The sequence below is a fragment of the Solanum pennellii genome, chromosome 10, assembly GCF_001406875.1.
Source record: "Solanum pennellii chromosome 10, SPENNV200".
Taxonomy (NCBI): domain Eukaryota; kingdom Viridiplantae; phylum Streptophyta; class Magnoliopsida; order Solanales; family Solanaceae; genus Solanum; species Solanum pennellii.
Window position 1 is genome coordinate 47,234,541 of NC_028646.1, and position 69,699 is coordinate 47,304,239.

At 35.5% G+C, this 69,699-nt stretch overlaps 2 protein-coding genes across 2 annotated transcripts; both read left to right on the top strand.

Annotated features, from left to right (window-relative positions):
• Positions 1 to 6,498: 6,498 nt before the first annotated feature.
• LOC107032064 (outer envelope protein 64, mitochondrial) lies at positions 6,499 to 26,080 on the top strand. The gene is made up of 13 exons (XM_015233629.2): positions 6,499 to 6,833; positions 7,016 to 7,168; positions 7,802 to 7,926; positions 8,531 to 8,656; positions 13,764 to 13,946; positions 14,078 to 14,222; positions 16,009 to 16,177; positions 22,682 to 22,816; positions 22,936 to 23,136; positions 23,913 to 24,037; positions 24,123 to 24,174; positions 24,770 to 24,839; positions 25,545 to 26,080. The coding sequence occupies exons 1-13, from the start codon at positions 6,604 to 6,606 to the stop codon at positions 25,625 to 25,627; spliced, it is 1,797 nt and encodes a 598-aa protein (XP_015089115.1). The 5' UTR covers positions 6,499 to 6,603; the 3' UTR covers positions 25,628 to 26,080.
• Positions 26,081 to 33,293: 7,213 nt separating this feature from the next.
• Positions 33,294 to 35,138, top strand: LOC107002016. Its single transcript, XM_027912335.1, has 4 exons — positions 33,294 to 34,167; positions 34,238 to 34,357; positions 34,430 to 34,708; positions 34,798 to 35,138. Exons 1-4 carry the CDS (start codon positions 33,313 to 33,315, stop codon positions 35,050 to 35,052), a joined length of 1,509 nt encoding a protein of 502 aa, XP_027768136.1. The 5' UTR covers positions 33,294 to 33,312; the 3' UTR covers positions 35,053 to 35,138.
• Positions 35,139 to 69,699: the final 34,561 nt, after the last annotated feature.

The window sequence follows — 69,699 nt, forward strand, 5'->3', positions numbered from 1 at the left end:
TATGACTAGCACTAAATTTAAAATACTTAGAGGGGTTAAGTTATAATCTTAGGCTTAAAATTCAACAAAATATGATTCTTGACGTATAAATTATATCAAGATTAGGAGCTTGGTTAGAGATATGAGTGAGTTTCTGGCTCTAGGATATACATACAATATAATTGATGTCTACGAACATGTGTTCTTATAATTATTGCATAATTGATAGATTGGGAACGTTTTGAAGCTTTGCAAAAAGGGAAGCAAAAATTTTGAGGATTGGTGGCACGAGTTCGACATTTAAAGATATGTTAATACTTTCAGACTTGTTGAAGGATGTTTTCCTAATTAAAGATTAAAACGGAATATACAATGGGTAAGGGTGAAATATAGGGGTCCCGTACCAATGGTATGACGGGCTTAGGTACGGGTACCGGTGTTATAAAGGAAAAGTTATTACTATAGAATATGGATTGTAATTTGAGAATGCAAAGTATATGGGCGTTAGCTGATATATTATTGACTTGAATTCCTTGTGTGAATGTGTTTTCTTTATTACGCCCGTATAGTTGTGAAAATTGAGGTGGTTATGTATTATGTTGATATTTGATTAATTGAGATGCATCATCATCCGCTTATTTGAAATAATATTGTGTACATGCATTGACATGAGATTGAGTAAGTTGGGCACGTGGAGATCGTCCGTGCTAGGGATGGTGCGATGTTAAGATTGTAATTTGGGCACGTGGAGATCGTCCGTGCGAAAATTATTTGATATCATGATAATGCGTTGAGATCGTCCGCACAGACACGTGGAGATCGTCCGTGTCGGTATATGGACCTTGCGAGTCCCCCATGGGTCATGAACTCTTGATTTATTCTCAAGGAGTATCATGTATATACGATTGAGAGAGTAGTGAGTATTCTGAAGCATATCATTTCATGGTATCATATTGCATTGCATCTCATGATATCCTTCATTATTGATGAATATGTGTTTTATTTGGTGGTTGAAAGTTGATTGATGGTTGATTACCTTTATTTGATGAAACTTGACTGGTAAGTTTAATGTAGACTTGTATAATTAAAGAATTGATTTTTCTTATATAAACTCTCGTCACTACTTCTTCGTTGGCGGTCAATGAGACATACTGGGTACACGTGATTTCGTACTCATACTACACTTGTTGCACTCTCTTGTGGTGCAGATTGAATTTCAAATTCGGGCACGTTCTTGGAGCTTAAATATAAGTTTGGATTATCTTGGAGTTGTGGTGCGCTGTTTGGGATATTCTGCGGCCCACGCCTTCAATCTACCTCAATTTATTAGGTTATTTTGGTATTTTTATAGGATATTTCTTATGTTTGAATTTTCATATTAGTTTGGACTTGTATACTATTGTAGAAGCTCCTGTACTTATGATACTAAATCTTGGGGGTGGTATTCTATTTTTTCGCATTTATTTTTTTAAGACTAGTATATTAGATATTAGTTTGCTACTTACCTTTTCACGTTTAAGTTGAATTGGTAAACTTATTGGGTCGGCTTACCTATTGGTTGGGAACATAGGTGTCATCACGACTTGTGATTTTGGGTCGTGACATTGTTGTATGTTCGTTTAAATTTTCTCCAACTTCATATTGTTAGTATTATTATTTTTATTTTTCAGCTTTAATGAAAATTATAGATACATTTTTTAATTTATTCTTGTGTTACAATAGCCAAACAAGAGTTTATTATGAAGAAGAAAGTTTGAAGGCAGTGTAAGATTCGTCCAAGGAGATTATCAAAAATTAATTTGCTACTAGTCATCAAAATGAAGAAAAAAGTTTAGAGCTTGTTTAGATTGGCTTAAAAGCTAGTCAAACCGACTTAAAAGTCAATTTTGGACTTATTAGAGTGTTTGACAATTATCAAAGTGATTTATTTTAAGTCAAAATTGACTTATTTTAAGCCAAAAGCTAGAAGCTAGGTGAAGGGTGTTTTTTTTTCAACTTAAAAGTCATTTTATGTTGACCAAGTATATTACCTTTTTGTCCTTAATTCTTTTTTTTTTTTGTTGTTGTTATTATTATTATTATTATTATTATTATTGTTGTTATTATTATATTTATTATTATTATTATTATTATTATTATTTATTATTATTATATTTATTATTATTATTTATCATTATTATTATTATTAATAATAATAATTATAATAATAATAATAGTAATAATTATAAGTTGCGGATTCAAAATTAACTTAAATAATAAATTTATATTCCTCTTATAAATAATTTGTGATGATAAAGAAATATGTGAATGATAGAAAATATTATTACTTATAGATGTAAAATATAAATTAATTTTGTTTTAAATTTTTTTTATGTATAAAATTCTTAAATTAATCAATTTTTTTTTATCATGTTAACAACTTTAAGGGTATTTTAGACATTTTGATTAAAAAAAAGTGTTTGTCAGCACTTATTTGCCAAACACATCAACAATTTTTTTTCAACTGCAACACTTTTATCCAATCACATAACTACTTATTTTTAAAATAAGTTTCAGCACTTTCAAAAGTACTTTTTAAAAGTTACCTAGCCAATCCAAACGGGCTTTTATGGCGGTGGAAGATTTATCAAGAGTTTGTTAGATTATAATTTGAAAAAGTAGAAGTTTAAATGATTTACAAATATGTAGATGCATTTATTGTTAATTATATAATTTTTCAATTAATAATTTATCCATCAAGATATGTACACCTTCAAGAACAAGATTATATTATGAAGCACACTTTTTGTATCAAGGGCAACATAATCTTCAACTGACTATTGTATTGCTTAAATATATTTTTTTGTGATGTTTTCATCATATATACAAACTTTTGTCTTTTGAAAATATTATTCATACTCCATCGATTTATATTATGTATATAATATGTTAATATGACATAATTTCTTGATCAAGATTTCATCATCATTTGTTTAGTTTCATCCGCTTCTTTTCATCCGAATTTAGATGATATAACACATTGTTTTTTTTTTTTGTAGAATTTGAATTGACCAACAAAAAAGATGAAATCCTCTCCATTAAGTTTTTGTTTTGTATTTGTTAGCACTTATGTAAAATTAGTCTATATATGATTGTTGGATTCAATTTTCACAAAACGTATAATTCTTTTAATTTAATGAATTTTTTCCGAATGAACCAAGTTTCTTCTGCCAGTATCCAATTGCAATGAACACATTTTCTTAAGTTAAGAAATCCTAAAAATAGAAAAATAATTATGCATAGAGAAAATTGATATTTGTTTGATTAAATTGATTATGAAACTGAAAAGATGATTTTAGTCCCTTCACTAATTAATTTGTTTAACATTAAATTTTTTATAATATTTATTACATCTCATAAATTGCAAAAACCTTCTTCTATTCACATTTTCTACTTAAGTGACATATCTCCTCAACTCCTTTCTATGATTCTCTTTATTACCTCTACATTTAGTTTTCTCAAAATATAATGATTTTAAATTTTTGTCTATAATTTGCACATCAGATATTCAAAGTTTACATATAGATCATTTTCATCAATGGATGTGTTTTTTCCTCTATTTATGGTTGTAAGCTTTTAATAACAAGATATACTATAATTTTAATTTTTAAAAAATAAATAGGGAAATATTACTGCGTCGCGTTGTTCTTTTTATTAGTTGATTGGTTCATATCATGACTTACAAAATATCTTATCTATTTATAATTTTACTTAAATAACATTATTTGTATAATAATTCTTTGATAGTTAATAAGAAAACTGTATCTTAAAAATTGAAACAATTCTGATAAACATTTTAAAGGTTTTACCTAAATGTTAATCATATTTCTTCCTTTTAGTATGTGCTAATTTATAAGAAAAATTTATCACTAAAATAGTTGTTATTATCATGCGAAGCGCGAATATTAACTAGTTAGAATAATATTTCTGAATCAAAATATCGAGCATGAATATTTTTAAACCAAATTATTTACCACAAAAATATTTGGAAAAATGAGCAAACTAGTCAAAAGACCTACCTTAATTAGTAAAAACCTCCACATTTTATAAATATTAGTAAAAATGTCGAAATGTCATTATTTTAGAAAAATTGTGTATCCTAATTTATTTCCTATTTTATCTCACCTTAATTACACGTTTTTCAATTAATTCTCTTTCATATATTTTTTAAAAAGGGAATATTTTCTCTCTTTGTCATATTTTCATCTCCAATTATTCTCCATTTCAAAATCCGCCTCTCTCTCTTCTTTTTTTTTCTTTTCAGAAATTGAAAAATATATCTTGTAAAGATATTCACACAATCTCTTTTATTAAGGTATGAATCTTTATCCGTTTTCTAATTTGTTTAATGATTTTATTTTTGTTTAAATCGTTCAAAATTGTTATTTGTAGTTGAATCACATTTAGGGTTAGAGATATCCAACTTAATCAACAATTTTCTATTTTTCAATATCACAAATTTCTACTTAGAACACAAATGACGATAATTTGTATTTTAACTTGCTTATTTTGTATTTCAATATCACATTGTATACAAATAAGTTCTATTTTTTTATTCATCATAATGGTATACAAACAAAGTCACATTTGTATTTCAATTGAAGTGAATATTTATTGTGCTCATTTTGTATTTCAATCTCAATTTTCAATGACAACAAATCTATATTTCTTTTTTATTATGTTTTCATCATAATTGTATACCAACAACTTTTATATTTTATGTGTTCACTATACCATTCAAATTAAAATTGAATATCATATTGTGTTGAGTATTTTACTGTGATCATTTTGTATTTAACCCTCACATTGTATTCAGATTTTCTTTTGTTCATCATAATGACATATCAACAAAGTTAATTTTGTATTTCAAATGATATGAGTATTTATGTGCTCATTTCGAATGTAAATGTCAATTCAATGACAACAACCATGTATTTCTTTTTTATTAGGTTTTCGTCATAATTGTATATCAACAACATTTTTATGTGCTCACTTTATCATTCAAATTAAAGTTGGTAATTGTATCCAATTGATCAACTTACATAACTGTCAAATATATATTTCGTATTTCGTTTATTCGTATTATAAAAATATTACTGATTGTGTCCCAATATAATAATCATTACATATAAATACGATTAAAGAAAGATCAAGATTCTAGAAAAATAATAGCATACACACATAATGAAAACAATACAATACGTTGAGAAATGATACAATATTCTAAAAAGAAATATGCAAATTGACTATGAAAGAAATATGATACATCTATGTTTAAAAGATACAAATCAATTTGGCATACCTATTGGAATGACTACAAACTAAAAAAAAGATACAATATTGTTAATAAAAATATAAATGTTGAATAAAAAAAAAAACAGTTGATAAACAAAAATTAATATGAATACAATTTCTACAACATTCTTCTCCATTCTCTCTTTTTGCAACTCTCTTCTCTGGCTCTCTCTCTTCTTCTTCTTCTTCTTCTGATATGCTTTTTTTTTTTCAATTTTTTAATCACAAAACTCAAATTTGAAACTCTATTGACTTGTGCTTTAGTAAAACATTGTCTCGTCATCCAAAAAGAAATATGCACGTTATTAGAATCTCAATCTGCAAACTTTTATTTGTGACACTTTTTATACTATGTTTTGTGATTTTTTTCCTATTATTATTATTATGTAAACATATATATTATCTAGTTAGTAAGATCTTAGTCTAAAAAGATTTGATTGGTTATTATCATTTAATGAATTTTGAAATATATTTTCGTGCTTAGTGATTCTATACTTCTTGTTGAGTTTGCGTGATTCCACTAGGCTTTTATGATTTATGAGTTTTAATATACTTTTATTGCATAATTTTTGTTGGATCATTTTTTATTCCCAAGTAGCTTTTGTATAAACAGTGTCATATGTGGTTGAATAGGAAATTTCACATAATTTTAAAGGAGCTAGATTATTATGAAAGTCGATTTTGACAATAAAATCTGATCTATTGAATTCGCGATTAAATATTAAAAAACGTGATTCAATCAAATTCATTTCAACAGAAATTGAGTATTATCAATGAAAATTTAAAAATTGATACTAGAAATTTGATGATTAAGTGGGATGAGTTCTATTAGTTTATCTTTTTGAATTTGTATTTAGTTTTAAGTTTTTGTAACTAATGAGATTTTTAAGCAATTGTTCTTTTTTAACATTTTTCTCCCACTAAATTTCTCCTTTCTGTTATTTAACAATTGTATTCTTTAAGTTAAAATAAATAATAAAAACTTAAATAAAATACATAATAAATTAATATTTTAACTAAATATTAAAAGTGTTGATAATAAACATTAATATATTGAAAAATTTTCCAAAATATCTTTGCATTTTTCTCTTAAAAGAAAATTCTGAAGGACATTTTTACTTGTGGGAAAAGGAAGATTCGGCGCGTGATGGAAACGTGCACAGGCACGTGGAAAGTTCTTTGGAGAAGACTCTTAAACCCCATTTCTGTGAAACCCAAAAATCAATACTAGCATAGCATTTCCCTTAAACCCTTTCAAAACCTTCAAATTTTGCTGCCGAGCTGCCGGTGATGACAAAACTCAATGTATCGAACCCCAAAGTCTGGGTTGTGATCGGCGTCGGATTCGCCGGAATATTGATCATGGCTGAGGTCAATCGGCGACGATTGAAAGCTAGAAACTCAATCAAACAAGACTTTGGCGCTTTTATTGAACGAATAGAGTTGCTTCCGTTTCCTCAACCACCTCCTCCAGCTGCTCGACTTTCCCTTTCTGGCCTCTCATTTGCCATCAAAGACAAGTTAGTCATACTCCTCTTTTCAAGTTAAAGTTTGGCGAAAACACTTTTTTCTTTTGTTATGTTGTGAGGGTTTTGGTTTTGGAAGGATTAGATCTTGTACTATTGGACTAATAAATGTTTTGCTGCATTTCTGGACGTGGAATTGATACTATTTCTTTTTTTCTCTACTTGCACTGTTATAGCATTGATGTGCAGGAATATGTGACGGGTTTTGGTAGTCCAGCCTGGAAACAGACGCATGAGGCGGCTACAAAGACAGCCGTTGTTGTAACTGCTCTTCTGAAGAATGGTTCTACTTGTGTTGGGAAGACTATCATGGACGAATTTGGACTTGGGTATCTTTTGATTTTTCTATTTATTCTTATGTCACATTAATTTTATATGAAATATTTGATTCTGCACGGAGCTTAAAATGTTAATTTTAATCATACACTACTTGAATAATCATTAAAGCAATCTTGAAAAGTAGTTTTATAGAGAAAGCATGACATCAAGTTTCAAATATTGAATAGTTTTAATGCATTTGAATTCGTAGAAGTTGTGAAAGATGTGGCCTCAGGGCTTTGGTTTAGTGATAAGAGCACAACAAGTAACGTGTCAGTCAGGCACACACACATTTGAATCCTGCCGCAACAGAAGCTTGGTAATGGAGAAGGGCAGACCTATCATCCACCGAATACCTAATCGTGTGCCAGTGCCACTAGCTCTCGTGGTTTCTTGATTATAAAAAGAAAGATTGCGAAGATGTATAGAAATGGAATGGTGTAGCACATACTAGGATTTCTCGAAATGGGAAGACTCGCCAAAAAGTTGGGACGTAGTACATTTTTCAGATATATACATGGCTATCATCTGATGCTACACTCTCTTTCCTCCCTCTGTGTTTCTTTTGGCTGAAGAAGACAATTTGTGTTTGAAGCAATGCAATTTCAGTGAGGGGAATTTATGTCTCTGTTGGAATGTTTCAGGATTACTGGAGAGAATGTGCACTACGGTACTCCAACTAATCCAAAATTGCCATCTCATATTCCAGGTGGCTCATCCAGTGGTTCAGCTGTTGCTGTTGCGGCTGGACTTGTTGATTTTGCTTTAGGTATGGTTGTCTATTTAAATTGCAGTTATTGAAAATTGCTGATTCAAAGTTTCCTTTTCTTCTATTTCCTGTGTCTGTTCAATTTAACTATAATGATTAAAGTATGAAGATGATGAAGTTACTAAATTCACAAATATGTTTGAGTTGTTGAAGATATTTTCATTTTGTAGTCACCAAGGATGTTTGCGTGAGGTCTAGTAGTCAATGAAGTGAGAGAAGAACCATGAGGTCTCCGGTTCAAATCCTGGAAAAAAAAACTCGGTGATCCTTTCCATACCTGGTACCTGGTGGGAGGTCATAGGTACCCGGTGGAATAGTCGAGGTGCGTCTAAGCTAGTTCAGACACCACCCGTCTTAAAAAAGATATATTCCTGCTATAGTCTAGGCCTCCTCTTTCCTTTTGACTTCCTCTTATGGATAGATTTAACATTGAATTGTGTTTTCCTCATCTTTTATATCTGCGAAGTATGAACATGATGGAATGAGGGATTTAATTTTTAAGTTGGCCGGCTTCTGTTTAACTAATTACAGTGGTATTAATTTGTAATAAAAGTTCTCTTTGGATTCAGAATGCTAGATGGTTACAGAGTCTGATCTATTGCAGGTACCGATATGACTGGGTGCATCAGAGTCCCAGCAGCATTTTGTGGTGTCTTTGGGTTTAGGCCGTCACATGGGGCCATATCGACTGTTGGTGTTCTGCCTGTATCACAAAGTTTGGACAGTATTGGTATGTATTATTTTGTTTTCTCTAGACTATTACCACAGTATTTGCTTTGTCACTAATGCAGAATATGTCTGGAGAGGCCAAATTCTGTATCTGCAGCCTATTAAGTAAACATTTAATCAAGAAGTAGAAAAAGTCTCCCAGGAGAAGACCGTAATTTCTTGTCACAAACTGCGTTACTGGAACCAGGATAGTAGAGAGCTCTTCACTTTTTCCATATTAAAACAACACCAGAAAAGGAGAAATTAAAGTTGAGAAGTTTTTTAACGCTTTTTCCCTCTTTACCATTTGAGGCCCCGATCCTACTCCAATTTTTGATACTTTTCATGACCACGAAACTAATTGACAGGCCAACCTACAACCCAGTTTCAGATACTTTTCATGACCATATAATTGACACGACAACCTATTGGAATGTCTTGATTTAGAGGGTTTTTGGATTTGGCTTTTCAAAAATACCTTAAAGCTATAAGTTGGAAATACCCAACTTTTGTCTTTTAACTTATTTTTGTACTTTTCTGGCTTAAAAGTAAGTGCCTAATAACACTTCCTATTTTTTTTTTTTTTTGAAATTGGTAAGGTTGAATTCTTCAGCTGGCTACCTCCAAAAAGGAATAATTACAGATTTCCTATCAAATCTTAATAACACTTTCTATTTTTGCCAAACACTACGAGAAAGAGAAAAAGAACTTAGCCAAAAAACACTTAAAATAAGTCAATTCGAACACTCAATTAGTAGGTAACTATGTGAGTACAAGGGAACTATCAACTACTTAATTAGTATTAAACAAGCATTTAACTTGCGCAATGTAAAATTAGGTAGCTTCCTCAGGAATAAAATCTATTGTGATAAAAAGGAAATAATTTTTTTTTTATAAATAAACAACGGCTTGGAAACATTTCTATCACATGAGCATTAAGATGTTAAGTTTTGTCTCTAAATTTCTCTTTTTGAACAGGTAAAAAATATGGCTCTAAATTTTTTTACTTTCTGGCATAAAAAGGTTTGATCAATCTTCTTCCAAAATATGGGAATCCCTGTATGGTGGGTGATTTGGAAGGAAAGAAATGCCCAAGTTTTTTGAAGGCAATATTATGGTTAAGCTTAAACGCAACTATATATACAATAAGCTTAAACTCAACTATATATTCATGCTTAGTTCTTGTTTCAACATTGGCACGCCAAATTTTTTAAGAGTCAAATGCCATGATTGGATTTCTTAGTTCTCTCACTCCTTGGGAAGTCTTTTCTTTCTCTTGGGTGTACCTGAAACATAAGAACCACAAGTTTCTGGATATTTGGGACACTATTTGAGAGATGAAATGAGACTTGTCTTTGATGAACCAATCCATTCTGACGTCAGATTAAGAATGGGCAACGGAACGGGATGTACCGGTACCAGTCCGGTACCGTTCCGGTTCGGTTGCCTACGGGATGGAACGGACATCCCGAACCGGTACACGAAACGGAATGGAATCGAGGTTTGGTACCGGTGTACCGGTACCGGTTTATCCCGGTTCCGGTTCTGGTCCGGTTCGGTTCCGATTAATTAATATTTATTAATTAATTTATATTATATATATATTAATTAATTTATAGTATATATCTATAAATTATAATTTATATTTTATATTAAATAATAAATACTACCCAAGTAACCCAACTACTCCCTATTAGGATTACATTAGTATTACGTTCGAGACTTAGTTGAAACAGAACCCTTCCTAGAAGGTGGTTGCGTCAACTATGCACTCCACTAGTAGTTGTAAATTGAAATTGTAATTTATAATACAAATTCAAATAATTAAATTGATATTTTTTAATTTGTATAATTGTTTTATCCTTATTTTTATTTAAATTTTTAAAATTACAAATTTAATTTATTTAAATTACGAGTTATAATTATTACTTATAACTTATAACATATTAATAAATAATAAAAGTAATAACTTATAAACTTCAAAAGATTTAAATCTTGAAAACTTAATTAGACTTAACTTGCAAACTTAATAAGTAAAATTTGTATAAAAAATATCTTTAAAGTAACTTCAGTGAAAAATTACATTATAAATTTAAAAACTTAATATAAACTTGGAAAAATAAAAAAATATTCATATTTCCGTAATTCAAAAAAAATCATTTTTGAAATAACTAGATGTGTCATCCCGTTTATCCCATCCAGTTTCATTCCGGTCTGTTCCGGTTCCATCCCCGTATATAGTGGGACGGGACGGAACCGAGTATCCGTCCTGGTTATTCTGATCTGGTTCATCCAGATACCGATCAACGAACCGGTCAACTCGTCTCGTTCCGGTCCGATACCGGTTCGTTCTGGTCTGGTGATCCATGTTCCGATCCGTTGCCCAGTCTTACGTCAGATTGATGAAAGAACTGTATGCAAATAAGGACAAGTTTGAGAGGCAAGGCAGTTTCTTAGACATGCAAATTACCATAGGGTGAGGGAAAATTTTTCATCATTTGTGCCTCATCATTGGTTCATTTCATACCTTGACTATCTCTTTCCTCCAATGTTAGTTGTTCGGCTAAGTGTGCATTATAAGTGCTTAAGGAAGCAGGATGTGCAGAAGATAGTGAATTCAACAAATAGGTCAAGGCTAGTAATATAGCTGCCACATGAAAGGATACATGCTCAAAGGAGCAGACTGGGTGACAATTAATATAATGATAAGCTTCAAAATTCAAATCGAGTTCTCTATGATTTCTGAAGAGGAGCTTCCCTTTTACGAAGACCCTTCGATGAGGAGGATATTACGGACAACATCAAATTGTGCCAAGGAGAAAGCCCCAGACCCAGATGGCTCTCCAATGATTTTCTTCCTACACTTTCTGGGATGAAGTATAATAGGGACTTTGGCATATTTCACTCTAATCAGAATTTTGAGAAGTGTTTTAATGCAACCTTTATTACATTAATACCTAAACAGTTTGGAGCCTCAGATCTTAAAGATTACAGACCAATTAGTCTGGTTGGAGGAGTGTACAAGACATGGCTAAGTTACTTTCTGAAAAGCTAAAGACAGTGGTGGATAAATTGGTAAATAAAAGTCAGATGACTTTTATAAAGGAACGATGGATTATGGATGTTGCCCTAATTGCTAGTGAGTGTGTACTATAGACTGATGGATGAAAAATGTGAACGCAGGATTACTTTTGTAAACTAGACATTTAGAAAGCCTATGACCATGGTAACTGGTCTTTCTTAGTCAATACTATGAGATAGATCAAATGGTTAAAGTGGATAGAGGCATGTATGAAGATTGTTGAATTCTTTGTCCTTGTCAATGGAGAGCTAGTAGGTTTCTTCAATGCCGAAAGAGGATTGAGACAAGGAGACCCTCTCTCCGCCTTTTTGCTTATATTGGTATTGGAAGATTTTGATTTGATGACAATAGCCACACAGAACAATTGCTAAGGGGCTTTCTAATAGGAGCCAGTAATAAGGGTGGAAAAGAGAATAGTCATCTGTTGTATGCAAGATGATACCCTAGTTTTTTGTGAACTTGAGATTGAGCAATTGAGATACATTAGACCAATTTTAATTCTTTTTGAAGCTGTAGCAAGGACTAAGTGTAAACTAGGCAAAAATTAGATTGATCCCTATCAAAGAAATTCCTCAGATTCAGATATTGTGATCAGTATACTTGGTTGTAGAGTAGAGGGACTACCTACCACTTATGGGAATGCTACTAGGTGGTAGGCACAACTTTAGAAATATGGGATGGAATCATGGAGAAGACAAAAAAGAAGTTAGCAAGATGGAAAACTCAATACCTCTCACGGGGAGGTAGAACCATATTGATAAAATCAATATTAGACTCACTTCCCACCTATATAATGTCTCCATTTCCTATTCCCTCTAAGGTGGTGAAAATATTAGATGGACTCATAAGAAACTTCCTCTGGAAAAGAGGCAAAGAAGAAAAGGGCTATCATCTAGTGAATGGAATACAATAATGCTAGCAAAGGAAAGGGAGGCTTGGGAATCCAAAATTTGAGAGTGAGCTTAGTCCTTGGGTCTTAAGACAGCTTCAATGCAATGTGTTGGGGAGTGTGGACTGTGGAGATACATACATCAGAGCCATGTAGACTCACCTGAAGAAGAACTAACTCTCAAGGTGGGGAGCCATGTAGACTCACCGGAAGAGTACCTTTCATATCATTCATTAAAAAGAATTGAGAATGGACAATTGTGTACTAAACTATAGGTATTTCATTTGTTAATAAGAAAAAACACCTAACAAACCAAAAATACCGAGAACAAAGATATGTTTCACAACTTGTTAATACAAGAAGGAACTTTGGAAAAAGCAATGGGAAGAGTTACTCTGATACCCATGATGAGGCCTATTTGGATAGAATCATAACTTATAATTGCCTTGGCTAACTCATGAGAAGCTGCAAAGAAGAGGCTTTGAAATATCTTCTGATGTTCACTGTTTAATGAGACAAATGAGACTAATAGCCATCTATTCCTCCATTGCAAAGTCACCGCTCAATTGGGCCATTTTTCTAAGCAGAACACACACAAACTGGAATGCCAGAACACACTGCAGACCTTCTTAGTTGCTGGGCGAGAAGAGGGGGGGAGTAAGAGCCAGAAGAAATGGTGGAACATGATACCATCTTGTATATGGTGGACTATTTGTAGGGAAAGACTCAAGAGGTTTATGGAAAATACTGCAGAATGAGTGCAAAAGATCAAATGGCGTTGTATGAAGACTTCCTTCTTTTGGTGTAAAGAGGAGGATATAGAGGATGCTGGACAGATTTTAAATTTTTTCTCTTCTTTTTAAGTTTAGTACGGCTTTCTTGAGTTGGTCTTTTTTGGGTCACTGATTTAAATCTTTTTGATTGTTCCAGTATACCCTCATTGCTGAGGAATACAACTTCACCTTTATCAAAAAATAATTGCCCTTGCTAAATTTATTGACGGTAGAGATAAAAAAATCATTTGCTTCTGAATTTTGATTAATTGAAATTTAAGATGTCAGTATTGTAAATATACAGACCGTCTCTTTGGGCTTTTAGGTATTCCTGCTAGGCATTAAATTTGTTGTCTATTCTTTATGGTGGCAATCCCTTTTACAGGATGGTTAGCTCGTGATCCATCTGTGCTGCATCGAGTTGGACATGTGTTGCTTCAGATACCATCAATTGAACCTAAGAGGACGAGATGCTTTGTTATAGCTGATGATCTTTTTCAGCTCTGTAATGTACCAAAACAGAAGACAGTGTATGTTGTCACCAAAGTAATAGAAAAATTATCTGGATGTAAGTTGCAGTTTACTTTTTCTTTTTCCTCCTAGTATAGATTATAATTTTTCGATGGACTCATTTGGTTGCCAGATGCTGGCACTCTCTATTTCTTTATATCACTTCTCATTTTTCTTGTATTCGCACAGACCAGGCACCCAAACATCTGAACCTTGGGCAGTATATTGCATCAAACGTACCCAGCTTAAAAGGTTTCATTGAACAATCAACCATCCAGCAGAATGGGATGTCTACTTTACGAGCTCTCTCTTCTGTGATGTTTCTTCTTCAAAGGTCATGCACATGCCATACTTTGAAAATTTTACTAGGCTGATCTTCTTACTAGAAAGTGATATAACTTTTAAGCTACTTTTATTATGCTTTCCACTTTCATGTTTCTTATTTGACAATGTGTCCTGCTATCGGTAGTATCTTAGTGGTTTATTATTTAGTATGCACAGAATCAGTTAAAATGAAGTGGTATATGCCAGAGAAGACAATAGACCTCTTGAGTGTTTGGAGTGGAGAAGTTGGCGTTGTTAACCAAAGGAAATGATGGCAAACCATCCTAGCATGCATTTGGTGACAGTCTGGAAGGAAAGAAATTTCAGGACTTTTTGAGAATACAATGAACTTCTCAGAGAGAATCAAATTAAATTGGATATTACTTTTTATTTTCTTGGAGTAAGGGATGCTGTAAATGATAGTGAACCCATACTGCAAAGCTATACAATCCCTGTAAGTTTTTGTTGATTAAGGGGAGTTTTATGTTTTATCTCCTCTGGAGATTGTATTCTCTCTTCTTTATCAGCAAAAACTTGGTGTTGATGTTTTAATGAAATGAGACCATTCTCCAAAAAATAGTAAAAGGAATTGGTTTCAAAGATTTGAGTCTCTTTAATGGATTCTCTCTTCACAAGAATCTCTCTGCATTGAAATCTCCAATCCCTATCTGTAATTTCTTCCTACTCGTATTTCATTTGGCCGTAGTTTAGTTATGGCCTCCTGCATTGGGTTGGACGACCATCTTGAGAGAAAGGAGTGTTTGTTTATGTGAGGAATCTCAGATAGGCATCCACAAAATATTGAGCTACTGTTTTTTCTGCTCTTCAAATACAGGTCAATATTGTTGACAAGATCATCCTTCTGTCTCACATCTCCTTACCCTGTTGGCTTCTACTTCTATGGAGACATTTTGTTTCTCGGAAGTTCTTCGTTTGTGCGTTTTTTGGGTGCTGGAAATCTCATCTAACGTTTTGTAATATATTGATTTACATAGAAAAACTAGAGAATTAATCTCATTCTTGGTTTAAGACATAATCTCTAGTTTATTGATAACTTCAAATTTGGCATATAGTAAAATATAAATTATCTGACACTCATGCATTACATGATGTCTAAACTCATTTATGGAGTATTTGACATTGGGACTACTGTAATTGCAAGCTGAATGGTTTCAATCTCTAAAACTCTTTTTTCGATCCTATCTAAATTGTTCTTCTGTTTAGCATGTTCATCGAGCGAGCTTAGTGGGATTTTCAGCTTTTCTCTGTTGAATATACCGAGAAGGCTTCTGTAGAGTTTATGTTCTATCACCAGAACAGCTATGGGACATACCTAGTTGTGGCACTGATGTTTTATTAATCTACTTCCACCTTGAGACTTTCAACTGCTAACTGGCATTTTCATAATTTTAAAGCATCCCATTGTTCACCAAATTTGGTAAATTTGTCAGAACTGCAAATGATTTGGAAGTTAAGTAGCAGTTGACTGGTTAATTGATAGTTACATTGGCTGTATTTTGCCCGTCTAGTGATAAGCATTGACAGCCATGTGCAAGCTGATGCTGATTGTGGATGATAGCAGGTAGTGGTGGGGTTAACTGGATTAATTTTCGAATGAAGAGGGGATTACTACTCTTTACTTTTGTTGCCTTTCCTGATTTATAAATACGCTCAACGACTACATATGTGCTATATCTGGTTGTTCCATCTTCTTCCTATCTTATGTTGTTCAAAATTCTGATTTAGTCGAGGTAATGATTTCCCTGTGATCATCTCTGATGCTTAGTTTTTCTCAGATATGAGTTTAACACAAATTATGAAGAATGGATGAAGGCTGTGAAACCGAGGTTGGGTTCTCAAGTTACCAATCACATTGCTGCAGCAGATACCTTGGCTCCTGAGAACATCAAAGTTCTTTACAAAGTTAGGACCGAGATGCGAGTTGCTATGCAGAATCTTTTGAAGGTACCTTTAGACAGCCTCAAGTAAAAAATGAAATTCTCCTTTTCTGCTATGATTCCTTTTCTCCACATTCTTCATCTTTCCTATCTTTTTTTTTGTTTTTGTTTTGGGGGGCTGGGGTGTCGGGATTACCACTCCATTTGTGGCAGCTACCATTAGCTTCTTTTCTTCTTCGTCAAAGCCACTTAATTAGGGGTGTATCTAGGAGGGGGTCACAGGGTCGTGATCCCATGCTCTCCTCCTGAAATCACGTGGAGTAGTGTTATATTTTTTTTATAAATGCTTAAATATAGATGTGTGAACCCACACTCGAAGTATCATATAATGCAATGATGCCTGGGTGCACATCTCCAAGTGAAAATAGAAATTTATATCTTATATCTATCTTTGTCTTTTTTGTTATAAATTAGGTAACACCTCTTTAAGTACCATTGGTAGCACTTTTGGGGTTTTAATTAATATTTTTTCTTTCTTTTTTTGCTGTAACCTTTCAAAATTTCATGTTTGTCACATTGGAAATTCCTACTTTGGCAATGCAAACAATTAGTACTCGATGATATAGCACAGTCAATGATCTCAATACCTTCTACACAAGATGTAACTATATGTATAAAATCACTATTTGAATATAAGAATCAATTTTGGACCTATAATTTTAAATGTTTAACGGTTCAAGTGATAAGAACCTGAAGGTCAAACCAGTCAAATTTATATATTAAATCCATCTTTTCATAAGTGCACCCATCCTTTAGAAATTTTGCATATGCCTCTGCACTTAATATTTCACATTGTTAGAATAAAAATACTCAAGAAACTGATTTGAAAAAATAAAAATAGAGTGAACTTATGAAATTCCTTGTGTATATTAATCTGCCGAAAGTCTGAATTTATACAAAGAAAAAACATAAACATTAAAACTAAAATAAGAACATGTGCCACTAACTACCATAAAAGGGGGCCACTAACAGCCATAATGGGGCCACTAACTTCAGAAAGTTGAGCAACTAATGTTGACTAAGTCTAGCTAGAAAATAGGAAGCACTAAATTGAAATAAGTAAAAAACAGTAAAAATAATAATAAGCTGAAAAAATGCCAATTGCCTAACACTCCTCCTTGGCATTTTTGTGGCAAACACCAGTTCTTTGCCTCAGATCTTCAAACCTTTCCTTTGGCATGACTTGGTGAAAATGTCAGCTAACTGGTTCTCAGATGAACAATGAACAAGCAACACTTCATTAGATTGTTGGACTTCTCTAATAAAATGAAACTTGATCTTGATATGTTTAGTTCGACCATGAAACACTGGATTTTTTGAGATTGAAACTGCTGAACTGTTGTCACACATGAATCATGATCTTGGTAGCTTTTGTTTGTTCATGGCCTAAGTCTTTCATCATCTTCCTTAGCCAGATAACTTGATTCACAGCAGATGCAGCAGCTATGTACTCAACTTCTGCTGTTGATTGAGATGTAGTTTCTTGTTTTCTATAGCTCCAACTAAAACAACTTGTCCCCAAACAGAAAAGATCTACAGATGTGCTTCTGGAATCATCAACTCCACTACCCCAATCACTATCAGAGTACCCGATCAGGTTCATAGTTACTTCGGTAGATTTTGGGAAAAAAATTCCGAACTTGCTAGTTCCTTTAATATACCTTAACACTCTTTTAACAGCTGTGAGGTGTGTGTCTCTAGGCGAATGCATGAACCTAGAGAGCAAACTAACAACAAGTAGAATGTCAGGCCTGCTTGCGGTTACATATAGAAGACTGCCAATTAAGCTTCTATACATACTGTCATCCACTTTTTCGAAATCCTCATCCTTGCCAAGCTTCACACCAGTAGATATTGGAGTACTCACAGGTTTGCAGTCTTGCATTTTGAACCTGTTTAAAATATCCGAAATGTATTTCTGCTGGCATATGAAAATTCCATCACTGGACTGCAACACTTCCATGCCGAGAAAGTACTTCATGACTCCAACATCAGTCATTTCAAAGGTTTTCTCCATTTCATCCTTGAACCTTTGGATTAGTTCAATTTTGCTTCCTGTCACAAGCATGTCATCCACATAAATTGAGACAATTAAGGACTCACCTGCAACATTGACTTTCACATACAAAGTAGCTTCACTTTGACTTCTACTAAAGCCAAGTTGGATGAGATGATTGTCCATCCTCTCATGCCATGCCTTTGGGGCTTGTTTTAGGCCATACAAGGCCTTTGTTAAGAGATAAACTTGATCCTCTTTTCCAGGAGTTGAGAAACCATCAAGTTGCTCTACATAGATCTCTTCAGCAAGGAAACCATTCAAGAAAGCTGATTTGACATCAAGTTGATGAATCTGCCAGGAACTATGAGATGCAAATGCAAGAATAAGCTTGATTGTGTCATACCTTGCTACAGGAGCAAATGTTTCCTGGTAATCCACACCATATTGTTGTGCTTATCCCTTCACCACCAATCTAGCCTTATGTTTTGCAAATTGTTCCATCAGGATTGAGTTTTGTCTTGAAAATCCATTTTACACCAATTACCTTGCGATTTCTAGGTCTGTCAACAAGCTGCCAGGTTCCATTCTTCTCGATCATGTCTAGTTCTTCTTGCATAGCTCTCCTCCATGTCTGAGAGTCTTGTTCTTCAGCATAGCTTGTTGGTTCAGAGCTAACCAAGTTACACCGCTGATAGACATCTTTTTAAGGATCGAGTTCCCATCACTGGTACATCATCCACTAGTTCATCTTCTGAAAGTTGAGGCTGCTCTATTGAAAATGAATCAGAATAAGAGGTCTTCTGATTTTTCCAATCCCAACCAGCTGCTTCATCAAACTTCACTTCTCGGCTGAGAATTAGTTTATCTGATTTCAAACAGAAAATCCTGTAACCTTTGGATGAACTATAGCCCATAAATATGCCTTTATGAGCCTTGTTATCTAGCTTACTCCTTTTTGTTTCTGGAACTCGATAATAACATATACACCCAAAGATTCTGAGATGGTGTATTGATGGTTTGTTCCCACACCAAGCTTCATATGGAGTCATGTCCTGCAAGGCCTTAGTAGACAATCTGTTCAGCAAATATACAGAGGTATTGACTGCCTCAACCCAAAACTGATTTGGGATCTTTCTTTCGAGCAAAAGACATCTGGCCATCTCCATTACTGTCATGTTCTTCCTTTCAGACACGCCATTTTGTTGTGGAGTGTATGGTAATGTCAATTGGCGTTAAATACCTGTGCTATTACAAAGCTCCACAAATTGAGAAGAAGTGTATTCTCCTCCATTGTCAAACCTTAAAGCCTTAATACTAAGATTACATTGATTTTCTACTAAAGCTTTAAGTTGTTTAAAAACATCAAAGACTTCACTCTTCAGTCTTGTGAAATAAACCCAACACATTCTGGTGTAGTCATCAATAAAGAGGAGAAAGTATCTGTTACCACTCAACGAATCTGTTTTCATTGGGCCGCAAACATCCGTATGAATGAGCTGAAGTTTCTGGTTAGCTCTTCGTACTTGATTTGCTTGAAATGGCAATTTTGTTTGCTTTCCCTATTGGCAAGTTTCACAAACTTGAGCATTAGAAAGAAATTCAGGCAAATTTCCACTAGCTCATTTTTTTTCATCTCGGCGATGCTTCTTAGATTGAAGTGACCAAACCTTTTGTGCCATAGGTTTGTACATGTTTGTGAAGTAATAGTGTAAGCCTGCTCAGTTATTTTCTCCCAATCAACTGAAAACATTCTGTTGCTCATCTTGACATAAAATAACTCTACTCCAGAAGGGTCAGAAACAACACATTCACGATTCTTAAAATGCAGAGAATAATTATTTTCAAGCATTTGTCCAACACTCAACAAATTTTGACTCATATCAGGTGTGTACAAAACATCAGAAATAGTTTTGATACCTGATATTGTTGAAATAGACACTGTACCTCTGCCTTTGACTCTTACTGCCTCACTGTTTCCCACTTCTACTTTAGATTTGTAAGTATCATCTAGGAATTTGAACAGTTCAACATTATTGCACAAGTGATGTGTGCAACCACTGTCAAGAAGCCATGAATCAGAGGATTCACTGATTGAAAAGTATGAAACTACAAATAGTTGCTCTTCATGTGCATCGTCAGCTTCTGCTACTTGTGCTTGCAAAGCACCAGAGGCCTTTACTCTTGATTTGCAGACCTTGGATACGTGTCCCGTCTGCTTACAGTTGCCACATATAGCATCGACTCTCTTCCAATAATACTTCTCCAGATGTGTATTTCTTTTACAATGTTTGCAAGGAGGGAACTTCTGCTTCACATCTCCACTATTGTTTCCTCCATCATGCTTACCCTTATTCTTTTGGTGGAATTGTTGCTTTCCTTTTTGCTTTTGTACAGAGAAAGCTCCTTCAATGAACTTTTCCCGTCTCATAGTCCTCCTTTGCTCTTGTGCTTGAACAACACTTATTAGTTCACCTAATGAAAGTTTGCTCAGGTCCTTGGATTCTTCAAGAGAGGAAATCTTAGATTCAAATCTCTCAGGAAGAGTCACAAGAACTTTCTCCACAATTTGTTTATCTGTAAATTCTTCACCAAGAAGTCTAATGTTACTAACAATTAAGGATATTCGATCAGCATACTTATTGGTAGTTTCATCCTCCTGCATATTCAAGGACTCAAACTCTCTTTTTTTAGGTTCAACACTTGCATTTGACGTGTTCTATCGCTGTCTTGATATTCTTCTTTCATACTATCCCAAGCCTCTTTTGCAGTTTTTCAAGCCATGATTCTGTAAAACACAGTATCTGCCACAACATTCTGCATAAGCGACTTGGCTTTAGATTTCTTTGCCTTCTCTTCGTTGTTGGATTTGACCAGTGTTACAAAAGGCGAGCGCCTCCTCGCCTTTGGCGAGAGGCGAGGCGAGGCGAGGGGTCCTCGCCATTCTCTGCCGAGGCGAGGCGATGGTAAAAAGGCGAGGTATGGCGAGGTGTGGCGCTGTGATGGCGACAGAAAAGGCGCCGCCTTTTTAATTAAAAATATTTGACTTAATATTAAAAATATTAGTCAAAATTAGGGTTTTTTTTTTACTTTTGAAATTTCTGAAACTCCATCGCGACTCTCTCTCTCTCGATTGACTCTCTTCTCTTCTCCTCCATCGCTGTCTCTTCTCCCTCGCTCTCCATCGTTGTCTCTTCTCCTTCGCTCTCCATCGCTGTCAGCTTCTCCTTCTCTCAAGTTGTCCCTCGCTGTCGATTCTGTTCTTCTCCCTCGCCGGCTCACGAGTTCCCTCCGACCCTCACGACTCTCTGTTTTCAGGTATCGTTTTCTCTCTTCTTCAACAATTTTTTTTTCTTCTTCATTTTTTTTTTCAGTCAGTGTTTTTTTGGTGTAAGGCAGTAAAACTGTAAGCACTAAGCAGTGCTTAGTTGCTTACTGCTTTGTGTAAACATTTTTTTTTAAATTATAGGCAGTTAATTAAAAAAAAATCTGTCTTTCCTAATTATTTATTCCAATATTTCTAAACAGCGAATTAATTGAATTTAATAATCAATGGCGGATGCTAGCAAAAAGAGGGACATTTTAGTATCTACTATTGGTTTTTGAATTGAATATTTGCTAATATGTGTTATTGCTATTAAGATTTTGGATAAAATATGCAATTAAATATTTTTAATTTTTGGTATTAATTGGCGCCTTTATTCAAAAAGGCAAGCGCCTCGCCGCTCGCCTCGCCGCGTGGCGAGGCAGGCCCTTGTCGCCTTTTGTCGCCTCTCGCCGTCCACAACACTGGATTTGACTGAGCCAAGGTAGGATTTGCTGATAGAGCAGGAAGTGGTTTATCTTCCGTCACAGTTTCCCAAAGTTCATAGGCTTCCAAAAAAGCTTGCATCTTCACAGACCAGATTTGGTAATTTTCACCAGTGAAAGTGAATGGTGGATTTAAAGATAGGTTGTTGGATGCCATTTGTGTTGTAGGTCAAAACTTTTTTTTTTGTCCTATAAGATCAACTAGAGGCTCTGATACCACTGTTAGAATAAAAATACTCAAGAAACTGATTTGAAAAAATAAAAATAGAGTGAACTTATGAAATTCCTTGTGTATATTAATCTGCCGAAAGTCTGAATTTATACAAAGAAAAAACATAAACATTAAAACTAAAATAAAAACATGTGCCACTAACTACCATAAAAGGGGGTCACTAACAGCCGTAATGGGGCCACTAACTTCAGAAAGTTGAGCAACTAAAGTTGACTAAGTCTAGCTAGAAAATAGGAAGCACTAAATTGAAATAAGTAAAAAACAGTAAAAATAATAATAAGCTGAAAAAATGCCAATTGTCTAACACATAACTTTGGTATAAATGTCAAGAGAACAGTTTTGAAAAGTTCACTATGTCATTTACCACTTCAAAAATGTCTGATACAATATCTAGTCTTGCATCCCCTTTTTATGTAACAATGTTTGTTTTTCGGTAACTTGTGTCTCAAGGACTCATTTCGTTTTGTTTGAAGAACGATGGCATATTGGTTCTTCCGACGGTTGCAGATCCTCCTTTAAAATTAAAGTCAAGGAAAGGTCTATATGCTGAAGTTCATGATAGAGCATTTGCTTTATTGGGCATTGCCAGCATGTCAGGATGTTGTCAGGTAATTCCATGTTGCAGTATTCAATCATCAAGTATACTTAGTCATCCTCATACTTTAGTTTTCTTTCCATATTTTAGTGCTTTCACTGTGCACAATCTGTTCCTTGTTTTGAATGTCAGGCTGCCATTCCTTTTGGAGAACATGAGAACTATCCTATCTCCCTGTCATTTATTGCATATCACGGGACTGATAAGTTTCTACTTGACACTGTCTTGGATATGTATTCATCTATCCAAGATGAAGTAAGCATACAATCCAATGCATCTCCATTACCAGATACCAATGGTAGCATTGATGCATCTGAGCTTTTGAAAGAAAAGGTTTTATTCTCCACTTTAATTTCTTTTAATATGCTAAAATCAATTGCTTTGACATGATCATTTTGCAGATCTCTAAGTTGGGCATCACACTGTTCTGTTTCATAAGTTGGGCATCACACTATTCTGTTTCCTTATCTGAAAGTCTGCAAAGACCTGATAGTTAAATTCCCAGATCCTTATTACAGCCTTTTAGCTGCAAGCCCCAAAGATACAATATTATATCTAATGAGGAGCAGTATGGGACACTTGAAATTATTATTATTCAATATAGATGTCTGATTAAATATTTGGAATTTTCTTCCAATTTTTCCACATTGTAATCATCCTTGCTTCTTGTTATTTTGCCTTCAGGAAGGTGAGAAGCAAAATGCTCTCATTTTTTCTTCATATCTTTACCAAATTTGTGCATTTCCACTTTATCTCTCTTGCCTGGTCTCTCCTCCAAAAGAAGAGTCTGCTAATAAGACATACCAGTAACATTCAGTTTCTACTCAAAATGCTACTGGCACGTGGTTTACCATAATTATAGCAAATTTTGCAAGCATGGCTAACAGTCTATACTACAGATTTTTAAGTTCAGTCTTAAATAACAGTATATGCAATTGTTTTTTCTTTTTGATACTGTGTTTTAGGCTTCTTGAAACTAACCAATGAGAAATGAAAGAATTTTGTGCCTGATAGTCATTCGTCTTCAATTTACCATCTTTGAACGTTGTGGGCTCTATCATTAGTATGCTCTTCTAGTTTCTCATGGTAATTTGATGCATTCTATATAGGGAAATGCTGCATTTAAGGGCAAGCAGTGGAACAAAGCTGTAAGCTACTATACAGAAGCAATAAAATTGAATGACAACGCTACATATTATTCCAACCGGGCAGCTGCTTACTTAGAATTGGGATGGTATGATAATAAATTATGATACTAGTGCAACTTCTTCAATGTTTTCTGTTTGAATTCGTCTTTTACTGAGTGATTTAACTTGCAGCTTCCAACAAGCTGAAGAGGACTGTACTAAAGCAATTTCACTTGATAAAAAGGTATAAGGAGAAACTTGGAATTTTGCGACTAATATTAGTGAACTGTTTAACTTCTTTTTTTTTGACCAATCTAATACTGTTTCGAAATACTATTTCAGGGTAATAGTATTCAAACACTTGTATTGCCATATTGATGAAGGGCTTTTCATCCTATTACAGGGCTTTTAATGGGAAATCTTTTAAAAAGTTAAACCTTAAAGGAGTGTTAGTTTTGAAAAGAACTCTTTTTTCCGTCTGTTTATATTTGCTGTCTGGGTTTTTTTACTGTGGATATTATGTAGTAATCTAAGCATAACATAAAATGCACCCAAAAGTTTATCAGTAAACATATGAATTTCTCAAGTACGTTTACAATTAAATGAGTGGTGGTAGAAACTCCTTTCAAGCAAATTTGTCTGAGTTGTGTAAAGATATATCAATGTTGTTCAATTTCTCTTGTGGTGTAGACTCATATTATTCCACCTTTTTCCTCTTGTAGCTTAAGTTCACTATTTGATGCATGAGAGTATAGATGCCCATCTCCCATACATTCAATTTCCATTTTTATGATCCAAATATATTCTGACTGGTGGATTTTTTTTATTTTTATATGCAGAATGTAAAGGCTTATATGAGAAGGGGAACTGCCAGGGAGTCCCTTCTCTTCTATAAAGAGGCTCTTCAAGGTAAGGCTGTGAATTGTGATGTTATGTGGCAGTCTGTCTGTTGCAAGGTGCATGTTTGCAGTTCTTTGCGCTGTTTGTGCGTGCAACTTTATCTTTAGTCCTTTTCAGCTATCTTTTTATGGTCTCATTTGCGTAGGAAGAAATCCTTAATTGCACAGAATAGTTCAGAATTGTTATCTCCCCATGACTAGCTTTCAAAAACTAATGACAAATATTATTTACAAAATCTGATTAAGTCATCTCATGTAAGTTTCAAAAGATCTGTAGTACGCCGCTAGAGGGGGGAGGGGTCAGGTTTCTGGGTTGGCTGCTATTTCATTATTAAGTGCCTTGTGTGTCAAACGGGCAGATCTAAGTAGCTGTGGGCGTGATCAGGTCGGATCAAAATAGCAGTAGGTGCAATATCTCAGCAGTTGTTTTTGGCTCATGCTCATACATGCATATGGATAAATATGCGTTGAAAAATAATAATAATAATAAAAAAGCTATGTTTATGTAACCATTTTCTAGTTAATCCTAATAATTTTTGAGGAATATTATGCTGACTGTAGATTTTGTGACTTGCTTTCCATATTATCTTTTCATGTTAACTCTGAACTATATTTGTAAAAGTCAGGTTGGATGGTCTGTCCTGGCCAGAGATGGGCATCCAGTTTCCTTTTAGTTAGTTCATTTATTAATTTACTGTGGATTTTGATATTGCAGATATTAGACATGCACTCGTTCTGGAACCACAGAATAAGTTTGCAAGTGTGTCCGAGAAGAGACTCAGAAAGCTAATTAGTTGATCACTTACTGCTAAGACTAATGATAATAAAAACCCAGAGGAAAATCAGCGGGGTAATGTATAGGTCAAAAAGGCAGAGGACTTTTTAAAAAGAGATACAGATGAACCTTGCTGAGTTACTGGAAGCTAACTAAAAGTGTATGATTCCTTGTATTTGCTCATGGATATCTGTTCTTTTTCTTCTTTCTGGTCTAAGTCTCCACATGTAATGAATTCATCCATTGGAGAAAAATAATCTGTTTACGTTCCCATTTGTTATCGAGACACCTTTAAGTCCAATTGGAGGATGCTATATGTTGTCAACTTTTGTATGTAGCCAACACAAAGTAGTTAATTTTGTTCACCATCACCATCCTGATGAGTGATAAACTACTTTAAGTTTTTGGACTTTCTGCAATGAGCCTTGTGAATTGTGTTTAAAGCACTGGATTATGAGATGTTTTATTTTTCCTGATTGGGGACTACTGCATATCTCAATATAAATACTATTGAGTATGTCTAATCTCCCATAGGATAGTTTTATGTTGCTAATTAAATTGTGTCCCCCTTTTATTTTTTCTTGTGAAAATACCTTATAGTTCAAATCTAGTCTTGTTCAAGAGTTGTCCTATCAAGAAGCCTTATCCAACAAGAAAATCGTACAAGTATGAATATTGAAGATTGTGAGCATTGTGCGATGGAAAACCATATTTTACGATGTAGGATAAAATGTGTATTGAGTCGTTCACAACAAAGACTTGATCGATGGAGAACAATAGGAATCACAAATAGCAATGGATCATTTAGTACAAGTGACATTTTAGGTGGCTTTTTAAAAATTCTCTTGCATAATCCTTCAATCGTACCCCTTTATCAATACTACTCTCACATGTGTCTCTGTATATTCATGTACCTCCCTGCTATTCATCATTCAAATTCCCACCATTTCATATCAACAGGCACTACATACATAGTGTTATAATATAGTTTATACACATTGTTCCAATCGCCATACTCTTCCATTTCAACACCTCGCTGAAGCAGCAGCAGAATGCAGTGGTTGCTGATCAGGAGGAAGTAAGCATGAATAAAGAAGGAAAAATAGGGCTTCATTTTGTTTAGGGCTCTTAATAATAATAGATAGAATAAAAAAGGATCATTCAACTATGCCTTGTCCACAATAGTTTGATATGCTCTTATTGTTACTTATTAATAGTTTGGTCAATAAATGAGTCAAAGATGTTTTCCTCCGAATAAATATATTGACTTTTTTTTTATTTAAAAAAAGAACAAATTCTTTTCTTAATAATATTTTTTACGGAAAATGGCCTAAAATACCCTTGAAGTATTGAAAATGGTACAAAATTACCCTCCATCCACCTATTGGCTCCAAAATGCCCTTTTCATCCACCTATTGGCTCCAAAATACCCTTGTCATCCACCTTTGGGTTCAAAATTGACCACTTTTTTAATTGTTTTAAAATTAAACTCTTTAAATATTTTTTAAAATACTTGGCGTTCAACTATTGATTATAATTTTAATTTATTAATATAATTTATAAACCAACCCACTACCCACTCATTACTAACTAAACCTCACTCAATTAATAATCCAATTATAATATCAAAATCGTCATAAACACTACTAAAACACGATGAAATTATAGATTCCTGAAAATGACATCCAAAATTATTTGAGTCCGAATCGAAACCCCAATTAAATTTAGGTTGAGCCGCTTATTTAGGAGACACTTTCTTTCAAAATTGAATTAGAAATTTATGATTAAAGGTAAACAAGTAATACATCCCGTATGCACTTTTTTTTAAATATAATTTTATAAATATTTATGATTTGTTTAAAACCTTTAATATATTATTTTGAAAAAAAGTTACCTATGAAGTAACATCACATAATTGAGACATAAGAATAATTAAGATGAACATAGTCAGACTTTTAAATTTATCGGTGATTTTTATTTAGCCACTTGAATGTATGATAATTTACTTCTATAATTTTTAAAAACACTCAATTGGAAGTAGCTTGCATTAATAATGTGATGGATTTATTAAGAGGAATTTAATTAGTAATGGGTGGGTAATGAATTGATTTATAAATTATACAAATAAGTTAAATTATAACAAATAGTTGATAAATTATACAAATAAGTTAAATTATAACAAATTGTTGAGCACCACGTATTTTAAAAAATATTTAAATAGTTTAAATATAAAACCGTTAAATAAGTGGTCAATTTTGAACCAAAAGGTGGATGACAAGGGTATTTTGGACCCAACAGGTGGGTGGGAAGGGTATTTTGGAGCCAATAGGTGGATGGAGGGTAATTTTGTACCATTTTCAATACTTTAAGGATATTTTAGGCCATTTTCCGTACTTTTTAAATCAGAAATCATCCTACTTCAACTGAGAAAAGATTATTTTCTATTTTATTAAAGATTATTTTATCATAGTTTATATAAAAATTACTTGTTCTATTTTAAAGGTTAATGAGAATTAAGAAGAAAAAAAAAGCTGATTTCCTAATTATTTGTTGGTTAAAGTAATTTTAAAAGAAAGAAATAAGAATTGGATTCTTTAATAATAGTAGTTTTATCACGAATGAAGTATGTTTAAGCATATCAATATACTAATATACTTATAGGGAAAATACATTTTTGACCCAACAAAAACAAAAAGTATATTTTTGAACCAAACTATTGATATATATGACATATTTAGACCAAACTATTATATTAACTGTTAACAATTTTGTTGAATTTCACATGTACATTTTTTTTCTTTTTTCGAGTCCCCTCCTATGAACTTTGTTGAGAGTGGTTAGACAGTTAGTTAAATAACTGTTACTTTGTTAGAGAAGTTAGTTACGAGATGTAGTTGATCAGTTAGGTAACAAGTTATTAGTCAAGTAGTTACCACAATTACCTAAACTAAAGTCTAAACTAGATATGTATATATATAAACACTACTCTACGATCAAGATTATATAAGATGAGAATATCTTCTTCTCAATAACTTTGATTCTTCCTTTCCTCTGGTCATTAATTTTACAAACTTGCTATGCCTCAATAGTTAATTTAGTAGATTTGTGTGGTTGTCATGTATTTTTTTTTGTTACTCTCTGGTAACAGTGTTATTTGGCCATGTAATTCAAAAGGGCATGAGATAACTTTCAAAAATAACCAGAAGAGTCATACTTTCTACCAGATTGAAGAAACATGATGTACCTTGCAGCAGTCACAAGTAATATGTCCAAAGAATGCTTGTAATGTCATTCGATACTCACGAATTATGCACTGGTCAAGAGTTTGATTTGTTGAGTTTTATTTGCCCTGATTTCTTACCACAAATAGTTTTTCCTTTTAGGAAAAAGTTTTGGATTGACTAATCCTTTTCTTGTAGGAAAAGGTTTAGGACTCTATAAATAGAGGAATGTTCCTTCTAACTTAATCAGCATTCACAATGTAGTTTTAAGGGATTTGAGAGTTTTGGTTAGGGGGAGAGTTTGTGGGTCACAAGCTTGATACGTTATCACTTGTGTGAACCTCCCATGTATTCTGAGTGAATTTGGTTGAGGTTGTTTCTCTCTGTATTTTGTACTCTCATATTTATAGTGGATTGCTCATCTCCTTTGTGGACGTAGGTCGATTGACTGAACCACGTTAAATCTTTGTGTCTTTTGGAATATTTCTCGTTGTCTTCTTACTCATGGTCTTTTGAGGTTTGCTTTGCTAGCTTCCGCGTTTACACCTGCTTATTTTCGGTCCTAACATGATTTCTATCCTTCACGGAAGCACAACCTTGTTGTGTCATCCAAGAATGAAGGGGGGATCATGTTGCAGGGTTAAGTGTTGGAAAGGAACTTACATTACCTTTCAAGCTCAACGGGGACACCTCTCTATTAGTCTCTTCAGTGTTGAAATACACCAGGCATCTGCTGTTTCACTTTCCTAAATTCTTTATGAATTAATGATCAGATGTATGCTTAAAAAATATTTAGAGAACAAGTGAAGAAATTCTCATGCTTTAAAATTGTCATAAAAAAATTCATCAGAAATAGTTTGATATCTTTTCAAGAGAAAGATTACATTCTTACCAATGATGTATTAAGTATTTCAAACCTACACAAAACAGATTTAACACAAACATCAGGTATATGCTGGTATTTTCAAGCAGAAACCATACAGACGGCCGGACAATAACCAAAAAGTTTTGAAAACTACAATTAGAATGTAGGAGAAAGCATGAAGCTTGAACCAAAATCGTACTAGGCAAATCGACCAACTTTTAAGCATCGGAACTTAAGGCACGCAAGGTGTAAGGTTGGACATCAGGTGATACTGGATGACGACGCAAGGTGTAATGTTGGACATCAGGTGATACTGGATGACGGATGCAGGATAATGCTAACATAATGTGGAGTGCTAAATTAAAGAATGCAAAACAATTTATTTTTGAATAGTCAGATTGCGTAGGGTGCTATCCAATAGAAGGAACTCACTTCGCTTCTAGAGTAGTGTGTAGAAACACCACAGGACATCATTTCCGCTCCACTAAGCTTGTCTCCTCTTAGGGACCGGACAGGTACTCTCTTGCAAAATGCAGTAATAGTCAGCTCCTTAGAAACTAATTAAATATTGCCGGTTGCAACAAACACTGAAACAGGGTGAGCAAAATTATCACATTGCGTGGTATTATCATGTATATGAGTTTCTTTAGTAAAGAAATAATATTCATGATGTTATGGAGTATGTATTTTTGAATATTGTTATGTAGCCTTAATAAATCCAAAGAGGAATTGCTAGCTGCAGTTTCTTGTTTTAGATTTCCTATCCAAAGAGACGCCATCCAAAAGTGTTCCCTGCCACAAGAGACTGGTTTAATTAATCCATATTTGCATAAAGACACCTAAACTTTTAAAGTATCCTATCACCCCACTAAACAACTATATATCGTTGTAAATTGATCATTTTTACCCATTCCATCGTCTATGTAGTGCGCGTGTTGCTCACTCTCCAGGTAACCCGACCCGACCCTTTTTTTTTGAAGAAAATTCGTGAACTCCTTTTCATTTCATTTCTCAACTTTTCCTTAAAATCAAATGAAATACACAGTGTTGCTGTTGACGATAGTGTTGTTGTTGACAATCTCATTGTTGATCATTGTTGATCGTTGTTGATGTGTATTTGTGAAGATTCTTGGAGATTGAAGGTCTAACAGGTTAGGGTTCTAAAATCTTCACTTTTTTTTGATTATTCTAATTTTATGGATTATTATAGTGTAGAAGTGTTAGAATCGACCTCCTACAGTTGCCACTGTTAGGATATTTTTGAGTATGTTGGGTAATCGACTTAGTTAGTGTAGGGTATTGTGCTATTGACTTAGTGCGACTGTTAGTGATTAGGGTTTTGTGATTGTGTTTTAGGTTAGGGTTAGATGTTTTCCACTTAGTTTGAATCTTATTATTTGTCTCTTATACATTTCTAGACTTCAGTTTGTACATTATCAACTGCTATTGTTAGTGTTTTTGTTCTGTTAGTACTGTTAGAGCTAAATGTTAGTGCTTTTTTCTACTTTTGTTAGTTATTGTTTCTGCTGTTGTTGTTTGTTAGTGATTATGTTTGTTGTGTACAACTTGTTAGAGTTAGTTATTGAAATGTGTGTTTGAATTGTCTTTGTTGTTGTTACATGCTTTTTCAGGATGACTTTTACTCTGATAACTTTAAGATGGTATCATGGGGGGGGGGAATAGAATTTGGTCCACCACCTAAATATATTGGGGGGCATGTGACAGAATTCCTAGATGTAGATGTTGATAGGATGTCTTATTTGAGTTGAGGGACTACATAAAAGAACTAGGATATACAATAGATTGTGATTTTTCATCAAGTGGGATGGGTTATTGGTCCTTGTTGATAATGATAAGGTTATATTTGACCTTTTCAATAAGATAAATTATGGGGATCCAGTGGAGGTGTATGTTTTTCATGGGGTTAGTGAAGCTAATCAGGCCCCACTTGAAATTGGAGTTTGTCCCCCATGTGACTGAAAGTTGGGTAGGTGAGGAATCTTTTAATGAGACTTCTAACCCTAATAATCAGCCTCCTACTTCTACTTTTCCTTCCAGCCCTACAATTGGTCTTTCTGAAACTTCTAGCACTCCATTTGAAGCTCAGTCTTCTACTGTGCCTCCACCATCTCCTTCTATTGTGTCTCCTTCTTCTATTGTGGCTCCACCATATCCTTCTATTGTGCCTCCTCCTTCATCTGATTATCCTATAATAGATAATGAACTGATGATGAAGTGGAAGATGAATCAGGATCTGAAGGGTATACTAGTGAAGATACTGAGGTTGACAGTGATGTTCATCAAGAGTATGTAGATATAAGGGCAACCAAGAGGAAATTCAAAAGGTCACAAAGGAAAAGTAGGGGAACTACTTCAGATCAGATTAATATTAATGAGAAAGGTCCAGATATAGGGTAGACAAATAATGGTATTAGGGAAAGCTTAGTTGGTAAGCTAGGAGGTGATGAACCTTATTATCTAAGTGATGAAGTTCCTAGCTTTGAAATAGATGGTGAAGAAGTTGATCAAGTAGTGCATAAACCTGTTAGGAGGAAGAAAACCCCAAATAGAGTTGTGTTTGATACAACTGCTGAAAAGATTGTTTGGGAATTAGGACTGGTTTTTGGAACTGTTAAAGAATTTAGAGTGGCAGTGACAAGATATGCAATCCAAGAACATATTCAAATTGAAAAATATGTAAATGAGCCTGGCAGAGTTAGAGTGAGATGTTGTAAAGAGAGTTGTCCTTGGTTGTTATGTGCAAGTAAGGATAGAACTAGTGGAGATTTCATTGTTAAAACATACAACCCTATCCATAAATGTTTGAATCAACTCATAATTACCTGTGCAACTCAAAGTTTTTAGCCATCAAATGCAAAGAAAGAATAACTCAACAGCCAAACATCAACATTGTCTTGTTGCAGGACATTATTAGAAAGGAGTTGGATATTAATGTTGGTTGGACAACAGTGAGAAAAGCTAGGACTAGAGTGTTACAAGATATCATGGGTAGAATTTTTGATTATAGAGATGAAATATTAAGGATTAATCCAGGTAGTACTTTTGTAGTGAAGGTTGGAGAAGATTCTGAAACTGGGCAGAAATTTTTTGAAGGATTTTATGTTTGCTTCAATGCTTTAAAGAAAGCATTTTTTGGAGGTGCTAGGAGGTTGATTGGTTTTGATGGGTGTTTTCTCAAAGGTGTGTGTAAAGGCCAGTTGTTAGTGGCAGTTTGTAGAGATGGAAACAACCAAATGCTCCCTATTGCTTGGGCAGTTGTTGAGGTTGAGAATCAGTATACCTGGACATGGTTTCTTGAACTAGTGAAGAATGATCTTGAACTTGGAGAAGGGCATCAACTATCCATCATTAGTGATATGCAAAAGGTAATCACTGATATCCATCTAACTATTTTATTGTTGTTGAGTTTTGCACTTTAATTTATTCTTTTTCTGTTATATTGGTTTGTTAGAGACTAGAAATTGCTGTGGATACTTTATTGCCACTTGTTGAACATAGAAAATGTGCAAGACATGTTCTTGCAAATTGGTCAAAAAATTGGAAAGGAGTTGAAATAAGAAGAGTGTTTTGGAGGATTGCTAAATCCACATTTGAAGCTGAGATGAAGGACAATATAGAGACAATAAGGAAATTAGGACAAGAAGGTTTGGATAATATTTTATGGTACAATTTGAATACATGGTGCAAGAAGTATTTTAAAGAATATAGCAAATGTGATGTTGTGGACAACAATATGGCAGAAAGCTTTAATTCTTGGATAGTGTCTGCAAGGTATAAAACCATCATTACAATACTTGAGGAGATAAGGGTGAAGATGATGAAAAGAATTGGTGATTTGAGAGAGTTCTCAAACACTTGGATCACTGATATATCTCCTATGTCTTCGAAGATTTTGCAAGAAAACATTCAAAAGTCTATGCAATGTAACTTGACTTGGAATGGAGAAAGAGGTTTTGAGATTAAACACCATGGATTTACACACACTGTGGACATTGTTAATAGGAGGTGTAGTTGCAGATCCTATCAGCTCAGGGGAATTCCTTGTCCTCATGGTGTTGCTGCCCTTCATTACAAAAACTTGGAACCAATCCATTATGTGGCTAGCTGTTATAGCAAGGAAACCTACCTCAGCACATATGCCCATTTTATTCAGCCAATGAATAACATGAAAATATGGCCAACCTCAAATAATCCAATTGTAAAGCCACCAAAGATCAGAAAGTTGCCTGGAAGACCACGTAAGGTTAGAAGAAAGGAAGCAGATGAAAGCAGAAAAACTGGAAAGTTGAGCAAAAGAGGTGCTGTAATGAATTGTAGCAAATGTGGCACACAAGGACACAATAAAAGAGGATGTCCTACAAGAAACCAAGCTGGTCCAAGTCAATCAACTGAACCATGTTCTCAGGCAAGAAGTGCTGGTCCAAGTCAGTCATCTGAACCATCTTCTCATACACAGGTACTTTTATTTGTTACTCTCAAATGTATGTTATATGTAGATGTATATGTATTGATATATTAATATACAGGCTACTGAAAGTGGTAGAGGAAAAGGCACAGGAAGATCAACAAGAGGAAGAGCAACAAGAGGAAGAGCAAGTGGCAGAGGTGTTCCAGCTCAATCACATGGAAATGTTACAAACACAGAGGTAATATATCTTATTATTATATCATTGTCAGATAATATATATATGCTTTAATATTTTGATTTCAAAGTACAGACTGTAAATGGTAGAGGTAGAGGTACAGGTAGAGGAGCAGGATCAAGGAGAGAAATGGCTCAAGAAAGAAATGTGAATGAAGGACTAAGTAGAGGAAGAGAAATGACTCAACATAGTCAAACTAGTTCTGAAGAAAACTGCAGTGGAGGAGGCCTAGGAAGAGGGAAGAGACCAGTAGAACATGAGGACACTAGTGGAGGACAAACAAGACCTTTTAAAAGGCCAAGAATGGTAGGTGTTGGCATATACCAAGCTGAAGATGGATTTACAACTCTCAATGTAAGTTTACAACTATCCATGCAAGTTTACAATTGTAATTGCAAACCTAATTGTCTAATATTTGAGTGTGTATTTATTTGACTAAGCAGCCTGAATTGCCAAGTAGAAGAGTCATCAATACTGGTACAAAAGTTACAAAGAGGGCTGATGTTGTCACTGGTGATATTGGCTACACACCAGTACGTGGATTCAAATGGAAGGGGAAGACAACTATTACCAGTAGCAACCTTGAAAGAATGAGGGCTGAAAAGGTTATCCAAACTAGGTCTGTAGCTGCTGCTAATGCTGCTAATAGCCAAGGCCAAACAGCTTCAAGTAGGAAAACTTCTGTGCCATGGAAGTAGGGCATTTTGATGTTGTCTTGTTCATTTTGACAAACAAAATTTAACTATGCATATATTTGTGTTGTTTTTTTATTGGAAACAAACTCAGTTTTGGGTATAACCAAACAAACTTGAATGGTTGGAATCAAACTCGATTATGAAGTCTTCTTTTTAGTCAGTTTTGTTATTGCCTTTTTAATTGTAATTGACATATTTGTGAAGTTTCTCAAATGGTTTCCACGATAATATAGATAAGAGAACCAAATAAATTAACTAATTGTTCAAATCATAACAATTTCGACAACAAAGAACAACAATAACTTGAACATTCAACAAATTCTATCCTTCAAGTTACACACACCTACAACTAGCAAGATCAAGACAATTAGCTTCTAGGTACACACACCTACAATTTCAAAAATTTGAAAGTAACTAAACATGTCTATGTCAATTTTGGTTGCACACACCTACAACTTCCATCCTTCACATTCTTGGTTAGACTTAAACATAGAAAACACACAATAATGATCAAGACGATTAGCTTCAAGTTACAACATTTGCCTTTCTTTTTCTCTATCATCATGACTTGGTTACTTTCAACACGACTTTCATAAGATGTCAATACTTCTTCCAACTCCTTAATTCTCTTTGCTAATCTCGGAATAACGTACTTGGATCGTATATCAACTTCTTCTCGATCCCTCCATCTAAAGAATTTGCATGCATCCTCCTAAAATACGCAAAACACAAATTAAAGAAAAATACATAAACAAGATATCTCCATAAAAGAATTAGTAAACATACACGATAGCGTGGACAAGACCAAAATCTTCGAGTTGGATTATGCTCCGACCATGAAGTTTGCATTGATAGTAAGTCACCATGTTTGCATCGCAGTTTCACTCGCAACATCGGATCATTCTCATCATTACAAATACGATTCAACATTGCATTTGACATTTTCAATCAAAAACTAATCACAAAATTGAGAAGATATTCAACCATAAAAAACTTCAAATTAACGTTACTATTGGAAATTAAAAGAGAAAAGACGAATTCCTACCTTATTTTCTTGAGGAAGATGATGAAGTCTTCAAAAAGAGAGCACCAATATTGTTCTTGCCATGGAAATCAAAATTTTAGGGCTACCAACGGCTATTTTTGAGTTTAAATTGGGGAAGATACAAAAATTGATTAAATAATTAATATTAAAGAAAAAAAATGACATGTGACTGTTTTAAACTGGTAAATAAAAATGAAAAATGTCCCATGACGCGCCTAACGTGCGTGTAAACAACCCAGATGAGTTAATGGGTAAAAATGGCCAATTTACAACGATGTATAGTTGTTAGTGGGGTGATAGGACACTTTAAAAGTTTAGGTATCTTTATGCAAATATGGGACAATCTAGCTTAATACTTCTGTTACATTAACTCACTCACATATTTAGAGCTTATGGAAGGTGTTTTGTGCATTAAGGTTTACAAAATCACAAAATCAACCAAGTATGGAGCAAAAGTGGACTACTTCACGATAATTTAGACCTGGCCAATTTTTGGCCTTCTCCTAGTCCGACTTGGTGGGCCATTGAGGGTGTTTTTTCAAAGTTATAAATACGCATACTTAGTAAATTTTTTTTATAATGAGAAGAGAGGATGCAAAGGACACAGAGGATGAACATAATACGAGCACAGAGCAAGAGCGAAGCACCATTCTTCTGGGGTTACTTCTTTTAACTGTTTTCTTAGCTTTATTTCTTGTTTTTTTTATGAATTCTAGTAGTTGTTATCAGATTATGGGTGACTAAAGCCCTCAATATAGGGTTATGGACATAGTATGAACATCATATCCTTTGATAGATTATTATTGCGGATTATACCATCCATGTTTTGTTTTCTTAATTTTATGTTCACTATTTTGTGGCTTCTCAACCCATAAGATAAACAATAATTCCTAGTGGAACTCGACAAAATAAAGTTAGAAATAGAACATGGGTTAAAGGGAGTAGGGTTCGTCTGCGGACAAATTAGCGGCTAGGATGGAGATGTTCCTAGATTGACCTACTTGGCTCAAATACATGAAGATACATAACTATATTCGGATTGATTTACCATATCCCCACCAGTCCTGATCCCCACTCAAAGATGTAGGTGTGAGACTAATCTAGGTAGAAGGTCAGAGGCTCGAGAGACCATGACCATGTGTTTTTTATGACAAGGGAAACCCGCAACCGCTACCATTTGGGTGCACATCAAAGGAGGAACCAACATATCCTAACTAAAATATGCTCAAAATGCATTCATGGAGCCTAAATGCAATTTACTCTAAAAAAAACATTTATTCAAGGAGGAAGCTTTCACCTCCAAAACTAAGGCATGCTCATAACCAACTCATGAAGTCTATATGCAATTTTTACTCAAAGGAACTACAACATGAGGCAACAATGCAAATAAATCATCTCTAACAAGACCTAAGCATTTTCATGAACATGCATATGAGGAAACCATGGCAACACATAAAGCACACAATGAACCCACTAAATAGGCACACTATCCCCCACTTGGGAGTAAGCATACACAACTTCTCTAAACATCATGCATACTAAGAACAACTTTAAATCCCATCAGAACAAGTCACAAAAGTCATGAAATCCGAAAATTTACTACAACATGAAACACATACCGGTAGGACATGAGAGGATCACTCTTGATCTTCTCTAGTATGGAAAACTTAGGACCTATGCTCGGCATTGGTATCCGGGATCTTAAGAGAATCTTGCTTGTCCTGTCTCCCTTTAGCCCTAAGGATTGGGTAATCTCTCTTCTTGTGACCCTCATCACCACAACCATAGCACCTTTCCTTTCCGGCTAGACACTCACCATAATCCTTTCTCCCACACTTGGGCAAGTGATGTGCCGTGATTTCACGACATTTCTAATGCATTCACTTAAGATTTGTGTGTGTCTAAAGCCTTTTTGTAGTGATTTTAATAAGTTTTGTGTTTTTTTTGCAGGAAAGATGTTCAGGTGGCAAGGGAAGAAAACAACTGAAAAATAGTGCAGAACCAGACTACGAATGCAATCGACGGACCGTAGGTGTGATCTTAGATGAGCTTTGAAGGAAAATCATGGAAGTTTGATTAAGTGTGGAACCAAGAGACACAACGACGATCCGTCGATCAATTGACGGACCGTCCTAGTGAACCATCATTTGGTTCAGAGAAGGTTCCAGTACCTGATTTTTGAAGATTCTAAGTATTGAGCTACCGAGGAGCATTGGTGGACCATAGGTGATTCGGCGGATCGTGTTGTTGGTCCGTTGTTTGATTCATGTGACATCCGATAGAGAAAAATATTCTAAATCTTGACTGATGGAGGCAGTCTACGGACCGTCGATTGATCTACGACTCGTGAGATGGTTCGTCGATTGTGTTGCGTCCTTGAACAAAACTTTCCTTATTTTAATTCCTTTTCTTTAGGACTATGTTTTCTATATATAGGGTATTAAAACCTCATTTCTGGGTTAGCTACTAGTGTTTTTGTTCTACTTTGTTTTGGAGATTGATTTTTGCAAACTTTAGCAATTAATTGATTTCCTAAGTTAGTTTGAAGAATTTTTCATTCAAATTCAAGTTGGATTTATGGGTTATTTCTTCTTGTTAAGTAAGTTCATGATTTCTTCATCTAAAACTATGAATTGTGATCTTGCTAGCATGGGTAACTAATCCACAACTAGGGTTGTGAGAACCATGGGTAATTAACAAAGTAATCCTAGTAATTAAGCAATTCTTGAATAGTGTTTTGCATGCATTGATTATTTTTTCGTTTAGAAGTCTTTTTAACGAGTTCACGCATTAGAACTCGCCTTGTTGTACTTGCCGGACCAAGGAGGTAGTTAATAAGAAAAGAATTATTGACATAGATATAGTGTGATACTATCTAATAAGCTAGTGTCGATTGGTGAGAAGTAATAAATAAGCCATATATCGATTATGATGTCTAATATGAGGTAATGGTAAGGTTTAGTAAATTATACACACGTGACGGGACCAAGGTGCAGGGTGAAATTTTCTAGATGCTGGACCAAGGATTTAGAGATATAGTAAAACCTCTATAAATTAATATAACTGGACCATGAAATTTTATTATTTTATAGAGATACTATTTAATCGATAAATTAATATTAATATTTATTAATTTAAAGAAGGGCAATTTCACATATAGCAAATAAAAAATTCATATTTGTATGCTATAGCAAAGTTTGCATAATTGCGCTCCATAGCAAACATAGGAACTGTATAATTCGCTATACATATACAGTTGAAGCAAATTGTATAAAACGAAGTGTATAAAACAAGAAAGAAAAAGACACTTGGGCAGAGAACTTTATAAAAACAAAGTGTATAAAACGAATTGTATTATAATAAGTGTATAGAACGATTATATACAATTTGAATTTGTATAAAATGAAAAAAAACAAAAGATACTTGACAAGGAATATACAATTGAATCTAATTGTATAAAACGAGAAAGAGAGAAATTAGATACAATTTGAAAATTGTATAAAACGAGAAAGAGAGAAAGGCAAAAGAAACTGGGCAGGGGAGTATTTTTATTGTATAATTATAAGTATTTAGGACGAAAATATATGTACTTGCATGTGTATATACAATTTTCTCACTCTTTATACAAACAGAAACACAATTTATACATTTCGCTTCTATTTGTATAAGTGAGAAAGATGAGGGTGGCGAGCGATATTTGGGGGAGTGGCGAGCGAGATCTGGAAGAGGGGAGAGAGGGAAACAAAAATATATGTATTTATACAATTTTCTCTGCTTTATACAATTAGAAACAATTTTTATACACTTGTGTTTGTATAAAAAGTGAGGAAGCGAGCGAGAGATTGGAGGAGAGTGGCGAGCGAGATATTTGGGAGAGAGGCACCTGACAATTTCTTGCAAATGTTTGCTATGGAGCACAATTAAATCAAACCCTAGCTACTCCATTTATTTTAGGTCATTAGTTTGCTATTATATACAATTTTCCATTTAAAGAATAGTTTGAAATTTGATGAAATCAAAATCATTGTATCTTAGTAATCTATGTATCATATTTATTTATTTCACATAAAAAATTATCATACATAAAGTACAACGAATACATCAAAATCATTGTTCGTATTAATTTCAACATTGTGATGCTGTGATAATAAGAGCTTTCAAGATGTATTATCGAATATAATTTATCGTAGGATATTAGAAGGCTATGGTGTAGGACAAAATGATCCAACAAAGATCAATGTTTTGGATGCTATCAATTATGAAGTTCTTGTTTGAACAACAAATGTTCAGCAAGAGACAATAGCAGATTGCTTTCGATACCGTAAAAATCGTTGGGGAGATGCAATCTTAGAGAATCTGAATGAACCTACTTGTGAAAACGTTATTCATGAACTTGAAATCATGATTAATGATCTTAGTTACTCACATCCATTTTACTATGGTAACTAAGATCATCCATAGAGTATAGAAGAAATTGTGGATACCTTCAAAATGATCCAACAGAGATAATAAGATAATATATTTTCAGAAGACCCTTATATAAAATATATGGTCCACAAATATCATAACTTATCACTTTGCATGTAATACACTAGGAAAGGATTTCTATTTCTATGAATACTATGTTATGAACCTGCGGGAACACATATACCCTAGTTACTCTCTCATCTTGATAAAACCAAAGTTTATTTTTGTTCAACTGCTAATTACACCGTTAAAAGAATTTGTTTCACAAAACCCCCCTTTTACTTTCTTGCTTTGGAAAGACATTGACTATATAGATATAATCGTGAGTTAAAGTTAAGTCTAAACCATTTTCCTCGTGGGATTGACCTCAACCTACTCTTCTCTACTTGATAACGATCACTTATGCTTCTTTAGGAAGGTATAATTTGAGCATATCAAATTTTGGCGCCGCTGTCGAAGAATCTGGCTTTTAGATTAATTTTAATTACATTATTGATATTTAGTCAACTATATCCTTATTATACTTTTTTCTTTTTGTTTTTGTTCCTTTTAGGTCTAGCTCTAGTGTATGCCAAGTACATGGAACCGAGGGGAACCACTCACTCCATACAATCCCAAACTAAATCGAACGTTGAGAATAATGGACAACAAAGGGGTTCCAGTTAACCCGAATAGAGGGAATGTAGGTGATGGAGCAGGCCATCAGCCTCCATTACCAGGGCACACAACTAAGCACATGTTGAAAATCAGTTAGGTGATACCTTGAGGGTGCAACCTCTACCAGCCCCACGACTTCAGGATTATTATAGGGGTAAAATGAATATTGTAGACTCCGATGGACCTCTTGTCCTACCCCCACTGCCCTCCGGGCACACTTTCGTGGTGACGAGTAGCTTGATGTAGATGCTCACCATAAGGGTCTTATTTTCGGGACTGCCATCGAAAGACCCACATGCTCATATAGCTAAACTAAGGTATGTGTGCAAAAGTTGTGTGGCTAGACTAAACTTGGATATAAACGTCATCGGGTTGCGGGTGTTATCTTTATCACTAACAGGAGATGCCACTATATGGTTCACTCAGCTACCCCACAACTATATCTATACTTGGGATCAATTGAGAGATGTGTTCCAAGTGAAGTGCTATCCAGTGTCCAAGAAGCTCAACCACAAGGATAAGGTGAACAACTTTGTGGCATTACCTGGAGAGTCGGTGAGTAGCTCTTAGGACAGATTTACTGGGTTCGTGAGAGGCGTCTCAAACCACCGCATCGATGATGAGTCACTGAAATAGTACTTATATAGAGGTCAAGATGATAACAATAAAGTCGTGCTCGATACTATTGTGGGTGGCTCCTATGGGGAATGCACATATGCTAAGATTGCAAAGAAGTTAGAGAAGATATCTCGCAACAATAAAGCTTGGAGCACTAGAAAGTCGGACACTGGCGAAACACCTTCATGGTACAGGCTACAAACAACTCAACTGCATATGAGATTCGTGAAGAGATGACACATAGAAAGTGACTACAGTGAACTATTTGGATAAACCACCACCACCAACAGATGAGTACTACTATTAAGAGGATACATATGCAATTAATGATCAAACGGGGGGGGGGGGGTTCCAACCGAATGCCCAAGGTTCTAATCAGAATAATTGATGCAAAGTTCAAGGAAACCAAGGTCGGAGCTATGGTAATTACAACCGAGAGGGTCAATATGTCCGAGATGGGAAATACAATCGCAACAAAAACTTCAACCGGAACAACTATGGTAACAGGAATGAATGAGGTGGGCCGTATGTTCCACCTCAAAACAGGGAAGATGCACCTAGGGATGGTGGAGGTAGTATGGCGTGGATTGAGGATATGCTGTAGAAGATGACGATGAGATTTTATGCGACTGATGAGAATATCAAGGATATGATTGGTGAACTATCAGGCATTGGACAAAAGGTGGATGCACATGCGGTCCCCATAAAGCACATTGAGCTATAAAAGAATCAGTTGTCTAGTACTGTGAACCCACACCAACCTGGAACTCTCCTTAGCAACAGTATCCAAAATCCAAAGACTAATGGAATTGCATAGCAGTCACTACTCGAGGAGGTAAGCAGACCATTGATCCACCTATGTCGTCTGTAGTAGAAGGTGATATTAGAAAGGAAGATGAGTTGTCAGAATCTAGTGGAGAGTTGGGTGATGCACCATTGTAAGAAGTAGAGTTGTCTCAGAAATTGGTCCCATCCCTAGACCTCCACCACCATTCCCACAGAGATTAGTGAAGAAAATGGAAGATGGTAAATATCGGCGATTATCACTATGTTGAAACAACTTTCAATCAATGTTCCATTAATAGAGGCTTGGGAGTGAATACCCAATTATGTTAAGTTTATGAAGGATATGGTGACAAAAAAGAGGTCAGTGAGTTTGAAGATAACGACAGAATGAAGCATTGTAGTGCTATTGCTACGAGGTCTCTGGTGCAAAAAAAGGATCTGGGTGCTTTCACTATTCCATGTATTATAGGTTGCTCCACTTTAATAAGGTGTTGTGTTTGGGAGACCCAAAGCCTACTACGATGCGGTTACTGATAGTCGATCGAACTGTGAAGAGGCCCATAGGTATACTCCATGATGTGCTTGTGAAAGTGGAGTTGTTCAGCATTCCGGCTGATTTTGTGATTCTTGATAGTGAGGTTGACTTTGAGGTCCCATCATTCTAGGAAGACCATTCCTTGCCACTAGGTGTGCACTAGTCGATATGGAAAAAGGTCAAATAAAGTTTAGTTTAAACAATGAGGAAGAAACTTTCAATATCTGTAGGTCCATGAAGTAGAGTGATGAGCTCCAAACAGTATCTGCTATATCCTACAAAGTTTAGAGTATATCTAAGGTGCGAATTGAAGAGCGACTAGGTGTTGAGGCACTAGCAGTGTTCATCATGAATTTTGATAGTGATGGTATTGAAGAGTATAATTCTTTGGTCGCTGCACTTGAACAAAACGAATATCTGTCAAAGCCAAAGAAATTGGAGTTAGATATGAAGCATCGAGAGTCTCTACCTGCGAGACTATCTATTGTGGAGGCCCCAAAATTAGATCTTAAAGATCTACCACCTCATCTGAGGTATGTGTTCTTGGGTAGAGATGTCACTTAGCCGGTAATAATTGCATCAGAGTTGAATGGGCAACAAATAGTGTGCTTAGTGGCAGTGTTGAAGAGGTTCAAGCGAGCCATTGGTTGGACTATTGCGGATATTATTAGGATCCCTCCCTGTATTTGTTCCCACAAAATCCAACTTATGCCAGATAATAAAGAGAGTGTTGAGAACCAAAGAAGATTGAATACACATATGCAAGAAGTAGTGAAAAAGAAGATCATCAATTGGTTGGATGCTAGAGTCATTTATCCTATTGCGACAACAGTTAGGTATGTCATGTTTTGTGTGTGCCTAAAAAGGGTGGGATGATTGTGGTACCTAATTAAAGGAACGAGCTTGTTCTGATGCGACCAATGACCGATTAGAGAGTTTGCATGGACTGCCAGAAGTTGAATGCTTGGACTGAGAAGGACTATTTTCCATGCCCTTCATGGATCAGATGTTAGATAGACTTGCAGGCAAGGTGATATAGCTTTCTTGATGTCTATTCGCGCTACAATCAGATCTATATCGCTCCTAAAGATCAATAAAATACCACTTTCACTTGTCGCTATGGGACTTTTGCATTCATAAGGATGGCGTTTGGGTTATGTAATGCACCGGCTACCTTCCAGTGTTGTATGACGTCGATATTTTCTGATACGGTGGAGGACACTATTGAGGTGTTCATGGATGATTTTTCTGTAGTGGCGACTCCTTTGATCGGTGCTTGAATAATTTGTCTAAGGTGCTCAAGAGATGTGAGGATTGTAATTTGGTGCTAAATTGGGGGAAATGTCACTTTATGGTAAAATAAGGTATAGTGTTGGTCCATCGCATCTTAGAGAAGGGGATAGAGGTTGATCGAGAAAAAGTGGAGGTGATAGAGAAGCTTTCTCCACGCATCTCTGTCAAGGGTGTGAGAAGTTTTCTTGGGCATGTTGGCTTTTATCAGAGGTTTATTATGTAAGTTCTATTTCGATGAATCCTGTCTGAAAGCATTTGGAGAGTTAAAAGAAAAGTTGGTGTCCGCGCCCATTATTATTTTACCAGATTGGAGTGAGCCATTTGAGGTGATGTGTGATGCGAGTGGGGTTTCACTTGGTATGGTATTGGGACAGAGAAGGGATAAATCTTTCACCCCATCTACAATGCCAGTAAAGCCCTGAATGAAGCACAAAAAAACCATATAGTAATTGATTGCATTTGAAAAATTTCACTCCTATTTTCTTGGCAAGAGGGTCATAGTGCATACCGATCATTCTTATTTGAGGTACTTAATGACGAAGAAGGATGCAAAGCCAAGGTTGATCATATGGGTATGTTGCTGCAAGAGTTTGATTTTGAAACGAAAAATAGAAAGATGACTGAGAATCAAGCAGCCGACCACTTGTTTAGATTGGAGGATGAAGCTATGCGTGAATTGGGAGAAAAGACTGAAATTGATGATACATTCCCATATAAACATGTATTGGCCGCTTCTCATGATTTAATCCCATGGCAACCTAAGGTGTACTCTCTAGCCGACTATAGGTTTTGTTTTCCTTGTATATTTAGTCGTAGTCTTCTTTAGTTGTTCTCATTACTTCATTCTTGTTTGTGTGCTAGTGTTGGCTAGAGATTAATATAGGGTCCGTGTCTCAAAAGTGTCAAGAAAAATACAAAATGAATGGCCTAATTGGTGTTACATGTGCAGGAAGCAAAAGCATAAATCTGCAAACCCATCGACGGGCCGTCGTTCCATTGACGGACCATCGATGGTGTCTGTATATCCCAGGTATGTTCTGAATTTTCTCTGAGTCAAAAGTGATCGACGGACCATCGATCGATCCACGGTCCCAATCAAAGAACCGTCGATCGATCCACGACCCGTCGATGGGGTTTCATGGATCCAAGATTGCCAGTGATCCGACCCGACACGGATGGTAATATTAAAAGACAACCCTTTCAAATTCCTTCCCTATTTCCATTTTCTTTCAAATTTCCTTCCTTAACTGTTTCAACCCATCATTTCATCCATATTTCACTTCCTAAATAAACTCCCTATCTCTCCAATTTGTCCCATCAGTTTCTCAGAATTCCCATACACTCTCTTCCCCAAATTATCTTTTCCTTCATTCTCAAGAGGCCAGTGATCGAGTTCGAACGCGTAGGCTACTTCTTCAAAGTTCATAAGGGCACACAACCACACCACTACCACGAAAGGTACTTCAATTCCATTAACTTTGAATTCTCGTTCATAGTTGTATATAGAAATTCTAGAGTGGGTCTTGACCTTAGAACTCAATTAAGTGAATTTGGATGTGAAAAGTTGTGTAGTTACTTCCCTTGGAATGATAGACTGTGTTTGTGTAGCAAATTGGTCTGTCTAAAATGTTGAGTGTCTTAATGTGTCTGAAAGTTCTAACTTAAGGTTTCGTATTTTTACTGAATTGGGTTCGATTGTTGCACGAAATAGGAACTCAAGGAATGAAGAACTAGTATTTGGTGTATTAAAATGCATGTTTAAACTTGATTGTGTGAAACTGAGTCACTTAAGAAACTTAAAAATGGAACTTGACAAAGGCCTGAATTTTGTCTAAAGCCAACAGTACGAGACCCCGTCTATGGACAGTCGATCAATTGACGGGCCGTAGATGGGGTTCGTCGATTAAAAAGCCCAGAAAAATGCTTAAGTTCAAAACGACGGAAATGGACTACGGTTCATCAATTGCACGTTTGTTGTTTCCATCAAGGATGTTTGATTTCACCCCATTCTTGAATAATTCTAAGTGTCAGGTGACGGACAGGATCTTCGGACCGTCGATCGGTCTCGTCGATCTAACTCTGTAGCAATGACATGTGTTTTGATTTCCAAGTTTCTTCTTTCAATTGTTTTTCGAGTGTGTAGTTATGTTGTTATGATACTAACAACTACTTCACAGGTACCGATTGCTCCAAAGAAGGAAAATGTCTACGCCAAGAGGGACAAATCCAAATCTGTCGCCCCGTCTCTTCAGTTGATCAATGAAGATACCGATAAAGAGCGACACCCAGCCTATGTCCCTCCAGGTTCTACAACACCGACAACATCCGCACGAGTCACTAGGGAACCGCCCCGGAAGGTGACTTCTGACGTAGTCACTACCTCCAGCCTGATGAGGAGCGCACACTGATCGGTTCACCGACCGGGGTTATTTTTTGTTTAAAAGGTAGCTCAGCATCCGGCTTCGAGCAAGCCACAGGTTCAAAGTCGGCACAGTCTTCAGGGTCCAAGGCAACCACTGCTTCTAGCTCAAACTTTCAGGGAGCCACCACATCTGGGGATGCAGACTACCAAGCCTCGTCTAATGAGGCTACTAGTTCAGAGTCTGCACCCACACCCCGAACGGATGACCCTACTCTGGTTGCAGATGAACCAAATCGGTGGTGCGTAGAGGGACAATGACAGGTGTATCGGGATGCGAAGATGCTGAATGAGAAGGGGGTGATGACCTGGTTGGTCACTGAGGAACGTCTAATCCTCACAGGGAGTTTTCCCACAGTCCCCGAGATGCACAAACTTTTTGATCTCCTCAAATGCGACTGTATAGCTCGGGACATGCATAACTATAGTGACGAGATTGTTCGGGAGTTTTATGCCTCCTACGTAGCCACTATCCAAGGGTCCATCAAAAAATGAGCAAGACCTGCCAAATAAGACCCTCTCACTTCTACGCTGGTTCGAAGGTGCCGGGTGGACAAATCTGAAACCACCATCCGCCGCTTCCTATACGGCCCCACCACCGGTCATAGTGGACCTACAATACCTCGGAGTTTGATTACAGGTGGGAGATTGTTCAGAGTGGTACTTTTTTAGAGGAATGAAGAGCAGCGTGAGGTAGTTAAAAAATGATTAGCTCGGTATATTGTGACAGACGGTGAGAGGGCTGATTGGGTTATAGATCCTTGAGTGCTCATCAAGAATGCCACTCTCACTTTTGTGGCCATGTTTTTCTCGCTATTGGTTCGGCACTAATTATCACCCACAAAAGGCCAACAATGTACTTACATGGGATAGGTAGGGTGATGGTGGCGGCACTGGTAGTGGGACTGGAAATAGAATTTGCTCAGATTATCATAGCGGAGATTCACGAGAGGGCATTCAATACTTCTACCAGTTACCCCTTTCCATTTCTTATGTTCCAATTGTGTAGGGACGCCGGAGTGATAATTTGGTATTATGACAGACTTTATAAGTCGACATGAACTTTGGATATAGGTTTTATAAGAGATGAGACCAATGTGGTTGCACCCCGCAGAGGGCCGATTGAAGTTCCTCTATTGAGCGAGAATTTGGCAGACACGGTGGAGCTAGCCTATGGGGCTGACCCTTCCATACCAGAGCATGCAGATTCCACTCCGGCCTCATCCTCACATGCAGCTAGCAGGGCCCCCAACTCTTCTAGATCCACGCCACCATCTGGAGCATTATTCCCTTTAGCTTGAGTTCAGAAGTTAGAGGCACAGATGGCCACTCTGCTCTATCACATTTAGCCATGGATGCAAAATTCCATTGCAGAGGTAGAGGACTGCATAGAGAAGCGGGTAGCCAAGCAGGTGGAGCAACAGATTCAGGCGGTTCACAAACGCCTTGATGCCCTTGAGTTGCGTGTTCTAGCACGACCAACTCCTGCCACTGACCTCACTATTATTCAGGCTGAGATTGCCAGCCTGCGAGCCGATGTTGATGCCATCTTGGAGATGGGAGGGACTGAGCAAGAGAGTGCTCCCACTAAGGTAGTAGTGGACACGGTGCTAGAGTCCTTGTTCAAGGTCCCTGCTGAGCCACATTCGAGCACTGTGGTCGTAGAAAGAGACACAGCTCCACCCACACTATTGAGGCCGGTGATGAGGCCCGTTCAAGCAAGAGAGAGCAGACGGATCAAGAGTAGTCTAGGAGGGCGTCTTTAGATGATGAGAAGATATGCCAGACGAGAGCACTAGAGATGGCTACTGGAGCATCCAGTTTTGTGCCGATAAGTGGTAAAGGAGCACTACTGATGGTGCGGAGGTTGATCTGGGCACTACTGATGTTGGCCCAAGTGATGATCCTTCGGGTTCCAAGAAACTGGACCCACCCGCTTGTTGAGAGTTCTTCGGCGCTTTGCGCCACAGGTTTGCTTCATATATCACCCTGTGTCTTTAATTTCTCATTGCATTGTGTACAATTGCAAGTTTTTTTGTTGGGGGTGGGGTAAACGGAATGTGAGTTATAGGGTGAAGTTTGAGTAACCTAAATCACAATCCTCTCTTGGGGTTTTATTGCATGTGTTCTTTTCCCCAAAAGACTGTTTAAATTTCTGTTGAACCGGCATGTCTTAGTGAGTACAAGTATAGAAGCATGAAAACAAAGCATGATGGCTAATAAAAATGATACCCCGTCCATTGTTGTGCATGCATGTATAGGTTAAGATAAGTTGAATGTGCTGGCTCTAAATATGACATAAATAGGCTTCCACTACACGACCTTCAACTAAAACCTGAACTGGGAAATCTGATACTGCAATAATGTTCCAAGAGAGTGTGAGGAGATTTGAGTGTTCAAACAGTTGGTGCCTAGCCAGAACTTGCCAGTTAGTCATGCTAAGAGAATCGACTCTAGAAGCTAGAAAGTGATCATATGCCCTTGTTCAAAATAGTCAATATCTAGCCTAAAAGAAAGTTGAATAAATGAAATAATTGCCCCTTTTGATCCAAATATGTTGAGCATGTAATAGACCAATTTCTTTCATTCACCAACTCACCTTCCCAGGATCTAATGTTTCGACCCCAGTCCCTACTTGAACATGTGCACCTCGACTTAGGTCAAAAGACTAAGTTGAGGGTGGCTAATGCAGAAAGTGACCTCGTCTTGAACCTGACCCAACTTCGGGTATTGTGTACCTCAACCCGTGGAAAAACCATGAGTTGAGGGTGGCTATTATAATAAAAGACTCAAAAGTGGGTATGAAAAGAGTTGGTTGTTGAAAAGAAGAGATTAAGTAAAAGAAAGATGTGACTTGTTGAAAAAATGAAAGGTTTGAAAAATAAAAGAAGAATAAAAGAAAAAGAAAGAGTGAAAAGAATTTTAAGAGAAGAAGATGCAAAAGAAGTATAAGTCACATCTCAAAAGGAAAATAAGGCAAAGAAAAGAAGAGAAAAAAAACTAGGGGGTCAAAAGCAATGAAAAGAGGTAGAAATCTTAGCGGTTATGTCAAGGAGGGCAAAAAGTCACTAGAAATGTACCCAAATGTATCACACCTGACCCTGAGCCTACATTACAAGCAAAGAAAGTCCTACCGTGATCCTAGAGTCTAGTGTGGTGAACCTAAGCAGCGAAAATAAGGGCAAGCCTATGGCCTAGAGTACTAACTGTATTTGAACTTGTTCCTGAGTGCGAGTGTTGAAATAAAGATCCTTGTACCCAAAATGCATAATCACTGTGTGAAAAATGAGGATTTCTTTTGAAGTGAGGGCACTAGTTGCATTATGAGAAAGTTGGTACCTTGGTGGGAGGAAAAATAGTAGAAGTGCTTGCTACATGGTGAATTTGTGTCATGATGTGATCCACATGAGTTAGCTTGTCGAGCTTGATAGCGTAAGCCTGTACTCAATCAAGAAAGATTTAGGACTGATAGTCATGTAATTGCTAGAACTTAAAAATGTATACTTTTGTACAATTGTCGTTTAGGGTCATAGTGCGTCGCTTGAGGACAAACAACGATTTTAAGTTGAGGGTGTTGATGTGTCTTGATTTTACGACATTTCTAATGCATCACTTAAGAGTTCTGTGTGTCTAAAGCCTTTTTGTAGTTATTTTAATAAGTTTTGTGTTTTGTTTTGCAAGAAAGATGTTCAGGTGGCATGGGAAGAAAACAACTGAAAAATAGTGCAAACCCAGACTACAGATGCAATCAACAGTCCGTCGTTCAATTGACGGACCGTAGGTGTGATCACAGATGAGCAACTCAAAATATTGAAGGAAAATCAGGGAAGTCTGATTAAGTGTGGAACCACGAGAGACAACGACAATCGACGAACCATACTGGTGAACCATCATTTGGTTCAGAGAAGGTTCCAGTACCTGATTTTTGAAGATTCTAAGTATCGAGCTACAGAGGAGCATCAACGACCCGTAGGCTGTTGGTCCGTCGTTTGATTCAGAGAGGGTGCCATCCGAGAAGGGGAAAAATATTCTAAGTCTACGGACCGTCGATTTATTGACGGTCCGTTAGTTGGTTCGTCGATTGATGTCGCGTCCCTGAACAAAACTTTCCTTATTTTAATTTCTTTTTCTTTAGGAATATGTTATATATATATATATATATGGTACTGAAACCTCATTTTTGGGGTTAGATACTATTATTTTTGTTCTACTTCGTTTTGGAGATTGATTTTTGCAAACTTTAGCAATTAATTAATTTTCGGAGTTTGTTGAAGAATTTTTTCATGCAAATTCAAGTTGGATTCTGGGTTTATTCTTCTCGTTAAGTAAGTTAATGATTTCTTCATCTAAAACTATGAATTGTGATCTTGCTAGAATGGGTAACTAAATCCACAACTAGGGTTGTGAGAACCATGGGTAATTAATAAAGTAATCGTAGTAATTAAGCAATTCTTGAGTAGTGTTTTGCATGCTTTGATAATTCTTTCGTTTAGAAGTCTTTTTAACGAGTGCGCACGTTAGATTTCGCCATGTTGCTACTTTTCGGACCAAGGAGGTATTTAATAAGAAAAGAATTATCAACATAGATTTAGTGTGATACTATCTGATAGGCTAGCGTCGATTGGTGAAAAGTAATAACTAAGCCATACATTGATTATGATGTCTAAAATGAGGTAATGGTAAGGGTTAGTAAATTATACACACGTAGCCAGACCAAGGTGCGGAGTAAAATTCTCTAAATGCTGGACCAAGGATTTAGAGATACCTAACTTATCATTTTGCATATAATACACTAGGAAAGGATTGCTATTGCTAGGAATACTGTGTTATGAACCTGTGGGGAACACATATACCCTATTTACTCTCTCATCTTGATAAAAACAAAGTTTATTTTTGTTCAAATTCTAATTACACTATTAAAAGAATTTGTTTCACAAAAGAACCCCTTTACTTACTTGCTTTGGAAAGACATTGACTAAATAGATATAATCAGGAGTTAAAGTTAAGTCTAAACCATTTTCCTCATGGGATTGACCCCAGCATACTAGTTGGGTTCTCTACTTGATAACGATCGCTTAGTCTTCCTTAGGGAGGTATAATTTGAGCGTATCAGCAAGTATTCTTAACTAATACAAATTCATATTACTCCCTCTAAGAGGCTTAGGTTTAGACATCCTCTCTTGGTTGGAAAGTTCTTGTTGGATACTAGGTTGACCATGTCCATCAGATATAGCATTGGAGAAATCCCCATCATTGGTTCTAACACTTTTTACCTCTCTATTCTCTTGATTGAGCTTTTGCTTCTCAATTTGTTCGGCATGAACCATAAGACGTGAAATATTCATACTTGGTATGAGCATTTCCGAACGACATTCATTAACTACCAAGCCGGATACCCTCATAACAAATTTGTTCATCTTAGCCCTAGAGTCCGCCACTAAGGTTGGAGCAAAGTGAGAAAATTGGGTGAACTTAAGGTTATACTACTTTACACTCAAACCCCCTTGCTTAAGGTTTATGAACTCTTGCATCTTTATTTCCCTCAACTCTAAGGGGAAGAACCTATCAAGGAAGGTCCACTTGAATGATCCCCAATCGACAAGGCCCACTCTTATAGGTCTTTCCTCCTTCCATTGCTCATACCAAACTTGAGTTACATTTTTTAGTTGATAGGCGACTAGTTCCGCCTTTTCTTTTGGAGACACTCCCATAGAATCAAACAACTTAAACACTTCATCAATGAACCCTTGTGGGTCTTCATCCACTTGGGAGCCAAATAATGTAGGGGAATTCATTCTTGTGAAATCCCTAATTCTAGAAGTGGTTGTACTTGCATTAAGATCTCCTTTGAACTGTAGAATCCCTAGTGACTTGAGCCGTTAAAAAATGAGTTAATGTTTGGAGAGTCGTCCTTATCTCCACATTCATCATAGCCCCCTCATCACAAGAACTTGAGGAGGAGCTAGGGGTGGAACATGGAGAGGAACCTCTTGCTCCTCATTACCTTCCTCATTTCTCCTAGAATTAGCCCTAGTATTTGCCATAACCTGAAAAATCATAGGCATAAATTAGAAGAAGGACTTACTAGAGCTAAACTTCTATGGCACGACTTAGAGAATGAATAAGTAAAGGTTCCTAAGAACCCAATAGCCTTCTATCAATTAAATGTGGCACGCTTCACATTTATTGACAAGACTCTACTAGATGTGATTTGATACATCCTAAAATTATCCCAAAACCTTATGCTCTGATACCAAGTTTGTCGCCCCGAGAGCACCCCTTAGAAGTGACACGACGTACTTAACCCTGAACGCGTCTCATACAAGTTCTTAGCATAATCAAAACATAAGATAATAGAAAAATACGGGTAAATTTTAAACTTTTAAGATATACAATTGAAGTCATTTTCATAAATTGCAAAGGGAAGACTTTTTTAACTCTGTCTGAAACCAACTTGACTTGAATATAAACCTTTGGGACGCAGTCCATACAAAGTCATAAGCATCATATAAACATAATTGAACCTTAGTCATCTATACCATAATCACACCATTCTCAAGAAACCTCAAAAGCATAAAGTGGAAAGCAAGAATAACATCCCATAATACTACCCAAGCCATGTATCCCTTATTGGTCATTTTAATCATAGTCTACATGCATGTTATAAGTATTTAAGCTTTTCTACCATAAGGGCACCATACTCCTCAAAGCACACTTGTGCAATGCATGAAAGGCATCCCATATTTCCCCTTCACACTAAGTATGACCTTGAAGTCATCCTAGTAGTATTCACCCTACTTTGATACCACTATTACTTTACTTCATGTAGACAAGAGAACTATCACATTAGTCAATCATATGATGACAAGGAAGGAAACTATAACACAATCATATCTAAGCATACATCCTCTAAGACAACACTCATAAGGTAACTTTTAGTCATACTTGTGCAATGCATGAGTAGCATTCCATAATACTACTCATGCTAAGTACTCCCTTGGGTCATCATACTCATGTCTCTTAAATAGGGACTAGCCCACTTTTAAAAGCACGGGAACTCTAGGATACACTTCTCTAAGTCTATCGTAGTTCCTTCTTATTTTGAACCCTAAGAGATATTATACTATGTATATCTTAGTTCATCATGCTTGAACCCTTGGAAATGTTACTTAAAGCATATTGTTAGTTCATTACACTTGAACTCTTGGAGATGCTACTTAAAAGATAGTATTAGTTCATTATAAGGTGGGACCTATGAGATATTCCTTTTAGCATGTCTAGGTTCACTATTATTATTATGGACCTTATGAGGCACTACCTTAAACATGTCTACTTCACTAACTTATCTTAGTTCCTCAATACTTAGAACCCTAGTAGGTAATTCATTAATTACATCTTGGTTCATCATGTTGAACTCTAAGAGATGCTACATTGAGCACAATCTTTGTTCTGTAAGTTGGGTCTCTAGGAGATGCTTCTTCAAGAACAATCTTAGAGCATTACTTGCATTGGGATCTAGGAGATGCTACCTTATGCACAATCTTAGCCCATGAGGTTTGAACTCTAGGAGATGCTTCATTGTGCATAATCTTAGTTTATCATTAATCTTGTTTAGTTGGGATATAACCTTAACTGACATGAGATCATATGAACTATCACATGAACTCTCATGGTGTTACCCGTACCATTAAGGATTGGTCCACTTGCCTATGGTAAGACCGGTTTGTTAGCTTAGTCAGATCCACTAGCCAACTTTCCTACAGGGCATGTAGTTGTGGGATACAGAGATTGCTACTAGAAACCCAAACTCCATTACTTCAGGCTTCCATCTCATGAGACACACTTGAGGAAATCCGAACTCTTCTAGGTTAGAAATCCCATGTGGGAAGCCCAAACTAAACCAGGTGGGAACATCCATGAAATCCCAATAACTAGGTGGGAACCTCCATCTTATTTCAATATCCCCCCAGTTCTAGGCATAAATCCCACAAGATAATTATTAAGTCTCTACTCTGACTCAAGTTTATGGAAAAATGTTCTCGACAACCAATCCATGCTAATACCACATTTAGACCATGTGTCGGTACCTATCACCATCCATGGACTAGGTGTAAAGGCTCTCTAGCCTTAGGTTCAATTAGGTAGGAGAAGTCCTTGAACCCTAGAACCATTACTATGTGAAAATTCTTTCATATTAAGTTCATTTTTCATACTAAGTATCATGTATAGAACCCTACATTAGAAAATGATATCTTTATGACCTAAGTTATTCTATCACATCCTACCATCTATTATTCATAAGGTGATATATGTAGGTATAGGTCTCTCAACACAATCCTATTTATTAGCCGTTGATTCATTTGTAGATTTTACTCTTAAAGCCTTAGAATACATAGTTAATCATATTGCTTCCTTCTTAAGTCTTAGTGATCAACACTAACAACAATGATCATTCACTCTCAATTAATTTACATCATAGAATCATATTATGAACTTAGATTAGAAGACATACAATTACATTCTTTGATACTTGGCGATTCTAATCATACTTGATCATAAAGGTTCAATTCTAACTTTACAAGTCAAGATCCTACGTATTCAATCGATTCTAGTTAAATTCATCATTATATGATCCTAACTAATATCAATTAGTATTCAAGACATTGAAATAGGAAGATCACTTTAGAACCTTCAACTTTGCCTCAACGACATAAACCCACAAAGATCACATCATCAATTTAGATTAGGTTTTATCATAGAAATTACATGAATTCATAATAATTTCACTAAAAAAAGAAAATTCAATCATAATTGGGTGATGTCCACTAGATTGGAATCACAACCAAGTCCTACCCATCATGCAAGCTCAACCCTAGCTAGAATTGAGTTTTTGATTTAACAAGTGGGGCAAACTATAGGGGCTCCATGGGTGGAAGAACCCATGTATGATTAAGATTCACATACATTAAATCAAAGTCCTAAACAAATCTTGAATCAATGGTGAAAATCACCGTAAGTTCCTGCCCTTTTCTCTTCTCTTATTCCCCTTCTTCTTGAATTCTAGAGATGATTTTTGGAGAGATTTTTGGGGTCTTTAGATGAATGAGTTAAAGTGATTAGTTTAGGGGTGTATATACTTATATATTTAGTTAAATAAAATATTAACCTACCTACATTAACCCCTATTTAATAACTAACTTAACCCCTAAACACTCAACTAAAAACTAAAAGTTAAAAAATTGCCATGACTCACGCCCTGCCATCCATGGACGGTGGATAGGATTACTGTCCATGGTCTTGGTCCGTAGTTTGGACCTGAGGCTCATATTTTGCAGGCTAAATCAAGACTTACCTATGACCATGACCTACGGGGCATAGGTTGATCTAGTGGACGTGAATCCCACTGTAGGTCACAAAAATCAACTTTTTGTGGACTATTTTGGGGTCCTTCTCAAGGACCCCTTTGGTGGTCCATGAGGGGCTATACCCGGACGTTAAACTCCTAAACATGTCATTCTAAGTACGGAAATCATTTTTACAAGTTTTATCCCTCATACAACACCCAAACCTCAACTACAAGGCTCTAGAACTCACTAGTTCAACTTACGAGTTTTTGGGATGTTACAAAAAAATTTATTACTACTTGTATTAAAAGTGATTTTGAAGAGAAACTCGGATAAAAACTGATAAACATGCATATAACTATATAAATTTATTAAATGAACTAGAATTGAAATTCAAGGTCCAAGACCATAAATAATGGATTTTTTTATATAATATAAATGTTTATTTTGTTAAAAGTTTCCAAATAATAGAAAGATACTAATTTGTTTAATACTTTGAAATTTGGATTATTGCCCAAATATTGTCAAATAATGGCAAGTTGTATGATCAATTTGGATGGATTGTAAATCTACTATTCTATTCGACAAGATTAATAGGTTATGGGTTGGTTGTGTACCAAATTGGTAATAAATGAACGGTTATTGTGTGGTGTATTGACTCAATTATTTCATGCTGCCTTCTTTTAATTTCACTTCCGCTCATCCATATATTAAGCTAGAGAAAATGATAAAAATGATCCTTAATGTATGGGGTCGAAGAATTTTGGTCCTTTATATATACAAGTTAATAGATACAGTCCTTCATGTATATAAAATGTGATCATTTTGGTCCCAATCCTAAAATTTAAAAAAAAAGATGTGCTAATGTATTGACAGAGACACCCAAATCTTCACGTACATTCTCTCCCCTCCTTTCTTCCTCCCTGCTATCACCAGCAAACAATTCAACAATTTAAGAAACTCCCACATATTCCCACGGAAAACATTGATGATGAAGGAGATTTAAAGAGAGAGGAGAAAAGAACTATTGAGTTAACTTACAATATAAATCAAGTTTAACATCACAATTTAAAACCAGAATCGATCCATGAAGGCAAATGATAAGCCTGACGATCATAATGGGTGGAATCTAATAAAACTTTAGGAGAAAATTGTGAAGACTAAAGAAACGCTACCACTGAAGCACATAGTGCGGCTTGAAGAATTTTAAAAATCTATTTAAAGTATATGTTGATTATAAATAAAAGTAAATAAACTTTCATTTGGAACAAACTATGTAACGATCTTTTTAAAAAAAAAGAAAAAAAGAGAAGAATGTGAAATCCAATTGCAGGAGCAGCCGAGGAAGAAAGGAAGAGAGAGAGTGCAGAGGTTGAGGATGTTTTTTGAGTTTTCTGTTAAAGTTAACGGATACTATGTTAAGTTTTATGGTTAGGACCAAATGATCACATTTTGTATACAATAAGGACTATATCTATTAAGTGGTATATATAAAGGACAAAAACACTTCAACCCCTATATATTCAGGATCATTTTGATCATTTTCTCTATTAAACCAACTTTACTTAAGCTTGTAATTATGTAATTTTAAATTATAGTGAGAAATATATAGAAGTATTAATCATAGTAAATTACATAAAGGATTTTTAACAAATATACTTACCATAAAAATGTAACTTAGAGTAATCCACCCTTGAGAAGTTGTTAATTTAAAACTATAAATCTTCACCAAAGAGAAAATGACATAAATAGTTTCTTAATTATATGAGAAGGTCTAAAATGATCTCTTACATATGCTTTTGTTGAATTTAGTCCTTCAATTATTCAAAAATTTATCATATTTGATCCATTAATTACATTTACCGGTTTTAGTCGTTTAAGTATCTAAACACTTATCATGTTTGGCTTATGTCCATTTTTTTATACAAATAACTTAGGTTTATATTAATGAAATTCATATCTCGAGGAATAAAATATTTTGACATTTTTTTCGTTGTTTCTCTCTCCAACTACTTTTACTTTTCAAATCAAATCTTTTATTTTTCTTTTATTGCACCAAGTATAAACCATTGACCGTCAAAAAAGCGAACACAACTATCCAAATCATTAGCAACAGTTATATGCTTCATTTTATCCTCCATTGAATAAACTTACGATTTATGTCTTCTTTCCTCATTTATTTTATTATAAATCATATTATTGATATTATTGTTCTATTCATAAGAGAGATTTGAGGTAAAAGTTGCAGGGATAGAGAAACAACTTAAAAAATGGGTTAAAATTTTAATTTTATGAAGAGTTTCGTTAATATAAACTTAAACTATATGTATTAAAAAATGGACAAAGAGAAAATCTGATAAGTTTTTAATTATTTAAAAAGGACTAAAACAAGAAGTGTATAGTTAAGAGACAAAAACTGATACTCCCTCCGTCGCATTTGATGTGACACCATCTCCTTTTTGGTCAGTCCTAAGAAGAATGTCACATTTCCTTATATGGTAAGTATTTAAAGGTACAATTCTCTTTTTATCCTTGTTGGTTCCACTTAATTTTAAAGATAGTACCTAATACATTTATGAGGTAAAAGTTGTAGGGATAGAGAAACAACTTTAAAAAATGGGTCAAAATTTTAATTTTATGAAGAGTTTCGTTAATATAAACTTGAACTATTTGTATTAAAAATGGACAAAGAGCAAATCTAATAAGTTTTTAATTATTTAAAAAGGACTAAAACGAAAAGGGTATAGTTAAGAGACCAAAATTGATACTCCCTCCGTCCTATTTTATGTGACACCATTCCTTTTGGTCAGTCCAAAAAGAATGTCACATTTTCTTATATGGTAAGTATTTAAAGGTACAATTCTCTTTTTATCCTTGTTGGTCCTACTTAATTTTAATGATAGTATCTAATACATTTATGAGGAGAGAGAAAGTTGAGATTACTTTTTTGGAAGGGCAATTTGATAAATATTTCAAAGTCTTCATTATTTCTTAAATTTCATCACCGGTCAAATGTTATCACATAAAATGCGGCTAAGGGAGTAAGTTTTTTAATAGATTAGAGCCGACAATTATATAATCAATGAACCAAAAATGATGAATTTTTAACTAGTCAAAGAACTAAATCCAAAAAATCAACTGTGATTTTAGAGTTTAGACCTACTCGTATATTGACTATTTGTGACATTTTCTCGTTCATCAAGAATTAGTCCGATAATCCAAAAAAAGTTGTTTGATTATGCAAAAGAAGGTGGAAATAAGTGGTTAGGTTTCCAATTAGGATTTTAATAGTGTGGAGATGGGAGATGACAAAGTGAAGATGGAGGTGATGGAGATATTGGGGATATTCCAAGTGCTTCCTCGTCTTGTCGTCTTCGATCTCGATTACACTCTATGACCTTTTTACTGGTATACTTATCCTTTTCTCTTTTATTTTTTCACTATTTATCTACCTAGTAGCTTTTTCATATCTGTATTTATATTAAAGAATTATATATATATATATATATAGATATATATATATGTATATCAACTTGTGAAACCTAAACAAAACTGATTCACGACTCAATGGTAAGGAAGGGGCTGTGGGAATGCAATCGACACTAGATTTGTTCGTTCAAACCCCACTATCAACAAAACTCCTAATCCTGGCTTTGCATCTGAACCCGCCTTTGAATACCATGATTGAGAAGACTCATTTTACATATGCTAATATTGAATTCCTTTAAGAGGATGAAACCTTTGATATGAAGAGAAGTCAGTTATATAAACATTTGAATGCAAAAAACTATGATGGTGTAGATAAAAGGTTTTGCAGTTATGTCCTCTCTCTTTTGTTTGGAAGCTAATTAGAGAGCTTGGTCCATAGAAATCTTAGTGCAATTTTGGCATCTCTATTTTGTTTATACACTAGTTACATATCATGGTCAGTAAAATATTGATTAACGGTGAGCATGTTTGCCGTTTTATGGGGTACTTCTTGGTTTCAATTATCTAAGGTCATTATAATTCTGCAAATAAATGCATGTAATAGTTGATAGAAGGATCAAAGTTTTATTACTAATAAGGTTTGATTACTAGTGAAAGACGATTCTCTAATATAAATAATCAAATACCAATGATAGATGAAGGAAAGTTTAGTTAATAAAAGATAGTGGTTTAGTAAACTTAATAGACTAAAGGATATCAAAGCCCATAGTGGCTTGTGCTTCCATTGGTCAAAGAGAGAAGGGAGATTATCCATCTGTTCCATGTTACAAATATGGGGATTTGAGAAGTAAGAGATTTTTGTATGAGAATTTTGTTTATGGTGAGGTTTGCTTCGAGTTGGGTGATGTATAATGATATTATCCGATACTTTGACTTTGTCAGTGCGGTTGCTTGGGGATCTGCTCATTGTTGATTACAAAGGTGGATTCTTGGAACGTATTTCTTAGCTTTCTATACTTGTGCTTTCGAGAACCAAAATTATATGAACACCTCTCGAGCTCTTTGTCACAAAAAATGTTTGAAATGAAAGTTGTTGTCCATAATATCTCTATGTCTTGACTTGAATAGTTTCCTTACCTCCGCTTTCTTCCTTAAAACGTTACGCCATTGTGTCTACTATCAACATTGTGTTTTTTTTTTGTTAAAATTTTGCTTAGAGTTTGTTGTCTTATATTTTTTATATCTGTTATCATTTAGTGAATGTCTTTCAAAACATCAAATGCCATCTTTATATCCTCATGGAAAAGATATATTATATGCCATGAAGGACAAAGGAGTTAATATTGTTATTGCCTCAAGATCACCAACTCCTGATATAGCAAACACTTTTCTTGATAAGCTGGGGCTACCATCACTGTTTGTAGTGAAGGTGAGATGGTGGTTTTACAGTAATTTTCACCTTACGTTCTTCGGTTCAATTGTATGGCAACTTTATTATTTGGTTATTCAATTTCTCTTTTACAACAAACATCTACTTCCTTTTGTAGTGTTAATTGACTTTTGTCAACTCCTCTCTGTTGTTTTAGAAAGCATAATACAAAAGGAGCAAAAATGTAGAGAAACAAATTTAAAAAGTTACTCCCTTTGTTTCACTTTATGCATCTTAGTGTGACTAGATATGAAGTTTATAATGAAGACTTTTGAATATTTTATTTTTAAATTAAGGCTTTGTATAACGTATGGAAAGAACCTATTGAATCTTATGATCGTAAATATAATGTATCATACCTAGAAAGACAGGTCATTGAGGGCATGAGAATGTTGGAATTGAAAACATACTGAATATATTAATGTGATACTCTTTTTAAACAATCCACGGAAAAGGGCAAAAACTACCCTCCAACTATGTGAAATAGATCAAATATACCCTTTCACTATTTTTGGGCTCAAAAATCAAAACTACCCCTATTGTCTAACTATTGGATCACAATGTAAATAAGTAGAATTTAGAGGATTTGTTATTGAAAAATTTAGTTAGATTAGTTACAATACAGCTGTGTATTTTACTGTTGTATATATACATGTACAAATCCATTTTGACTGAATTAAGTTCATAATTTGTTAACTCTGTATACTCTTTCTGCATCTAGAACATTTTTACTAATAGGAATTGTTCACCAGTTATCTTCTTCAAGGTAATCGAACATGGTATCAGAGTTGTGGTTAACATTGTAGAGCTTCAAGATTCTCAGCTAAAAGTATGACGACTGTTGATAATGAGTTACCAGAGAAGCTGAGTCACAATCATCCTTTATTTCTACATACTATCAATAATTCTGGTGTTATACTCAGCTCGATTCAACTAACTGGAGCTGATAATTTTTTGGTATGGAGTCGAGCAATGAAGATTTCTATTCTAGGTCGAAATAAGCTTGGAATCATTGATGGATCTTGAAAAAAGGAATCCTATGGTCCTAATTTGAAGAATTAGTGGGAACGCTGCAATGCCATAGTCCTTTCATGGATTATGAATTGTGTTTCGAAAGAATTACTTGGAGGCATCGTCTACTCCACAAATGCAGCTGCTGTGTGGAATGATCTATGCGAGAGGTATGATAAAGTTGATGGATCTCGTATCTTTCAGTTACACTAAGAGATTGCTACGATCTCTCAAGGTACCAACTTTCAATCTATTTCTCTAAACTGCGTGAATTGTGGGTAGAATATGATAGCTTAGCACCTGTTTCTAGCTGTGAGTGTGTAAATTCGAGAGAATTTTCAATGTTCATGCACAACCAGAAATTACTTCAGTTTCTCATGGGACTTAATGATTCATATGAGAAAGCTAGGAGTCAGATCCTCATGATGGTACCATTACCCACACTGAGTAAGGCTTATTCATTGTTAATTGAGAGAGAAAGACAGCGTAATATGACTCAAACTTCTAGTTCTAATTCATCTGAGTTGAATGCTCTATTCTCTACTGGTTTCAATTCAAAACCATCAACAACTAAACCCAGGCCTCCTTTTAGCTCTAGCTATGATCCCAATGCAATTTGTGACTACTGCAATAGAACAGGTCATACTAAGGCTATTTGTTATAAGCTTCACGGTTATCCACCTGGATAAGAAAGGAGGAAGAGAGGTTCACCCAACACCTACCAAGGAAGAGCAAGATCTAACAATGATAGGAGAACATATCATGCTGCTCATAATGCTATTAGTAAATCTGATCAGTTTGATTATAGTAGGGGTGTGGATCAAAGGAATCAAAGTTATGGTAGAGGCTCCCAACAACATGATCAATTTGATTATCATAAAAGCATGAATATGCTGCAAGAACAGTTTAATCACATATTACATATGCTTGGCCAAAATAATCTACAGGGCATTGCTGAAGGAAATTCAGCTTCAACCTCAACACCACATTCCAGTACATCACATCCCAGTGCAAAGCTAGCCCAAGATACCTACTCTTCTACATGTAATAATGCCATTGATCTCACAGTTAGTACCACTAATTCTGGATGGATTATAGACTCGAGTGCAACCAATCATATGACCCCTCACTCAGATTTGTTGGTTAATAAACATCCTATATCAACTAAGACACCTAGAAGTGTACAATTCCTAATGGGCATACTACATTAATTACTCATACAGGATCTTGTAATATGACTTCACATGACATTCTAAATAATGTCCTTATTATTCCTGATTTTAAATTCAATCTGTTGTCAGTTTCTAACCTTACTAAAGAGCTACAATGTGTTGTCTGTTTCTTTCCTGATTTTGTTACCATTCAGAACCTCTCCAATGGGTAGGTGAAGGTGATTGGTAAGGAACATGCTGGCCTATATCTTGTACCTACTCACTCTTCTAAAGATGCTGTCCCTCAAGCTTATTCTCATCTAGCTCAAGATGGTCTTTCTTCATCAAACTCTCAGATTACTCTATGGCATAAACGACTAGGACACACTTTTTCCAATGTTCTAGACAGTGCTCTTGACCTGTCTCCTACACAGTGCACCAAGGAAGTACACAACTGCAGTGTGTGTCCTCTTGCTAAACAACCTAGATTACCTTTTCCACATAGTATTACAGTGTGTACTTGTCATTTGAATTACTTCATATAGATGTTTGGGGTCCATTTCATACTCCTACTTATGATGGTAATAGATTTTTTGTCACCATTGTTGATGATTGTACTAGAATGTTATGGTTGTTTCTAATAAAATTGAAGAGTGATGTTTGTGTAGTGCTGAAAAATTTCTTCACTCTTGTCAAAACACAATTCAATGCCATAGTTAAGATCATTTGAACTTACAACGGCTCTGAATTTGTTAATACTGAGTGTCATACTTTATATAAAAAGTTGGGCATCATCCATCAGAGAACCTATATTCATACTCCTCAGCAGAATGGCATTGCTGAGAGGAAACATAGGCACATTCTTGAGGTTGCTAGGGCCATTCGGTTTCAAGGACATATTCCCATCAGATTTTGGGGACATTGCATTGTCAATGTTGTTTATATTATTAACAGGTTACCTACACCTGTTTTACTTGGAAAATCTCCTTATGAAGCCTTTCACAAATGTCAGCCTTCTCTGCATCATATGAGGGTCCTAGGCTGTTTATGCTTTGCCAAGAAAATGTATTGTCATGATAAATTTCAGCCACGGAGTGTTGTTGCTATTCATATGGGGTATAGTGATCATACAAAGGGCTACATTCTATAAAATGTTCAAGACAAATCCTTCTTTATCAGCAGGGATGTGTTGTTTAGAGAAACAATATTACCCTTTAATACTACATACTCCACTAACTGGAACTTGTTTCCTTCCATGGCTGCTTCTTCAGATTCTTCACCTCTATTTCTTGCTCCTCCTACTGACTCAGTTATACCCACAGACTCAATTGCTCAGCCTTCAGAGTCTACTACTTCTGTTCCTCTTATAAGAAGGTCACAAAGAAATAGTAAACCTCCACTTTGGTTACAAGATTATGTGGCTTCTGCTCAACTTAGTTCTACAAGGCCACTATATTCCATTGAGCAGTACATTGGTTATGACCAATTGTCCCCCTCCTATTAGGCTTTTCTTTCTTCATTTGGCTCTGAGGTTGAACTAAACTCCTTTGAGGAAGCCTGTAAAGATCCAAGTTGGGTTGAGGCTATGCAAGCTGAAATTTCAGCTTTAGAATCCAATCAAACCTGGCAGGTGCTTCCTTTACCCTCTAACAAGAGAGCTATTGGTTGTAAGTGGATCTTTAAGATCAAGTATCATGCTTCTGGTGAGACTGACAGATTCAAGGCACGACTTGTGGCTAAAGGGCTTAATCAGAAAGAGGGGATGGATTATCATGAAACCTTTTCTCCTATGGTTAAAATGGTAACTGTAGGAAATGTAATGCTCTAGCTGCTAAGGAACATTGGCATATTCACCAAATGGATGTATCCAATGCCTTCCTTCAGGGTGACTTATTTGATGAAGTTAAATGACTCTTCCTCTTGGTTTTCAGCCTCCTAAAGGTTTTAGTGTGCAGGGGGAACAACCAGTGTGCAGGCTCAATAAATCCCTTTATGACTTAAAACAGGCACCTAGACAATGGAATATGAAACTCACTAAGGTTCTTATAAAGTTGGGCTTTGTGCAAAGTCATCTTGATTATTCACTTTTCATCAAGAAAGCAAATACATCATTGGTGATAATTCTAGTGTAGGTGGATGATATGATGATTACAGGCAATGATTTCAATCTCATTCAATAGACCAAAAGAACTCTACAGGATAACTTTAAGATGAAAGATTTAGGAAATCTCAGATATTTCCTTGGGATTGAATTTGCTAGATCACAAGAAGGAATTGTAATGCATCAAAGAAAATACACACTGGAAATCATATTTGAGGCTGGACTTGGGGCTGCTAAACCAGCAACTACTCCTCTTGATCCCTATGTGAAGCTAACTACCAGAGAGTATGATGAATTGAATGAAATAGGCAAGGATGATAAACTGTTAAAACATCCAACAGTGTACAGAAGACTAGTGGGAAAATTGTTATGTCTGAATGTCAGTAGACCAGACATTTTCTTTGCTACACAGACTTTGAGCCAATTTCTACATCAACCTAAACGGTCACATCTAAATACAGCTCTCAAGGTGGTAAGATATATAAAAAAATCAATCAGGTTTAGGTGTGTTGTTTTCTAGCTCAAACACCAAACAATTGCAAGTCTATTGTGATTCAGACTGGGGTGCTTGTTTTCATACAAGAAGGCCAGTTACAGGTTTTATGGTGAAACTGGGAGGTTCAATAATTTCATGGAAATCTAAGAAACAAGCAACTATTTCCAAAAGTTTAGCCGAAGCTGAATACATGAGTATGGCTAGTGCAGTAGCTGAAGTAGTGTGGTTAGTGAAACTATTCAGAGAACTTGGAGTTGTAGTTCCTACTACAGTAACCATCTATTATGACAGTAAGTCAGCTATTCAAATAGTTATCAATCTTGTGCTGCATGAAAGAACAAAGCACATTGAATTGGATTGTCACTTTATTAGAGAGAAAATTCAAAATGGTCTAGTTCAAACAGAGTATGTGGATACCAAAGAGCAAGAAGCTGACATTCTAACTAAAGGCTTAGGGAAATCACAACATGAGTACTTGCTATCCAATTTTGGAGTATCGAATCTGTTCATACCTACAAACTTGAGGGGAAGTATTAAAGAAGGTGTTACATAGAGTAAGGATCACAATGTAAATAAGTAGAAGTTAGAGGATTAGTTATTGAAAAAGTTAGTTAGATTAGTTACAATATAACTATGTATTTTACTGTTGTATATATACATGTACAGATCTATTTTTACTGAATGAAGTTCATAATTTGTTAACTCTCTATACTCTTCACTGCATCTAGAACATTCTTACTAATAGGAATTGTTCACCAGTTATCTTCTTCAAGGTAATTGAACACACGTCTACCCTCCCTTTTAATGGACCAATGTTGACACCCAACGTCTAAATAATAACGCCACATGGACGTACACCTAAGCACACCAATGTGGCTAATCCACCCACCCATTATAATACCCTACCTCCCCTTATAATCCTAATTTTATTCTAACTCCATTGTTAAATTGTTTTGGGTGTTAATGTTTGTTAAAATACTCAAAATGTTTTTAGGTCTTAATGTCGGTCATAAGTAATCATTTTCGGTTCCATAATTCAGTTTCATTCTGTCAATTAGCAATTGAGAAGCGTCTCCCATTCAGAGATAGAGCTAACCCATCTGTAAACTGCAAATGGAAAACTATAATTCTCTCTTTTCTTTACCACGTCGTCAAGCTTGATTTTTAAAAATTAACCTTTGGACAGGAACATACAAATTGTTTCCCTTGATTCAACATAGTCAGGACCTTATACACTCAAAAGGAGGGTGTGGGGGGAAGAAATGGAGTAGGAATGAAATAGGACTATAAGGGGAGGTCGGGGTTCTTAATAGGTGGTTGGATTAGTCAAATTGGTGCTTAGGTGGACATCCGTGTTGCTTTATTATTTACATGTTGGGGTGTCATGTATTGGTCCATTAAAAGGGAGGATAGAAGTGATCCAACAGTTAGACGGGAGGGGTAGTTTTGACTTTTGAGCCTAAAAATAGTTAAAGGGTATATTTGATCTATTTCAAATAGTCAGAGGGTAGTTTTGGCCCTTTTTTGAACAATCTAAAATGCAAGTAGGATGGATAAATTGAAATGGAGGAAGTATTTACCATGTCTTCATATGGTATGATGAAGTTGAGTTTTGCCCCATTTAATTAAGAGTTGTAGTATTATATGATGCATGTACTCGTGTGCAATACATTTCTAATAGATGGTTTCAACTTTTTGTGGTTTTTTAAAAAATCTGCATGAAGTTCACACCCTTATTGTCCCAAGTTCTTTGATTTAGTGGGAAGAGTGCAACGTTTAATGTGTGGGTTAGTCACATCTCACGGGTTGGAACTTCTTCGCAGCCAAAAGTCTGGTATTTAAGTGGAGAACGGTAGAGGGATAGGCCCATTCATTATCCAGCCAGTTTCAAACCAAGTGCTTATCAAAAATAGAAATAACTCACACCCTCCCGCTTGAAATTGACACCAAACAATATGAAGGATCCATGTAACATAGATAGCACCCAGTTTTGTGGTAAAGTATGTTGCCACAAATGCTAGAAGACTTGGTCTTACAAGAATGGACTCTCCAGTGGCTGGGAATTAGAATGCGCAAAGCTGGAAAAAAGCCATGAACTGAGATTTTGAAATCTGTAGAAGTAAGAAGCTTTTGAAAAGGAAATAAAAAGTATGACATAATGTTCCTACAGCAAAAAGTATAACATAATGCTCCTTCAGCTACTATGGCTAATAGTATAAGAATTCTTGCACTAAACGGTTTAAATTGCATGGTGAACCAAGTCCTTGTTACAAAAAGAGAGGAGCAAAAGTAAAAGAGATGAACTGCAAATGATATTAGATTAATGAGTTATCTGGAGTACAATAGCTAACCTTTGAAGGCAAATCCCAGTAAATCTCCTACTTCTACAGCGAGTAGTTTTATTATGCCAAAGAGCCCTCAAGAGGAAAAAAAACTAATCGATCATTAATTAGGTAATAACACTGCTGAGTATATATCTAATTAATTTATAGGATAATTTTGTCTGAAGTCTGAAACATTTGTTGTCAACAAAAGGAACTCTTTTCATGCAAAGAATAAACAATGAGTCGGGATCATAGTGGACAACTAATTAATGTAAGAAATATGGAAGGAAAAATAATATCCTTAGAAAATGCTAAAGTTTATTATAGGCTACTTAAGGCCACTGGAGATGATTACAATCATCAACTACATCACTATTTATACTACTCAAAATAGAAAACAAAAAGTCTTGCACAAATAACTAAATACATGTATCACAATTTACTAGATACATGTACTACGAATTCTAAAGAGACTTCTTGAAAAACTATGATACAATTTTGAAATACTAAACATTGATGCATTAATTACAACACTCCCCCTTAATGCATTTGCTTGATAACTCCAATGCGTTCTCGAAGATAGCAAAATTTTTCTCTAGGAAGTGTTTTGGTGAAGATGTCAGCAAGTTGTTCTCCTGTCTGACAATAATGCAACTGAATTTCACCTTTCTCTTGTGCTTCTCGGATAAAATGATACTTGATGGAAATATGCTTTGATCTTTCATGGCTGGCTGGATTCTTGGCAATTGCTATTGCTGATTTGCTATCACAATACAGAACAGTCCCTTTTTATTTCACCAATGTCTCCAAATATTCTCCTAAGCCAAATAGCTTGAGAAGTAGCCTTGGATGCTGAAACATATTCTGCTTCTGTAGTGGATTGAGCAATAACACTTTGCTTTTTGATAACCAAGAACAAATGCTTGATCCAAATAAGAAAGCATAACCAGAAGTACTCTTCATGTCATTTATACTTCCAGCCCAATCACTATCAGAATAACCAATTAAGTTTAAATCTCCACCAAATTTCTACATTATCCCATAATCCATTGTTCCTTGCAAGTAGCGTAGAACACGCTTTTCAGCTCCAAAATGCACTTGGCTTGGTTCTTGCATGAATCTGGATAATAAACTAGCAGCAAACATAATATCTGGCCTTGTTGAAGTAAGATATAGCAAACTTCCAATCAAACTCCTAAAAAGTGAGCTATTAACTTTCTTTTCTTTATCATCTTTTCTAAACTTCTCATTTGCTGCTATGGTGTAACGACCTGTTTAGTCATTTTGAGCAGCAGATTTTATTTCTGGAAAAACTGGCTGAGTCGACGGATCCCACGACGGAACGTCATGGGCACGACAGACCGTCGTGGGGGTCTCGTTCCAAAACACTTAGAATTCTGAAATTTGGGTACTGAAATCGACTCTCTGAACTTCGTAACGGAATGGCAGGACGGACCGTCGTGGGCACGACGGACCGTCACACATCTTCCACAGAAATTAACTCTCTGAACTTTGCGACGGACCTGCAGGACGGACCGTCACAGC

Bases quoted from the DNA above. Each gene is read 5' to 3' on its own strand.
- LOC107032064 (XM_015233629.2), top strand. From the start codon at position 6,604: ATGACAAAACTCAATGTATCGAACCCCAAAGTCTGGGTTGTGATCGGC. The intron at 7,927-8,530 runs GTATGGTTGTCT...GATCTATTGCAG, and splicing joins ACTTGTTGATTTTGCTTTAG to GTACCGATATGACTGGGTGC. The intron at 14,223-16,008 runs GTCATGCACATG...AGTTTTTCTCAG, and splicing joins GTGATGTTTCTTCTTCAAAG to ATATGAGTTTAACACAAATT.
- LOC107002016 (XM_027912335.1), top strand. From the start codon at position 33,313: ATGAAGGACAATATAGAGACAATAAGGAAATTAGGACAAGAAGGTTTG. The intron at 34,168-34,237 runs GTACTTTTATTT...ATTAATATACAG, and splicing joins AACCATCTTCTCATACACAG to GCTACTGAAAGTGGTAGAGG. The intron at 34,358-34,429 runs GTAATATATCTT...TTCAAAGTACAG, and splicing joins GAAATGTTACAAACACAGAG to ACTGTAAATGGTAGAGGTAG.